Source organism: Glandiceps talaboti, chromosome 5 (assembly GCF_964340395.1).
Source record: "Glandiceps talaboti chromosome 5, keGlaTala1.1, whole genome shotgun sequence".
NCBI classification, from domain to species: Eukaryota; Metazoa; Hemichordata; class Enteropneusta; family Spengelidae; genus Glandiceps; species Glandiceps talaboti.
The window spans coordinates 12,977,515-13,049,603 of record NC_135553.1 but is presented as its reverse complement, the minus strand read 5'-3'; the positions used below and the strand labels follow the sequence as shown (position 1 = coordinate 13,049,603).

The 72,089-nt window shown below is 35.1% G+C and overlaps 2 protein-coding genes across 3 annotated transcripts; both read left to right on the top strand.

Moving 5' to 3' along the window:
• The first annotated feature begins 11,988 nt into the window (after nucleotides 1-11,988).
• LOC144435286 (glutamate receptor ionotropic, NMDA 2D-like) lies at nucleotides 11,989-38,573 on the top strand. 2 transcript variants are annotated; one of them, XM_078123874.1, is made up of 10 exons: nucleotides 11,989-12,325; nucleotides 15,791-16,002; nucleotides 28,108-28,412; nucleotides 29,158-29,283; nucleotides 30,402-30,622; nucleotides 31,219-31,379; nucleotides 32,556-32,737; nucleotides 34,267-34,499; nucleotides 35,595-35,734; nucleotides 36,257-38,573. In XM_078123874.1, the coding sequence occupies exons 1-10, from the start codon at nucleotides 12,125-12,127 to the stop codon at nucleotides 36,486-36,488; spliced, it is 2,013 nt and encodes a 670-aa protein (XP_077980000.1). In that variant the 5' UTR covers nucleotides 11,989-12,124; the 3' UTR covers nucleotides 36,489-38,573. The 2 variants fall into 2 exon arrangements, with proteins under 2 accessions (XP_077980000.1, XP_077980001.1); XM_078123875.1 differs by lacking the exon at nucleotides 11,989-12,325 and having other exon boundaries at nucleotides 15,936-16,006.
• An 8,571-nt stretch (nucleotides 38,574-47,144) lies between these two features.
• Nucleotides 47,145-67,822, top strand: LOC144435371 (glutamate receptor ionotropic, NMDA 2A-like). Its single transcript, XM_078123967.1, has 9 exons — nucleotides 47,145-47,510; nucleotides 59,992-60,702; nucleotides 62,236-62,462; nucleotides 63,559-63,866; nucleotides 65,197-65,322; nucleotides 65,615-65,835; nucleotides 66,334-66,494; nucleotides 67,242-67,423; nucleotides 67,764-67,822. Exons 1-9 carry the CDS (start codon nucleotides 47,145-47,147, stop codon nucleotides 67,820-67,822), a joined length of 2,361 nt encoding a protein of 786 aa, XP_077980093.1.
• The last annotated feature ends 4,267 nt before the right edge of the window (nucleotides 67,823-72,089 follow it).

Here is a 72,089-nt window from a genome sequence, read left to right as displayed (position 1 = left end):
AGTATACCATATTTCAGTTCCTACCTGTATACTATCTTTGACTTCCTACCTGTATACTAGACTTGAGTTCCTTCATATATACCAGATTTGAGTTCCTAGCTGTATACCATGTACCAGATTTGAGGTGTATACCATATCTGAATTCCTACCTGTATACCAGATTTGATATCCTACCTGTATACCAGATTTGAATTCCTACCTGTATATACCAGATTTGAGGTCCTACCTGAGTATCAGATCTGAGTTCGTCTAATCGCTAGTGACAGTTAACCTTCACCAGTGTGCGCCAAGGAACAAATAAAGTTAATTCATCATGATCAGTCTATACTCCTCTAAGTAATTAGTTACACTTTGTATAAGTGTTCTTTGTATATATATTAAAAACCCATGATACACTGTTTGGTTTGAGAAGTATTTAGTTTTAATCATTGCAGTGACTAAATGGAAATTAGTAAACAAGAGGTCATATGTTAAGAGAACAACTTATATTGTACTCGTTTATGTATAGTAAATATTATATGCAATTCTATATATCACTGACACAGATTTTAACAGGTGCATTAAAGTGGTCCTAACATTTAACGCGACGATGTTATCTCGTGTTTTCTTCCGTTCTGCAGCCCGATTGCATTGTTTAGTTAGCAAACATTGATGCCGTACGTATGTCAATCAAATTCACGTCGTTTGTATGTTGCATGATATAAACGTTAATTAAGGTATTAGTCAATACAAATGGGGTAAAAATGGCATTTTCTTTAGCTATATCGAAGAATACATATTGTTATCCCCTAAACCTTATGGACATTTCCATGACTTAAGTCGCTACTGTTCATGATATATGTGAATATATGTTCAAACCAACGTGGTGTTGTTTTAAAACCGCTGTCCTGTCTGTTTGAATTTTACATAAAACTATAAGGTGTGAAAAGTGATTGACAGATAGTTGTCAGACGTAAAAAAAATGTGTGGTTCCGATTACATTGAATTTTAAAATGGAGTGGAGTAGTTAGATTTTTTTATTTCACTTAAATATTTTTTTTCACGTGTGAGTGACTAGTTCAGCTTTTCCATTGTTTTCCAAATAGTCTCTGTGTTGTTTCCGCACCCACTATTTCTTGCGAGACTTTACAATTTTTGCGATTTTATTATTATATTTCTCGAATACGTAAAAACAAGAGTTTAGGGTCGGCGTGAAAAACTAGATGGGGTCAGGTAACCGGAACCAAACAACTTGTTTTTATTTGTAATGGCCTCATCGTGTCAGGTTTCTCCCTGAATGATAACTTATTCAGCATTACCAAAAATACAACAGCTATTTTTCACATAACCTTAACACCTAATTGATATAATCAGTATGCAAATTCTGTGTAGAAACTGGATTTTGAATGGCTTCCGTGGTGTTTAAAGGCCTTGAGAGTCGTATTTTTGCTTTTAAAAAAATTATCAATATAATGGTAATACTTTCAAAAGAGTAATAGCCTAGATAATTGTGTATTCATTGTACAGTTGATTGGTTTTTTGCATATTATATTGATAATTTTTTTTTGCAGGTTTTTCAACATTTTTTTTCAGTTTCTATAAATTAATAGTATTGACTTATTCAGAGAAATTATTCAAATACCAAACATATAGTGGGTGGTCTGAAATTTCTCTCAGATGTTCCGTGTTTGATCGTCACTAAACGTTTCTTTGTTTTATGATTGTTCACATTGTTTAAGATCTGTGACCTTGTATAAGTTCTATGATCGTGTAAGCGAGGACATCCTTTGTTTTTAAGTGAAAATTTATTTAAAATCATTTTGCCTAAATTGAATAATCTATAAAGAATTCCAGGGAGTGTTTTGTACACTAAGATGGCATGAATGTGTTGGCATTTATGCCATACCTATCGCACCACTGTCAGAAGGGGTGATTTTCCTGATCCAATCAGGAAGGCTAAACCTGACTGTAATTTAGCTTACATTTTCATATAGTGAAAACCCAGAGCTTCCTAAAAATGTATGGTGTTTAACATAAGCATATCCACAAATGTGACAACACCTTTTTTGGTGGTTTTCTACCTTACACCACCGAGTAAGTTGTACGTATGCTAATTAGCAAACTACCAACTGAAACGAAATGTTTCAGTCACAACTGGGGATCTTGGAAACATCAGTAACTTAGGGATCCATGTTTATAATTACATTAGGTTAGGGGGGCTTTATATTTCAATTTTCTGTGCAATCTGCCGCTCCGCGCAATTTGGAACTGGCTGTCTGTCTTTCCAAAAGTGGGTTACTACGATAAAATGCATTTAATATCAGATTTTTTCTTGCCGTTGCAGGTTATCGCATGTGCGAATTAGACCTACGTCTCCATGATCGACCAACCGTGCTTACGTGAGCGGAATGGTGGTTTCAGCGACGATCGATGTTTGGCGAACTGTAAGTGTGACATTGTTGCTCTTAGCCTGCATCGACACAGTGAGATTAGAACCACGAAAAAGACAAGGTAGCAGCGCGCGAAATGAAACCGTTTTCTTGGGAGCCGTACTGACGGACGTTTCACACGTTACGCTGATGAACAACACGATTGAGGCGTATAGAGCTAACACATCTAGTCTCGCTGGTGTACAAATCAAGCTCCTGGTGGAACACATGAACCTGACGGAGCATCTCAAAATTATAGATACTATCTGCAATATGATGCTGCCAAATGGAATCAATGCTTTAATTTCTGTTCTGCAAAGTGACAACAAAGTCGACGTTCATATTGCTACTGGATTCGTTTCTATGATTTCCAAGTTTACGGGTTTACCTGTAATAAGCCTAACTGAAGCGAAATCGTTGACGACAATAGACGACCGTGTTGGCTTTAAGGCAAGTATTACTTAATATTACGTGATTTTACATACATAACTTTATCAACTATGTTTTTACGAACTGTCTATTACCAGGTTAAACAAGCCATCCATTCTTCACATTGTCCATTTCCTTTTATCGCCTTCAAAATACACCTGTACATCCTGAATATAATTGGCTTCGTTTCGTCAGTGACACGAATCGATCTAACCATTCAGTTGTGACAGAGTGCACGAGAATGCAATTTTAGATTTCCGATGATGCGAGGTCTTGTATGAAAATGATATCTGAAAACATGGGACATTTTTTATGGCTCATCCAGACAATGCTATACAATGCTGGTATATTGTAGTACACTGAAAACCAGATACAAATAACAGCTGATTTTTTATATCTGAAATGATTCCAAAATGGATAATGAGTGAAAGAAATCCCTATGAAAACAAGATTACCAAGGGACAGGAATACCTCATGTAACTGTTTATTTTACATTGCAATTTTTAAGGCAAAACTCTTACATTTCAGTTATGAATGACACGTGGTGTTTTAACATGTTTGATTTTTTAACAAACGCATATTCCCGTGGTGATTTGTAACCCACGGCCATATGTCTAAATTTAGAAGTATAAACTATGCCAAAGAGCAAAGCAGCTTCTCGAAAGGCAACATCTCAAAAATTGAGAATTTCGAGTCCTTAATTTATGTTATCCAATTATTTTGTTTACCGTAAGTTATAATATGTTACGTTAGCTTGGTGTACCGGTAAACGCAAGTAATCGATATGGTATATATTGATATATGTTATCTACCGGCTGTTACACGCTTACGGACCTTGCTTTAGTTGAAAAGCATGTCATCATTTGCATAAACTGTAAAATGCAGTGGCCCCTGTGAGTCTGTCTCTGAATATAAATATGCATCATGCTAATTTTACAATGTATACTTATTGATCAATATGTAAAAGGTTAGACATGGTACCAAAAAAATCAGACTCTCTACGTCTTGTTTATTTTCTTTACAAGTAAATAGAGTCTGTGCTTTGGGTTTTTTTTGTAAAAATTTATTCGTTTCACCCAGGTTCGTTCTAGCGAAAATAGTAACTGAATGAAGAGGTTTGTTAGAGGTTGCCTTAAGATACAATGAAACTCCAATTAGCGTATATTGTACACTTCCTAAAATGTCACGAATCAGATCACTAAGTCATCAGTAGCTAGGTAAAATATTGGCTTCGACGTCAAGAAACGTAGTGAGTGTAAACATGTTTGTCGTTGTTGCATTGAAGGAGTTTAGTAAACTTTAGTTTACAGAATTTCAAAGGCATGTACGCTTCGCAAAAATATACACGAACAGATATATGACAATAGCCCTATTTATATTTCAATTGCCCCTAGGCGCTCCTCGCTCCTCCATACCTACTTTTAGTACCTATCCACCTACACCTACTTAGTTACCCACCTACTTACCAACCCACCTACCTACTTTGCCGATAGAGCGTTTTTCTCACGTAGTGATTACGAAAATCGCAAGCCAGGGCTGTTGCAGGAGTGTTTCGATTTACCCTACACTGTAGTTTTAATTTAATATACTATCAGAACCTTTCCAGCATGCGTTCACATCTATACGAGTATTTTGTCTCTTACCCCGGGAAGTAGCTATGACATGGTTTTATGACCGCGTTACATGTACACAGGAGTGGTGACGTAATATATTATGTTGAATTTATGTAATTTGCTAATCCTAAATACAAAGTATTTCCCTACAGGAAAGAGTCTAATCATTAAAAATGAGACCTTTAACAAAGGCGTATTATAGTCGCTGCTGTGTGACTCACTCATTAGAAGATTCGATGCATACGGTATCAAGTTACCATATACGTTGTTTTTACAATATTAACGATGTCGAAAATAAGTCGCTATAAATCTGGCAACTAACAATTTACACAATTCATATATCTCTCTACGTTTAATATCGACGTATCTAAAGTCAACCATTAATCAATTCTTTAATCTGAATTACTGTTGATGAAATAAGGTGTATAGCCAAGGGAAAGGATTTAAGGTTCTACGTAACTGACGACTGCAAATTTGTTTGCAGACTCTTTTGAGTAGATTTGTTTTGGTCATTCCAAAAGTCGAATATTATAACTATGCCCTAAATTATAACATTGGCTCATGTTATTCGGTATCTGGCAAGCAACTTAGAGGCTTTGATTTCTATGGTTATTATTTCTGAGAACCAATGGCAGGGAATGTATCTGTGACAGGCGGATATAAATAAAACTATGATATTATATTAGTAATGGATAAATTTGTTCATTTTCTGAGGTAGGTATTAGTAATCGAATCCCGTTACAGGCAACTGTGTAATTGTAAATTCAAAAGTATCAGAATGCAGTCAGGTTGTCTCTGCAATGGCAACAAAGATGTGTTTATTCAGCACCCCACTGTGTATATATTTTGGATGACATTTTGAGGCGAAGTTAACACGGTCTCATTTGAGTTTTAACGATTGCGTTAGAATATGTGATATAAATTATTCATCTATTTCATACATTTGAAAATTTAATGAATTAAAATGCTGAAAAATAAAAAAAGGCTTAGCTGTTAATTAAACACTGAGCGAATTGTACCTAGATAATTTCATCCGCGAAATTAAATTGTGGTTATACATTAACGAATTTCGAGCCATTGTTGAATCCAATTTGTTGTTTGATAACAATAGAACATGTTATACGTATAGCCAAAATACAGAGGTGACAAAGGTCTAGATACGAAAACATCAGGAATTGCAGATAAGGAAGCAAATTACATAACACCTAGACACTATCTAGAGTGATGTTTCATCCATATTTCAAAACAAAGACACAGTTTTATAATTAGTCATAGAAGATTTAATGAATCATATTCATTACAAAATTTGCCAATGAATTCAAATCTCTTCGGAGACATAGATGACAGTAAGCACAATGGTCCTATAATCTATTTACAAAATGTTAATTCTATTTTAAACCCCATCGGTTAACACCTGGATATAAATGATGGGTGTCGCATTGACCTTTAGATGAGGGAAGGGTCATAAAATCTGCATGTAATTAATCAATCTAGTGTTGTTATACTTATATGGCTATTGTGTTGTTTGCTTGTACAACTACGGTGTTTTTACTGACAAGACAATTTTATATATGTTGTCTAACTACAGTATAGCTGCCATCGTCATTTTCTCGTTACTCATTACTGTTGAAATCAGGCTTGATATTGTCAGGAAATGATACCTCATTTTTCACTAGGAAAACCTAATTAGAAAAAAAATCATTATGTCAAAACAGGATGTTTGTGACAGGTAGCTTTACATAGCCGCGCTGTAATGGGTTTTCTAACGGTGAAATATTTTTTTTTGTAAATGTAATTAGTTACAAATCCTTGTATGTGTGTCGGACGAAACTGGAGTTGACAGTTCTTTTGGTTCGTTATTGGTCTTTTCGACTACTCTTTAGTTGTTTGGGTAAAGTATTCAAATTATTTCGAATTCTTTAAAACACTTAACGTCAAACTTAGGAATGGTGAGAGTAAAGTAGATAAGTTGGAATTTTTGGAAACCATTTGAGTGGTTTATTGTTTTCAACCATCCGCTTTCATAGTATTTGTATACATACATAAATACATACATACATACATACATACATACATACATACATACATACATACATACATACAGACAGACAGACAGACAGACAGACAGGCAGACAGACAGACACACACACACACACACACACACACACACATACATACATACACAGACAAGTAAAACAAGCAATTGTAGGAATAATGAGGATTGATTTGAGAAAAATAATCGCTATATTTACTGATGTACGATCAACACCATGGTAACAACCTTATAATGCCCTGTATGACAAACTGCATATACATGCATAATACTATTGAAGACATATTTCATGATCGTCCTGTCGGCTTGAATTTCAGTGTAAAGTACATATTGAGTTCACATAGACACTAACATAAGATACGATTAATTTTAACGACGTACCACCAATTTTAACATGAAATGTATTTTAGTTGTAATTGTATATCTTTGTTAGTCGACAAAGCAATCACCAGGATTTAAGCGATGCATGTCTTTTGCACTCTTGCTTCGATTTACAATAAAAACTATGTAGGACTTTACTCTGTCTAGTCCACATTTTCAGATACATCGTTATTAAATCATGTTTTGCTCGACTTTTAGTTTATATCATACACACTTAAATACCCCCTGGCAGAGAGATGATTAAAATGAATTAAATGACAGAAACACGACATATATGTTTTAACAGAAACGTGATTTATGTCAAAAATGTATAAATAAATCAAAAATGGGTTTTGATGATTTGAAATCGGATGAAGATTGCTAGATGGCTTACAATGGCCTGATGAGAGCCACGTAGTATGCATTTATTCCACGCTGCCCATTGAGTGTCTCCGGAGATTCATAACATTACATTATGATGACGATATACCTTTTCCAGAATTTTACAAGGCGAGTAATGGCAATTTACAGTACCATCAATCCCTTACATAGGAATTACTGTCATATATGTTAAGTATGTCAAAATAAATCATAATATTCAATTTAAGTAAGAAGTATTTTCTGACTGGTGAATTGTTAAATGATATCAACAGTATTCTAGGAGGTATGACAATTTATTTCTAGCTGCAATTATATGCAATTTTATTTGAAATACCACAACACTACCGGTGATCTAAAAAAAAAAGTATTTGCAAACGATAAACCTAGACATGCAAGGATAGCATAAAATGGCAAATTATCAAATATTTAGTTGAAAGGTAATTCACGATATGAAAAGGAAAGTTGTTATTACTTACAGGAAAGTCTGAAAAGTAATATATAGGTACAGATCGCGTTTAACCTAACATACATTGCTGGTTGTTGTTTTTGCAACAGAATCCCCAAAAAGTGTTACTTGAATAGTATATGTCGTCAGAAAAATATGACATTTCTTTTCTATCAAAGAGTGTTAGGGTGAACTAGACGTGACCCACGCGTTGCTTAAATGTTTTATTGGCAGTTATAACATTTCTCAAGATCCTGGCGTAAGTATAGGATGACCGTAATGCGGTACTTGTAGAAGGTGTAGGACGGAGATAAAGAAGGAGAGACAGTAATATACCTTACGGTGATATCCAATCAAATCATATTATGATACGACAAATGGAAAAGTATTATGCATCTCCTTCTTTTACAGTAATCGGGTGTGAATGTTGTTATAAACTAGTCTTGCATATGTAGAATATTTGGCCATCATGAATGTTAAGTACCCCATTACCTTAACTATTTCATCGCAGCCAAATGTGCAACGATTAAATGACTTGGAGCGACGGCAGAACAAGGCTTATTGTAGGCTTATATATATTGCAAATTTATAACATTGTAATAGAATCTGTAGGTGTGAGTACTCTTCGAATCGAATGTGATATTATGAAAATAAATGCAGTTTATAAGAAAAATGTTAATCAAACACCGTCAAGACGTATTCGTGAAATTAATTTGTCCCTTTTCCTGGAACATTATAAACAGCTCTGTATTCAAATAAAGTCATTTTGCATAAGGTAAAATTGTGATATTTATTTTTAATTGGGAACTGAATGCCCTATTCTTTTTTATTGCAAAGAAATAATCCCTACTTGTGTTAAATGGGCAATATCTATCTATCAATGTCATTCTCGTAATATTATGACTGATCGACTATATTTAACCTTAGTGATTCCCCTTCCTGATAGCATTGTCCTTCCTTTGAATAGCTACTACCCACAAAGGATAGGAAATTACAAACTTTAATATGGTACCTGCACAGAAAAAATATCCTGTGATCAACGAGCTATATCTTTTTTACTTATTACATGTTCCGTTTATGGGACTACAACTACCTCCTTCCTCAGGTAACACATTATCATTAGGCCTATTTCATGACGGCCTCTGTGGAAAGCAAATGGTCCTAATCTAGTCGTGAAATCGAATATGTAGCGTTCAGCATTCAACATTTATGCGCTGGGGGAAAAATCAATTCACGTTTCTAGATTTGACGTCTAGCCAGGACGGAGTTGATCTTTTTAATTAAAGTTTTTGTATCAAATAACTGACAGAGCTATGAATGATATATCTCATGGTCATGCCTAAACGTCGAATAAGTGATAGTCTGAGAGTAAGCCGACGTGAGTATTTTCTACACGTATTTTAATATGCAAATAATGAAAAAAAAAACCCTGAAAACTAGTCTCTTGACAGGAGCTCTACTTTAGATAAGAAAGAAAGTGTTACATGACAGATGCAAAATATTCCACTTTGGTAAGACTTATACACATAAAATATAACGGTATTAAAATAGACTTGATTAATATTCATAGAGGTAAAACGTTAGGTTAATAACCTATGCGAAAATTATACAGTCAGTCAGATAAATTATATTTGTCAATTTAAAAACACTTTACTGATTTGCAGCCCATTCAGTTGAAAATAATGTCATTTTGATTCAGTCGCTTCATTTGACGTGTCTAAACAATTTGATGTTTACATGACTTAACATATAAGAAATTTGAAGTGTGCTGCATGTTGTTGTGACAAATAAGCCAAGTTACGCGAAATTATTGCAAATGACCCAAACGTGTTCAACAGAGAAGTGCTTAATATAGACTTGACTTTCAGATGACAAACTTGTAGGGTTGCTAAATGGAAATAATTGATTGCTATGAAATCTGAGACCACGAAATACGATGTGTGTTACGTTCAAGTGTTTCCATTTAAGAATCCATTATTGCAGAACCACGTGATAAAAAACGCATTTGCCCTAGGGTAATGAAGAGAATTGAATTAATACCTTCTTTGTGTATGAAAAGTCGTTAAAGTCGTATCAAAAATGGCTCTGTACTTTACTTCATAACTTTATTAGATAAGTTGATTACCATTTTTTGATTAAAGACTATACATCTTTTGAAAGACCCGCGTTCTACATGCGCGCTAATCCCGTAAGTACTTCCATTAATTGTATTAAGATGAAGAAGAATATCAATGGATAAGCATGTACTTTTTAATTTGCACAAATAATATCAGAAATATTGGTATATTGTACGTCCTGCAAGTCGACGTAAATATGTCAATTTATCAAATCATAATATGACACTTAATTGCTATTTTATCATGTTCTGAGTTTCATCTGCATTAGCCCCTTCCCACCCACCCCCGCCGTGATCCAACATGAAGTACAATTGCTCTCAGCTTTATCAAATAGTACTGCCTTCACGATTCATGACATTTGAGACTAGTATATCAGTAAGAAGCAGATGTTGAATTACTTTTGTAAAATCGTTACTAAAAGCGGAGATAATTTTTTCTAAGTGCTAGCCAGTGCCATGAAATGAATTTTGTACATTAGAGTTCAGATATCTTGCGTTGTGCTTGGTAAACTAAAGACAAATGACCCCCTACCCCCACACAAAGTTTGAAACACATACCCCAACACACATCCACACATATACACATATGCACACATACACATAAATTGTCAAGTCATTGACAATAATTTTATTCATCACATACTATAGTTATAATTCAAAACATGAAGGTAAACATGGAAATATTAACACATCAGACGACCCTCATCCTATGTCTTATTAAAGTATTAAATGCCTATATTTTGTTAATTGAGCAGTTTATGCTGATGTGCTTGTAATTTTAATATTATATATATATAATATATATATTTTTATGTATGCTAGCTCTCCAAGGTGATCGAGCACTCTACTTGGCGAAAGAAGAATGAAATTATATATATATATATATATATATATATATATATATATATATATATATATATATATATATATATATATATATATATATATATATATATCTGTGTATGTGTGTGTGTGTGTGTGTTCCTAATATGTTTCAACCAAGGAGTGGCCTACGGGGACTTCGTTCCTGCGAGTCGGTAGATGACCCCTTGGTCACGAGTATGTTTCCAGCTGAATGAAGAACAAAGTTGGAGAATAACATAATTATACCAGTGCCAGTAATATGAAAGAAAAATCGGGAAAGTAATGGCAATTTTGAATGTTTTGACTGACATTTCGAACACATAAGAACCAGTGACGTAGACACGCGTTGTCGTGATATAGACGCGCACTGTCGTGACATAGAACGTCCAGAGTATATATTCCATATTGTTTGTTCAACTTTGCTGCTCTTGGTATAAATATATATTACATACTCGCTATATGTACATATATAATGTCTGCCATCATTGTAACTACACAAGCCTTTTTCTGTGTATGATTACTTGTGTGTACGTGTGACGAGCGAAAGCTTTTTGAAAAGGACATATGGCATTTCAATTTTATTTCGATCTGTGTAATGATTACCTGTACTACTGTTCCCATTGTGTGAATTGCGAACGAACTAGAAACGACATAAATGAGATTTCGAAGAAACAGGATGTAATTTGTATACATCATGGAAAAGAAATAAGATACATTGAAGAATGTTTTGGAAAGAGAGGAGATGCTTTGGGATAATTGTTCTTACACGAAAACGAATAAGTATTCGTTAATATCTAGTAATATTACTAATACAGGGCAAAACATATGTCATGTGTTGGCAGGCAGATGGTGTTGTGTGATCTCTAACATGTTTGTTAATATTTCACTTGTTCTCAATTACAGGATACGCAATCTACATATTTACATCTCGGAGCTTCCATTACCGATCAGTGCAAGGCTATGCTATCTTTTTTGCAATACTATGAATGGTACCATTTTCTCATCGTTACAACTGCGATCCCAAATCATGATCTATTTATTAATGTGTTAGAATCTTTAACTGAACGTCACTTTGGGAACGACAATTTCGTAAGAAACGGAAGAGAGTGGGAAATTTGTGACAGGATTGAAATTAACATGGATGGGAATTTAACTGCGCAAGTAAAGCTTGTGGTGGAAAGCGATTGTACAATCGTCCTGCTGTTCTGTGCGGAAGAGGAGGCGCGGAAAATTATGAAAATTGCGTCGAGCTATCACCTTCTCAGGGAAGGTTATGTGTGGATAGGTGCTGAAACAATACTAGAAAAGGCAAGTGTCGGTGGCCTGGCCCCAAATGAGTTTCCTCCCGGCCTTCTTGCTGTTAAATTTCAATCAATATATTATGATACGAACAGGGCAGTTCAAGATGCCACTTCAAAATATTTAAAAGGTTTAGATAAGTACCTCAGAAATGATATGCCAATAGATATACGGTTGCCAGAAAATTGTTGGGTAAATAGTATGAAGCCATCTACAAGAAGTGAGAAGTTCCTAACATACTTGACAGGACGAACACTCGATGGTGGAACTCAGGATATGATTTTTGACAATGATGGAAATACAGCCAATCCTCACGTAGCCATTATGAATGTGGATGCTTTTCAAAAGTGGGACCAGGTAGGTACAGTGATTAGCATATGATGACAATCGTTATTTTAAGATGGGTATCGCAAAGTAATCATATAGCGTTTTAGCATTTGCATATCATATCACAGATAACAATATTAACAAATACCTCGAAAGATTAGACGAATAACAGTTTTAATAGTGTGAGAATCTAATGTGTTGAAATATTCCATACGTTTCAAAAACGTGTCCACACTAATCGAATATTTTAGCTTGATTTACTACTTAAACAAAACAATATTTATGATGTCGACACCTTCGAATTTCCTACAATATCCTACAACATCAGTGTTTGAAAGGTTGACAATAATTTATCACTTTGATTTCACACTTATAGAGTGAGTCATTTTTTGCCAGTTTGCTTAGAAGATAGACATAGGAGGTTATTAGTGGCAAGAAGTCTATGTACGTATGCATGTGTGTGTATGCATGCATGTATGTATGTATGTATGTATGTATGTATGTATGTATGTATATGTATGTATGTATGTATGTATGTATGTATGTATGTTCTGAGTAGAAGATGTTCGGAAACGAACACGCAACTTTCTCTCTCACACTGTACCTATGACCAATCGCCACTACCTCTCACTAAGTATAGCACGCACGCACGCACGTACGCATACATACATACAGACAGACAGACAGACAGACAGACAGACAGACATACATACATACATACATACATACATACATACATACATACATACATACATACAATGTCATACGTGGTGTTATTGCGTTGTTGAAACTTAATCCTGGTGTGCCAAACTTATATGTCAGACTTACAACTTGTAAAGTCTGGTATGTATCGAAGGTGTATTCACCTAAATCATACAGCATGTTTTCTGAGGCATTCCCCTCTTGACAATTGCCTTGGATTACGTAGTACGTTTTAAAAGCCACTCGTATCTTCATTAGTATTCATGATATTCTAGTATTCGGTAACTTTCAAGGAAAGAAGGTTTGACAATAGCGTATTGCTGATTACCGTTGGGGTTGTGGGCGGTCAATTTAATTCATTTGCTAGATGTCGTCTGACAGGAAATGTTTTTTCTACGCAATTCGGTTGACGGGATGAGAGAAATTGCTTAAAGGTATGGAATATATTAGAAGTGTGTTAGAAAAAACAGTGCCATCGCTCCCTGGTTGTGTTTTAGAATCGTAGATATGTTGAGGAATTGGCTTTTAAATATTTCACAGATGTGGTATAAATGATATTATAGCTACTATAGTGTCATTATTGACAAAAGGTAATATTCTCAAATGTTGGACAGATGTAATTATTGATCTCGTACAGCTTTTCAATGTTACATGACAGGAAAATTAAAACATATCATTGAAAAAAGAAAGGGGAGAAAATTAAGGTTTGCTCTCTTTATTACTTTCGAGTTAAGTGTAACCATTAATTTTGCAAAGAACCAGTTGGAAGGTGTATTGTTGAAGTATTTGATATCGCTAGCAATTGAACAAATGCCGTGTACCATTGATCACTACCTTTAATACCCATAAAGAACTATATTGGATATTGTCAGTAACGCTAAAACTTTCACGAACAAAATTCATAAGCTCAACCGTTTGAAAAAAAAATTGCAATCATGTTTAAATCCTCCATAAGATTTATATAATAAAATAATGCTAATTACTATCCTTGTCAAACATTCATGCTTCTCACGCTTCGGTGAATAAAATTTATACAACATGGCAGCCTAAAGAAAAGCAAAACGAATCATATTGTGATAGACGTCAGAACTTTTCCAAACAAATTAAAGAACAGTCGATTGCATCGGTTCTATACTCTAGAAATTGCCTACATAAACTGCATGTCATATAGTGACCCTACATCATAAACCGAAGTAATTCATATCATTTGCTTGAGCTTCTCAGAATTCTCCAGAGTATTTCGAACGTTGGAGTATTCAAAGATCAATGTATTTCTCTATCGCTGGCGCGTAATCTCGTGATTCTTTGTGTACAAAGAATATAGCAATAAACTAACACAAAAATCGTATCTGAAAGGTTAGTTGACATGAGAGAGCGTTCACTAAATTAGCCCATTGTAAACGTCAATGATGGACAAGACATTTGACAGAAATAAGAATAATGTAAGAATGCTTTACTACAAGGAATCCAGTGAACGTGATTAAGTAATATTCTCTAATTATTTGTTAGGGTATGTCATTTTCTAAAAGCATACAATGTAATTGGGCCCTTGTGCAGTCGGAAGAACACTTCACATAGCAAGGGTTTGTATCTTCGAGGTAGCTACTAATCAGTTCTTTTCTGACGTTTCTAGCAATGCATGCCTTTGTTAACCTCCAGTTGTCGGCGTGTATCCATCCAGATAGTTTTGGTGTTTTAAAAAATTGTTACACAACGCCGGTACACTTCCTATCGTGTGTTGTTGTTTACACGAATGAATTATCTGAAAAGTTCCAAACGGCCAAAAGCTGGTTTACTTGAACCTTTGACAAATCAAGTAATCAGTGGGATTTTCGCTTGTGTGTCAGTTAGAGACGCATTGTCATGCAATATTTCTTTATGCACAATTTGTTGAAGCGAAAATCTAATGTACCACTGGGGTCAGATGAAAAAAGGACAGTCAGTGACTTAAACTAATAAGTTTTAGTCAACCCCTGGTCATGTACGTTTAACGCGTTCCCAGCTTATTCGATATCGCAGAAAATGAAATTGTCAGCGATGGTATAACAAAAATGTTACATTTACAACATTTGGATTTACGTTAATCTTAATACTTGCACTGACCTTTGCCAGAACGTGGCTCGATCTAATCCTCCAAGAGGACAGAAGTTGCCAACATCGATGGAGATTGAAACAACTAGATGTCTAGAATTAGAAAGAAAATAACAAATGAACATTATCAGACATCATGACAAACGTACTTTTTTCCTCATTAATATTTTGATAAATTGAACATCGACTTTTCTGTCAAACTGCAACCTAACGATAGCATTGTCTTGCATTGCATTGCATTGCATTGCATTGCATTGCATTGCATTGCATTGCAACTACTCATCCAAAACACATTTCGTAAAGTGTTTGACAAAATAATAATTTAAAAATTCATGCCTTTAGTTAAGATGAGGAAATCAAATCACTCGTTTCGCTTCAATGATTATTGGCAGTCAGATATCTACCATTTCTCATTCACATTGTATAATGTGTTGCCGCCAAGGGGAAGTAAAGAAATATTTTATACTCTAGTGTAAAATAATAACATGCCTAAACTACTAACGAACACTGGAAAAACTAGTTAATATATTGTTACTGTTTTACTGTTTCCAGGACAACAGCTTAAATACATATATTATCAGAAATAATTTGCATGATGACTGTACTGAAGAACTTGTCATAGCATTTTCAATTAGAAATTGAAATATTCATTTTTGTATTATCTTTTTTTTTCAATCTAACTTCAATTTTTTGAATACTTAGGTTGGGATATGGTCTCAAAAAGGGTCAGAAGATTCAATTGTTATCAATGATGTTACATGGATTGGCGGACACCATCAACAGCCAGACGGTTTAACTCCGCATAGACACATAACTTTCACTTCTATTCCTGAGGGTTCATATGTCAGCTTGATAAAGTTAAGTGAAGAGGAATGTACAGCTGGAGCAAGATGCAAACAAAGGAATGAGACGGGGTTGGTAAATATTATCAATCAATCAATTAATTGTTGTTATTATCAACTATGTAGTCCACTACAATTGGTCAACCTATCCATTGTCAAGGTCACGAAAGATCATCAAATAGCTATACATCAAATATGGATTACATATAAATTTTATGATCTTGGAGCACCTTGTTTCAATTCACACTACGTCTTGCTCATTTGGGGTGCACCTACATCAAAATCCTCCGAGTCTCTTATTTAGTTTCGTTTCTGATATTGTTTTTTTTTTTTTTTTTTATCTTTTTGGAGTTTTTGTTTTTGTTTTTTTGTTTTGCTGTTTTGTTTTGTGTAGATTCTTTTTTTAATACATTTTTTTCTGCTTTTTAAATAAGAATAAGTTTATTATATTAGGGGTAATAATAATAATAAACTTTATGTCGGTAATTCAAGTGTTAGCATGCCCCAATATGTCAAACAATACCACAAATATTACTCATCAGAAGTGTCTCTTTATACCTTCCACCCTGAAAAAAGCGTACCTTCGTATATGTATTTATTTATTTATTTATTTACTTATTTATTTATGGAAGACCAACGGTAGCAAGTCCCATTTACAGGCTCCTACTGTGAAAGACTAGAAGAAGAAAACATAAAAACATCCAAACATGTCAAAAAAACAAAAATAAAAAGATACACATCAAAAACACATTAAAAGACATAAATAGATCAAATCAATGTTGCCAGGTGAGCTTGAAGTGACAATCTTACAAAAAATGTCATTCAATATTCGAAATACTATCCGAAATTGTATTGAATTGCACAGTGTTTAAAAACACTAATTCTACCGACATCAGGTTTAAAACAAGACATTTCTAGTTCAGTTCCGCGGAACATTAAAGCGATATATCATATAAAAAATTGTTTACACACTTGTATATAGAATACCACATCTGAAAACATCCTCCGTTGAGCGAGAGTGAGTAAATCGAAAAATTCGTATAGAGTTGCATAATTATGACGGTTAAAAATAATTCCGGTTTTGTAACAAAGAAATTCGATGAGTTTTTCCTGAACCCTTTCAATGCTAGCCTGTGGTTTGTTTGCCAAAGAGACAAACCGTATTCTAGAATATTTCTGACATAGCAAGAAAAATAATTACAACATAAAGGTTGTTGAAGTGTACACTCAGTGGGTTAGTTACAAAGGTAGGCTTCATTTTCGGCATAACATCGTGGTTAGTTCATTTGTATACATCTGAATGATCGAGTGGTTATCTTTTTCAGTGCATGCACTAAATAGCCATCTACATTAATATAGTCACAGTTCTAATATAGGAAAGGTCGTAAGGACTACAGTTTCTCATCAAAGCACATCCAAGTGAACATTTAACTCATGGACCTTCAGATAGGAAGAGACTATAGGTATGAGTTTAATCTTCTGAGATAACCCCTACGGATATAATCCATATCATCCTCCATCAGATCTGGGTGTGGAGATGTTTTCCCTCGGTGTCAGCATCACCATAAAAGGGTTCGAATAACTAGATATATTCAAGATGTTTATTAGAAAAGATATTACATCGAAGATATGAATCTCACGTTAGGGAATAATTCACAATTCTCATTAAAGACTAACACAGAGATTGCATTGGATGTGTTTCGTAGAAACGTATACTATTTTGTCCACGATAAAGTACTATAAGGGGAATAGGAATACATCGTGTTTCAAGTCACGAAATTCATACATTGGCGCATGAAAACTTCAGAAGCAGCTTGAGTGGGGTGGAAATAGTCAGGTGTCCATATATACTCCTTTGAGTATTTCCTACAATATATATTGCTGAAAGCTATGCTGTCTCGCTCTAAGATACTTTAGTGCGTCCCCACACACAAATAATAAAAGCAACTTTTATTTAGCATAGAATAGAATGATAGCAAAGAACACACATGGAGTGGCATCTTAAAGTGTCCGCCTGCTCCAGAGTGGATCATCAACGGACAAATATGTGTCTATGATATCACAATTTACGTAGTCAATCAGGCACGTTACATGAGGGATTCGATATACACTTAGCATGCAATGAGGAAATATGCATCAGGGAATGCATCCTATTTATTAAATTGCAAAAATAGGAAGCGTTTAAAACCACTCGACAATACATATCATAATATGGCATGTATTAAAATGATGACTTTACATTTGCATGATAGTGTTTCGTTTTGATGACAGTCCACATTTGAAAGCGATGTAATTGAGCGTATCGATGATTACTAAGATATACGTTGATAAACTCATCCAATAACCTATTCCTTCCATATCTGATAATTTCCACATAGTGATCATTGCAATGACAGTTCGAGGCCTCTTTTGACAAGAGGTTTCCGATTAGTTTGGTTCACTATAGTGTCAGTGTTTCTATTCATTGTCACGCACACGATGTCTTCTCAATTGGGATCACTTTAGCAGTAATCGATTTCGTACATTTTGGCATGAAATTGTCTTTTGATATCTTCGTGAAATCTGACGGTACATGGTAATATGTTTCCTTCCCTACCTCGTATTTGTGTTTACCTTGATTGCTACCCTCCATACACTGTCACGTTGCATTTCCTTGTTGTATCTGCCTTCGTTCTAATCCAGTTCCTTATCACTCACTCGATCTGTAATGGTTTTACTCTGGTTTTTAAATTAATGAACTAAGCATTGATTGGGAGTATCAAACTCGGTTCTCCATCTGTCTCTCCCCCTTGATAGCGTTATCACTGCGCAAGCGATTAAGCCCCATAGCTCTAAAGCATTGGGACATGCAATGCCCCAAGACAAATACGGTCTAACAGACCACCTGCCAAAGAAGTATACAGACTTTGAAAAAGGCTTAGATATCAGCAGTCACAATTTGAAGGACAAAATCGAAACAATTATAAATTCTGGTGGAAAAAACGTCATCTCTTCAGAACTACATATAATACATGGATTTTACGGACTGCGTAATCCCCCACCGCCTCACCCTAATATAAATATCTGTCAGACCTTCAGGGTTCTACAAATAAATATGTGAGCATGCGTACACCCATATATTTCTAATAACATGTTATTCATAAACTTTCAGTTTGCAATACTAGTTAACATAATATGTGATGTTAACTAGTAAATATATGTGCGGTTTCTTCCACAATTATTCAAAAATTGCTCTAAAGAACTAATAAATCGTATACTTAGATCATTTTGGAAAATCGAAATTGTTACAATTACTAAACATGGCGGTCGAAAATGCTTAGATACATAACCAAGTACAACAGATCCAAAACAAATCGAAGTTAACATTCAAAGTATTGTATGTAACAGTCAATCCCTGACGAAATTGCAAGTGCTTTAAGTAATTTAAGATTTTTGAAAAATAAAAAATACTATACATGCCTCATTATATTCTTATCATATTCTCAAAACTGCCTCAGACAAGAATTATAAAATAAAAACGTTTATATCAATCAAACAAGGGTTAGAGGTCGCGTGAGATTTATAGTATATAGATAGTTTTGAAGGCATATTAATTTTAATGCATGCCTCACGGTGGTAAGATAAAACTTATGCTACGATTGTTAATGGTAGAAGAATCATAAAATTGACCGTACTTTGCAATGTCGTGATATATGGGATGCGAATAAACCAGTATTATATTTGTTGAGGAGTAATCCACTGGAAATATATCCTACGGGGTAAATGAATTAAGTCGGATTTACTTTACGTTTCGCCGCCGAACGATTTACTCAGCAAGCTTCTGTTGCGATGTATTCAAAGCTCCGAGCGGGATTTGTTTGTTTCGTTTATATAACGTCAGCAAAATGAAATGAGTTTTTGAGGAAATACTTCGCCTTAATCCATATTTGATATTTCATCGTTGATGCCATGTGCAATTTTGAAAAGGTATTATATATAGTTATCAATTATTATATCTAAACCGCAAATCATACAAATAGGAGCCGAAGAACAGCTTGGGGTAGAATGCATCATCAGAGTCCTTCGATTCTCTCCCAAACTTTGCCATACATACGAAACGTTGTACCGAGTTCTTTTGAAATAATAAAAGAAATTTGGATATACCGTCTTGTTTTCAAGGAAATCACCAATATTGTACTTTCCCATAGAGTTAAAACAGTATTCAGCCGCCATTTTGGCTTCTAAAATGACCAAATTTTGATATCTTTTTTTTTATCTCTATTCCAAAAAATGTGTGTTGTGATCCCAGATTCTTTCATTAATTTTAACTGGTAATATGTTGAAGTTTACAGTTTATTTCCTGAATGTGCTCTCCGTTAATACGGTTATCGAATACTCTACATGGAAAGTGAGTTTGAAGTATATACTATTCCATCCTTTACTGAATTGTACATGTACTGATATGTCATGCATGATATTACTCTAATCTTGAAAATCTATGAAAAGTCAGTATAGAGAAATCGCATTAAGTTACATTTTATCACTCAGTGATACTGCCCTGGTTCGTCCAGACTAATACCCACTTTATCCCCCTTATCAATTTGCGTGCACATTTGAATACCTACTTTAAAATTTGCAGGGGAAAAACGTAGATCAGTTTACCCATCCTACATGTATTAAACAGACAGCTCCTTTTTTCTCTCTCATAATCTCGCTGTAGCAAATATCTGTTGCAACATGATATGGTAAGATTACTCATCCTTACACAATGATAATCATGTATGGATTTATACATAAACTGAAAGTCGTTTGAAAATAGAATTAACGGCCTTTAATATGCAAATTATGACGTATTTAGCGAACCTGTTCTATATGTATATTAAATAGTTTGCTGATACAATTATATTTACAGCCATTTTCACTTAACCTTGCCGAAATATCACTGAATGCGTCACAAATGTATTTTTATCCCAATACAATATTGGCAGATAACTACATCATTCAGACACGCCAACTCGTAACAAATGAAAACAAAATACAAGTAATTGTGATACACTGCTACTACATGACACAGACCGTTAGACTACATACAGTTTATTATGTATACATTTTAAAAGACATCAATGACTTCAGTGGTAACAATATGTTATTATACTTCTACAACTGCTGATATCTGACCTTAAACGAACGAAAAACATTTGTGACACACGCTGTTGCTGTTTCGGCGAGGTTAGCTGAAATTGGTTGTATTCCAAAGTACCTTACCTGCTATTGTAGAAAAAAAATGTCATCGATTGAATCTACATTGTACTTCATTGAAATAGTCTATCAGTTGTTATTTTCATCGAAACGGAAAATGGAGTTTACACTATTAATAATGATAATATAGGGATCTATCTTCAGAGCCAATGTCGGTAATGGTTTTGTGCATTTTTATTTGTTGTTGTTAACGTCGTTATATGTATGTATGTATATATATGTATATATATATATATATATATATATATATATATATATATATATATATGTATATATATATATGTATATATATATATATATATATATATATATATATATATATATATATATATATATGTGTGTGTGTGTGTGTGTGTGTGTGTGTGTGTGTGTGTGGAACTAAATAAGGTTTACTGGGGGGGGGGAATCTGTTAAATCTAATTATTTTTTTTTTAAAAACAGAGTAGGTCTTATCTGTACTATTTCAACGACATGTGTGATATTCCATGACATAGCACGCACGAATTGAAATAATATCATCGTTTTCCTGAAGCCATAAATGAAATTGATAATTTCTAATTAATGAGCTATTTCAAAGAGACAAACAGTAATTTTGAATTATTTCTCTGAGAGATCATTATAGTTTATTTGCTAACTATGGATATTCATTAAAACTGATTACCTTCGTCAGCTTTTGACTACGTCCTTGAAATGAGCATTACTCGTGATGGTAAATGGACTGAAATATTTATTTATTCATTAATGATATATTCTCATCCCTCTATATGCAAATGGCATGAAACTGTCATATTGGTACAAATCGTTTTAAATTTCATGAGATTTTGTCTTACTTACTGCAAAGAAGATGGTTTTCCCTATTAACTATTGACAGAAGAGCATCTGGCGGAAACTTCGATTTCTTTGATGTTGGTGTTGGTTAATATCTGCACTGGGAAGAATATCTCGTTTCGTTCAATCATAAATAAATGGCGCCGATTATGTGATATTTTGAAAACCATACCTCATGGGATAATTCTTTCTTTTATATGAATGTTTTCAAGCAATAAAAAGATGCAATAGGTTTCGTCTACCACACTAGGTCAAATTTTCTTTGGTGATCCTACGTTTTTATGGACATATAGAGAGAGCCATAAATACAGCAGTCATGGACGAATTATGGAAATCATTACTGGACCATGGAACGAAGGTTTCACGAGATGACGGGCGATATTATCATTCATGTTGTTACCTTTGGAAGACGACGTTTATTTCTCACAATTTCACGAATAACTAATTAGTCAAAAGACAGCATAAATGGTTTCATAAATATTGAATTATATCCAGGACAGATAGGTTATGAATTTTTTATGTCACTAGATATTTAGCTAAAGGCATTTGTCTTTTTTTCCCCTGAAACATGTAGGACAATAACCTTCCTGTAAATCAAGATTATGCGAAGCATCCACTGAGGGATACGAAAGCCACGGACATATTTACAGACATCGGCTTATATGTATACGTCAATTCGAAACGCAAATTCAACTACAAACGTCAGAGGATTAGATTTCAGACCACATTTTACGCAACATCCACTTTTTAGAGCCGAGAGTGATTGCTTGTTTCTCATGTACGTTCAAGCCTTGGCTGTGTAAACATGGAAGGCCATTGGGTGTACTTCGTAGTCATTCAATCGTGATACACTTGAATCGCATATGTTATGCACACTTTCACCAACGATTGGTTATACCGTACTATACGAATTTACATGCAAGTCTGGTCATTCGAAATATGGGATCGGACAGTATTTGCCTCAGAGAGAGGGCTTGAAGGACTGCTTTTGGTCAAAATGTGGGTTTTTTTCACAGCCCCTTCCCCATCACACCCCAAAATTGCAAGCATCGACACCTCTAAATGAACTCAATAATGTTCGTAGTTTCCACCCCATAGTGAATACACAGTCATATATTTCAGTATGTGTAACTATGTGGTATATCCCCTCCCCTCCACACATGCTACAGATAAGGTACACCCAACAAATATTAACTTAACATTAAGCCTAACAACTGCCTTCAGAGTCCACAAGGGAGTTCTACACAATTAGATGCGGGGTACACAAGGGGAAATCTCGTATCGAGCTATATTAATCTGTACTTGGAAATACATAGTCAGCAGGTGTTTCCCTTAATCTTGAGGGGGGGCATTATCAACATGATGGCTGCCGTAGGAGAGGGTGTGAGAGTGGATGTACCTACCCACTGTAAAACACCGTTTCGAAAATAAAGCCATTCAAGTAAAAAGTTTGTTTTATGCATAAAATGAAACCATCCATATACGTGCATTTGCTTGACCACCACAACAATAAACTTTCCTGTACCCTGTTACGTACAACATTTCTTAAGTATAGCTATAACATTGCCAAATCTAGCTCAAGGGGCACTGCGGATCGAGCTCCATGGTACTTCTGGGTTGGACCATATGTAAATGAACAATGTTAGGAGCTCTATGACACCTCTTGAAACCTTGCTCAAACAATGTTGACGACTATATGGAGCCACTACCATTGTTTATTTACCCATGATGCTTCGATTCCAGCCAGTCTCCCATTTGCAAGATTTGTCATGTTAGACAGACATGTGTTGGGGGGGGGGCACGACTTTTTGTTGTCAAATTCAAACACATGATAAATGCTAATTCGGCAGAAAACGAGCCCCAATTTTCATCCCCTGTAAGCCTATTGAATGGGTAACGTAAAATAGTATCGACAAAAAACCATGAAAACGTTATGTGGTAGTTGTGCAGTTGTAAAACTGTGAATTGGACAAACCATGAATTGTAATGAAAATGGCTGCTTCGATGTACGTGATGTACTTCAAAACATATATTTTAATGACTGGATTTATTTTTGGCAACAAAATACACCTGTTTTCGTTCATGCCTACACATCAACCTACATTTTACCGCATATAATCGATCCTATTTACTCTGCCAGTAGCCTCAAGCAAAATGACTGTTATAGCTAAATCTATAGTTTGCTCTCTGAAAAAACAGCTGAACGAGTGAAATGGCAAAACATTATATGTAAGCATTATACTAAAATCATAGTTATCCATGTACCTACCAACAAAAGATTAATTCGCATAGAGAATGTTTACAACTTTCAATTAAGTATGCTGTAACTGCCTTTACTAATTACAGTTTGGACTAATATTGGAAATCACAAATGTTTTTGAAAGTATTTTGATATTGAAAAAATAAAAACGCATGATCATGGTGATACTTATATTTCGATGGTCTAAACGGTTGAAATCAATAATTTTCTAATATATAATACGGACGTCCTTCTTGAATATCTAACGTAAGTACAGCTTGAGGTGTTATACAAAAATGAATCGATAAAATAGGATCGAGCTTTGTAAGAGAAGTATTGGGAATTAGGGTGGTGGTGATGGTGATAAGCCCTACACAACAACATCATCACCACCACCACAACCAACAACAACAACAACAACAACAATATATATATATATATATATATATGTATATATATATATATATATATATATATATATATATATATATATATATATATATATATATATATATATATATATATATATATATATATATATATATATATATATAACTCGGTGAGTATCAATCTGCTAAGACAGTGCTCTATACCGCAGTGGCAGAGCGTAATAGATTTGGTAGTACTGGAACTCTTTCTTGGTTGTAACTCGGAGTTTCACGCATAGCGCGATCATCAGACAACTCACTAATCTCCACGAGTTGTCTGATGATCGCGCCATGCGTGAAACTCCGAGTTACAACCAAGAAAGAGTTCCAGTACTACCAAAACTATATATATATATATACGGACCGTTTCACCAGAAGGATCGTCAGTGTACTAGTAGGGTGTAATGATAGCTCTCCAAGGTGACTGGGCACTCTACTTGACGAAAGGAGAATGAAACTATATGTATACATATATGTATATATACATGTGTGTGTGTGTGTGTGTGTGTGTGTGTGTGTGTGTATGTGTGTGTGTGTGTAACATCTTTTTCGGGCAAACGATACATCGTTTAGACGACCGATTGGCACCGAGTTGTGGTTGTTATCTTCTGTTCCAGTAATCTCCACGCGTACGTACGTAGGCGGTCAAATTCGATCGAGAGAGTCGTAGCAATGACGAAGTTTAACGGAACCTTATAAGTCAACATAATAGAGTGTATATATATATATACGTCGTGATCGATTTCAATATCAGGTTTATATTGTTCCTACTGAAATTAAATTAATCTATATTCAAACTCGCCGTGTGGTCAAGGTCAAGGTCATACGCTCTTTATCAAAATATAATCCCACTATAAAGTCTTCATCTAAACTGTAGGTGTCTATCACAATGATTTTGAACTTTGAGTACGATCACCCAGATGCCAGAAAGTGTGTCCATTTTTCAATAAAAAGCATTCCAATCTACATGACAATCACTAACGTCAAGCAAGGTACGGCAGTGGAAACCAAGTTAAGATTCTTATATTTAAGGAAATCAGTCATGTAGCTTTTCTGTAACATATATTTATATGGACGTTGTTGTCCGAATTAAAGACTATAATAATAATAATTAAACACAGTGACTATTGTTGCGACATCTTGATATAAGTTACTGAATTGACATTGGTTTAGTGGTACTCACAGTAGGGTGGCGTTTCTGATGACTTCCATAATCCAGTTTTTTACACTATTTGAATTTATGAGGGTGATTATTTCCGGCCAAAAATGGCTCTGGTATCACCCACTTGTGTAATCTACTACAGGGACATCGAACATCAATAGTTATATAGTTCGTGTATTTTTTCAGTAAACTGATATCTATGTACATGAAACAATAGTTTTAGTATGTATCTACCTTAGTGAGCTGAAAGCCCGGTTTCCGCAGGAGTACTATGGTGATAAATGTATCATAAAGTGCGCGTATTCCAAATATTATGTTTTTTGTATATGTCTTTTCAATCTACAAATGAGCCCAATACAATGTCGAAGTTGGCAAAGAAATAAGATACCTTTGGAAAGAACGTTACGATTGTGAATTACGTAATTGGCAAACGAAAGTCTACGGTCTATTTCACTTAATTATACCCTTTATCATAATACCTTAATCATACCGACAGACGTAGTCGTGAAACAAAATTATTTCTTTTTTCAAGGTGTAACAGTAATACACCATTATCAAATCAAGCAACATAATGCATTTTCGATACCATACCTTTCAAAAGAGTAGGGTTGATATTGGACTCTCTTTTTATCCACTATATTTTTCGGGCGTCATTGTGATATTTTAATTATTTTATTATTCCCTCATGTTCGAGAATTTTTTACTTTTACGGCACGGTTAAAATTGAAACAACACAAAATTGTTTGGTTTAACTTAATATATAGATAGTACGCGCCACGTTAGTGTATTAAGTATGCAAATTTATTCAACTAGTGATTCTTTAAGTGTTAGCTTACTCCATTGTAAGTTAATGGGTGGTGATCTCAACGCAACATTTCCGTATCAGTCTCTTTGGGGCAAATTCTTTTTCTCTCTCTACTTCCGATAGTAATTTCTCTCATTTGGAAACATGGGCGTAGTTGTCTATCGATCGCTAGTAGTCTCTTGTCGCGGTTTAAAATTAACAAAAATCCCTGATTTGTGATGTTATTCTTCACAAATTCCTTTGCGGCAGTCCGAATTGAAAGAACTTGTTTTCATTACCGTACGCAAACAACTTTGAGATAAAAACTCTGCTTTCAAGGTAGAAACTGTATAATTTTAGTTTCCATTTAAGTCACGCTGAAAAGTAATCGTATACTTTCACCAGGTGCACTACGTCCTTTTAATTGCATCTATTGCGCTCGAGTAGAATTTTAAAATAAAAGTCATGAATTACCTCGTTCGTCTGATCGCCTATCTCAACAAAAACCTCTCTGCTTCATAAGCAGACTTAGACTCATAATTACCTTCACAGGTCATTAATTCGCAGACCATTCAAGGCCTGCATAAGTCTTCATTTTTAATGAAAAGATTTCATTTATATTTATATTTGCATATACCCTTGTACCAGCATATACATTGTTATTAGTGAAATAACAGGTGACACCAAATAGGTTAATTGAGCTGGTGTCGTGTTTAATAACACATTCCGATGAACGTCATTGACAATTAAACTTGTCTATGGTCATCGTTGCGAACGGAGGTGATGTGCTCACGCGGATGGCGACGTCGACGTTTTATATCGTTCTCTACATGATTCACGTTAATAATGGAATGTCCGTCTTTTCCTATATTAAAGTCTGTCTGGAGAATGCGCTCTATAACGTCGATCGCTCTTAACTCACACGAAAAGAAGTTCCTCGCTTCATTTAACTCTGTGAAGCTTTACAACATAGGTCACTGTTCTTCAGGGGTTTAGAAGCACTTTGAAAATATCAAATATGTCCTTTTAAACAGTTGGGAATGTTAAGTAGACTTCTCTTAACTATACCGTACACGTGTATATCAGTCATTCGTTCATTTTTCATCATACACAGGGAGATACATGTATATCCCATGGTACACCTGCCGTTAAATTGCTTTCGTACTCCACCGTTCACGTTATCAACCATTCGATGTCATTTTGGTATTTAAAATAATCATGTCAAAAATAAGGCACCAGCGCTAGCGTTTCAGCTGCTCGCATTGTGTCATATACAGACAACTCTAAATACACATGTCTGCCTATTAATAATGTCGCGTAATATGTGGGTATGTAGGTCATCTTGTTAACCATGCATATAGCATATAGCTTCCATCAAACAACTTAAATTATGATAATATTAATCGTAAACAGGTAGATATCAAATTCCACCGCATGCTTTAATATATGAAACTACTTGCTTGTAATGATCGATGAGATCTTTATTTTCCTCCCCTAGGGATTACGTCTACTATTGTTGCATAGGTCTCTGCATCGATCTTTTATTGAAGCTCAGCGAAGACCTTGGATTTAACTACGACCTTTATATAGTTGACGACCAAAAATTCGGAGCCCTCGAGAACGGCACTTGGAATGGTATCGTTGGGGATATACTCAAGGGAAAGGCCGATGCTTCGATAGCGACATTACTTGATACGGCTGATAGGTCAGCGGTAATTGACACGTCGGTATCGTTCATGAAGTCAGGAATAAGTGTTCTGGTGAAGAAGGTAGAGGGCGCTGTCCCGTCCGATGCGTTCTTGGGTAATTTTTCCTTAATTTATTACCATGCGATTATAGTCAAGATGTTGAGGACAAATCAAAGTCGGGATTTTACGGTAATTAAGCGTCAAAATAAAAGCTGCTGGGGTTTAGGACGTCGTGACGTATATGTTAAAAAGTATCCAAATTATCAATATCGACATTCCGATTATCTGAGATTAGATTAGATTACACATGAAACTTACTTTGTCTGAGTAACCATAGAGGAAGATATTTTTTTTTTAATTGATTGCATTTTGATAAATCGATATGTTAAATATCCTGCATATATGAATTATTACGCTTCGGCTGTGGACACTGATACATTCTGTATCACCGAAAGGTTTCTTTTTTGTCGCATAATTGTCAAATCCTGTTCCACCAAACATTACAATATAAAAATTAACTTTTGATATCCAAGAACGTTTTTAAGATAAAAAAAACAGGTATTGTTTAATCTTGAATCGTACAGCGATCTGTCAAAGATGGCGCCATGAAGCTGAAACCTTAAGTAGAAATAAATCCCCTACTTAAGATAAGTATTACAACCACATCCTCCTGAGGATGGTAATTTTTAAAATTAAAGTACATAACCTCTCTCTCTCTCTCTCTCTCTCTCTCTCTCTCTCTCTCTCTCTCTCTCTCTCTCTCTCTCTCTCTCTCTCTCTCTCTCTCTCTCTCTCTCTCTCTCTCTCTCTCTCTCTCTCTCTCTCTCTCTCTCTCTCTCTCTCTGTTTACTTACTGACAGCTCCCTTTGACTATACCGTGTGGTTGCTTTTGACGGTTGGTATTGTACAAGCTGTGGCGCTGGCAGTCTTCCTCTTTGAATGCTTCAGTCCTGGGGGTTATGATCGAAACATCAGCGGCCCTAGAGGTAAGACCTAACAAAATCAGGAATTCGGAGTTAGGCTCCAAGAGAGCCCAAAGGACTCTTTGAATATGTATGGGTTTCTTATCAAACGTAGTAGCTTGATAACCATACTATTTCCGAAAGAGCATAGGGGATATTTATTTCTGTCGATACTCGATCTAACTGTTTTCACGAAGAGAGTTGGGATGTCTCACTAATGCTAGTACTACAGCGGAAATGGAGGTTTCGGTTAACTAAGTTAGTCATAAACTAAAGATACTGTCGCTTGATGTTGTACATTATTCAGGTTGTGGTAGCGGTGCCGCTGCTGTACCGATATAATCAGCCTGTAGTCAAGATACTATATGTGACCATGTTACACATAAAAAGCAATATCCTACACATTATACAAACTCTAGCTATTAGAAACGCCACCCTATATTACTGAGAGGGTAATTAAATCACCTTCCATTCAATAGCTTATCGACATGCAATAACAGTAGTCTTAGTTTGTGTTTTCATTAGTAAGCAGAAACCTCTATTGCCGCCATCGTATTTTAGCCATCTACGTCATCAGCCGTATAGGTGACAGTGTATGATTTCAATGGAGTTACATATCCAGCGAGAGTAAAGGGAAACATCACGTTCGAATTCTGTAACCATTGTCAAATTTATGGAACATTGAATATTTGTGTTGGCAATAAGCTTGAAACTGTAACCTTTTAAACTATAGGCATGTCTTTATATCCCGAGGGGGGGGGGGGGCAATAGTCATACGGAGAGTTTGGAAATACCTGCTCAACTTGACCATTAGATTTAACTTCTATTTTAGTTCGAAATATTTATATAATTTCCAAAATTATGATTAAAATTCTTACAAGTAAGATTTCATTTCTGAAATATTATTTTGATCAGATTTTATACCATCATCATGAGAACTGCTGTCTGCATGTATCGTAGATTCGTATAGTATCTCTTTTTGTGTGATCGCTTTATCCTATATATGTTGGGTAAGGATATGATAACTGTTTGGCATTGCTAAGTTCAGTTTACCACCCAGTTACATTATCACAAAAACTCAAAACACTGGTTTAATATTCAAACATCTATGTGACACCGGTTGAAATGATTTCTCCACACAGTGTCAAAGTTCACATTTGGAAGCTCATTATGGATAGTATGGGCTCTGTTATTCAACAACACCGTACCACTGAAGCCACCGAGAAGCTATACAGCCAAGTTCATGACCAACATGTGGGGATGTTTTTCCTTGATATTCATTGCGATGTACACGGCCAATCTTGTAGCACATATGATTCGAGAAGCTCCCGATGACATGGTGGATGGCTTCCCCGATGATAGGGTATGTACCTTATCTTTCAGTCCAGTGGTATCTGTTGTTTTGTTATGTTTTGTTTTGTTTTTAAAAAACAACAACTGTAATTGATGTATGTATGTATGTATGTATGTATGTATGTATGTATGTATGTTATGTATATAAATATTATGTACAAGTATGTATGTATATGTGTGTAATATATATATATATATATATATATATATATATATATATATATATATATATATATATATATATATATGTATATATATATATATATGAACCCCAAGAAATGTTACTAAATATTGTTACTCGAGAAGTGTAAATTTATCACATAATTGACCTGCCGTAACGATTTTATATATTATTGCCATAATATGACACTGTGTGTTAGGCATTATAACGTTATACAATAGTAAGACGGGAAATCCAGGCAACAGTCATCTATCACGGCAAATCAATTAATGTCATATTTCCCATTTCATAACTAATAAATAGTATGGAACACATTAAATTTAACAGACTATGACAGAGGTTATTTTTTTTATGTTGATAAATATTCACTCGTGCCATGCCACTGACATGATATTCTATTAATATGATCATTCCTCCATTAACAGCTGCAACATCCAAAACACTACAGCCATCCACTCAAGTTTGGAACCATCCGGTCAACCAGTGTAGAACAGTATATAAAAACCGTAAACCAAGAGATGCAAGATCACATGGAACCTTATAATTTTGAACGAGCGCCAAGGGCAATAGAAGCCGTGAAGTCAGGGTAAGTTTTCTGGAGATGTATATATATTCTACAGCTGTAATTGTAATTATTATGTTAGTATGTAAAGGCAAATGTTATGTTTGATTTTAGCAACGACTATTCCCTCAATCTATAATAGTTATCAACATTTATATCATATTATAAAAGCAGTCTGACAATTTATTTCTAAACCTAAAAACATTCTAGGTCTAACATTTATTTTATTTATATTCTATACCGGCCTTATTACTATAAAAAAAATCCAAAGTGCTGAACAATGTCAAATAAACAAAACATAGAAAAATATAATGTACATTATATTTAAACTTGTAGAATAAAAAAATAATCATGAAAGACCCAATAAAATATAATAAAAAGTGATACAATCCCAGTAACAATATAAAATCATTAGTCTATAATACTTCGTCTTATAAAAATGTATTTTCAGGTCACGTAAAAAGCACAATTTGAATAATAGATATTTACCTAGCATTTTGATAAATTAAAATGAGGTCAAGATAAAGAAAATATTTTGATGATTATCAAGTCGTGTTTTTAATATCAATCGCATAATACGGAACTTGCAAACCCGCCATGGTGAATGTTGCATCATGGGAAATGTAATAATAAATACTAATCAATTAGTATTGTAAACAATGTTGATGCATTGTTTGTAATCACGAATGATCAATTCATGGTTACCCTGACCATTGTGGGAGGTTAATCATATCAGTAGCTCCAGATTAGGTATTACGATAACCACAGATAATCCCATAGTCCTTTGCGTCTGAGCATGCTCAGTCTGGATTGCAAGTTCCCTATTATATACAGATATGATGTACATGTACTTATAATTATTAGATCATCAAAACGATTTCCCTCATGCAAGGTACAAACGTAGTTAAAGAATGACGCACGTAGTCGGAAGGTATTGCGTATTACCAAGACCATGTTGTGACTGCTTCACAAGGTTTTATAAAGTTCCATTATACTTTTTAGTTTGAACAATATATTTAGGAGGAGTAATTCATGGTTAATTATTACGGCTTCGAAATTATTGGCATATGTTATTCAACAAATCGTTTTAGTAGTCTACATTATGCATTTAATCAGATCTCCCTCCCTCCCTTCATCCGGAACCCTCACCATGTATGTCTCCTGTCGATTCGTTTATTGTTGATTGTGTACCCTTTACAGGTTTATGGATGCATTTATATACGACGAAGCAGCTTTAAAAGATTTGGCGGCAAAAGATCAAGACTGTTCTCTTCACGTTGTTGGTAAAACCGTGGGAGAGACGGGCTACACTATAGCATTAACAAAAGGTTCACATTGGACACACAGTATTAATGAAATGATTATAGAGTACACTGATAGTGGTAAGTAACTCATTCTTAATCCGAAAATTAAGAGAAAATTATATTATCATTACTACTAAATTAGAGAGAGCATAACGTCAATTACGCGACACCGTGTTTTTTTTTAATTTTCGTATAAGGTTTTTGTTACGAATTATTTACATAAACAAAACACAGACATTTATAAAGCGAACGCATGTAAAATGATACATACTATCTAACCGTGACATCAAATTTCAACACCACTATGGGGTGAGACAAGGAAGATACGAACACAAAACGCTATACTCTCTCTAGTTTGGAAGTACTTCATATGTGTTTATTTTACATCTTCCCCCACTTAGGCGTAAAAATAATGTGTGGTTCTGATTACATTCAATTTTAAAATAGGTGGGGTAGGTAGACTTTGTATTTTATTTTATGATTTATTTTTTCCATGTGTGAGTGTCTAGTTCAGGTTTTCCATTACTTTCCAAATGGTCTCCGTGTTGTTTATTTCTTCCTATCAGATGTACAGCCATTACAGATTGGAAGAACAGTTTTTATATATTGTCTGTTTAAGTTGATGTCAGTTTCCACTCACTATTTCTTGCGAGACCGCGATTTTCGCGATTTTATTATTATTTTACTCGAATATTACGTAAAAAAAGTTTAGGGACAGCGTGAATATTAGGTTGGGTCGGGTACCCGGAACCAAACAACTGTTTTCATTTGGCTTTACTTCAACTGCATGAGGAATAATGTCTTTTTTTTTCAGTAAAACTCGGCAAATTGTCCCGAGGCTAATATTCACCTAATCCTGATCATCACCTCCGTGCAGTTGCTTAACAATTGTCTCCTACTTGGTTGCAATTGTCAGATCGAGATGACCAAAACTTAGAGATTAGAACATACCTTTAATGATCTCATTTTTATTAGCAGCCGTATTGCAATTGGGATCGATTGATGTGGCAATGTGGGGAACGATTACAAACTACCCAAATAAACATCAACACTTCACTACTTTCGTACTCAATGTGTAATTTCTTTTGCCAATCATGTACAATTATTTAAGACCTTTCAAAAATTTTAAAAAATTACTTTTATGAAATCAGGTACACGGCTTTTTGAAATACACAAAGTGTAAATCACAACACCTGAAACAAATTACTGTTGGCTCTACAAAAATCTAACTATCACTGCTACATTTTATCGTCTGCCTAAAACGAAATCTTAACCTACATTGCTACATTTTATCTGATGACTCAACAAAAAAATCTAGCTATAATAAACATTGCTATATATTATTGTCTTGCTAGACAAACTGTAGCACTGTTGGTAAGATTTTTGTTGAGTCAGACGATAACATTTAGCACTGTTGGTAAGATTTTTGTTGAGTCAGACGATAAAAGTTAGCAATGTCGGGATGATATTTGTTGGACCAGACGATAAAATGTAGCATTTTTAGTAACATTTGTGTCGAGCCAGGCGACGTTTTATTTCAGGTCACATGATTTTCATCGTAATTTCATATTGACGGTTTAAATATCCATTTTCAACTTCCATTAAAGGTTTCATTCAAACATTGGTGGATAAGTGGTTAACCAGCATGTGTGACAGTAAGTTGGACAGTATTCGGAAACCACTGGGCATCGAGCATTCGTCAGGGGTCTTTATGTTACTACTTGGTGGCACTTGTGCCAGTGTTCTGATATTCTTTGGAGAGCATTTGTTCTTCAGGTTCCTCAGGAATTATTTTACGAAGAAATTTGCCAAAAAAGAACTTGTTGCGGTTGTTGCAGAGGTAATTGGTTCCTTCTGAATCTGTATTAATTAATGCCAATGATTCATTTTAAATTACAACATGCATGTATATATCTTATGTTTGAAGTGTGTGGCATTTTGCACGACTGTTATGTTGGTATATCTTATGATTGAAATTTGTGGCGTTATGCATGACTGTTACTTTGGTATATGCCAAATAACATTGCTGAATGTTATGTAGTTATCAACATTCTCTTAATCAGTGTTATCAGACATGATCTCCAGGCATCTCGCGGCAGAAACTTAAATTTGTCAAGCAAGATAATATAAAAAGCGTGTTACAGGTTATTGTCTCCTCACTTTCTCTGTTTGATACAGTTATGCAGAAACCATACAAATCTGCATATTCTTCACTTTTAAGATAGCAAGCTCGCAATTTGTTGCTACATTTTCTATTATGAGATAAGCCATTTAAATACCGTGACACATATACGCAGACATGTGGGCGGCAATGCTTTGATGTTTCGCATTTGACGTCTGTATTGTGGCACATTTAGTTCATTTCACAGACTAGACAGTATGTAGCAAGAAACTGTATTCATTCAATCTTGCTATCTCAAAGCGCAGATTGTGCAGGTGGTTCTTATTGGTTTCTGGGTGGTTGGTTGTATCGAACAGACAGTGAACAGTAACGTGTGAGACGCTGTTAGTACAACACATATTGTTAAACGATAGAAAGTGTGTAGTAATGACTCTGTTCATAGCAGGAAAGATATCGCTTATTACTCGAATTTGGATGTTGACTCAGTGTGCAAGACATGTCCATGGTGATATAATTAAATTAAGATATCACGACAAGCTTTCATATCAGGAAACACGGTACTCGTCTGATAACTCGTCTGTTCATACTAACTTACTTACTTTAAAGAGTCTTTATGCATTAGAATGGAATCAAAATGGAAGATTAGATACTATAAGGTGTTAAGGTGTTACGAACTTTATGGTGTGCTGCGCGAACTTTACACAGGTGCTAAATACTACTATTATGGCCATTATTATTGTACAAAAGAAACTTTCAAATATAAAAATTCATACTCGTAGGTATCTTTTTTTTTTATTTCCATGCCATTTGTAGGCAATGGCACAAAGCATCTACACTCCGTCAAGACAAACCGATGAATGCCCCTGCAGTAACTGGGAGTGTCAACAACTCAGCAACGAGTTGAATGCGGCATTGGCGCGACTAACAGAGCTCGAAAAAATGATTTGGACGTCGTAAGTATATTTTCTTAATATCAACTCATATACAAACAAACAAACACACACTCACACACACATACACCAACACATACACGCATAAGAGCGTATTGTGCAAACGTGGCCGTATAATATTATTAATAAGTAATTTGAACCGTCGCACACAAATGCTGTCATTCTGTTAAGATAGATCGGTTGGCTTATTTTTCATTTATTTTCAAGGCTAAATAAAAACCCATCTGCATCCACTTACCCTGGTGTCTGTTATATACAGCCCTTTACAGGAAATAAAATTTAAACAAAAATGTCTTCTAATTATCTCACGTTCTACAATGGAGGTACATTGGAAACATTGGGTACAATTGGGTACATTGGGTACATTAATTGGGTACATGTGATATATTGGATACAATGGAGGTACATTGGATACATTGGGTACATTGGGTACAAAGGGGTACATTGGGTACATTGAATGAACAAATCACAATTGTGAATGTTGCCTCAAGCTGTGTGTCACCCCGTTTCACTTTATCTTTACAGGCGTAATGGAAGTACAACGGGATATGCAAGAGATATGTGTAAAGGAAAGCGAAAATTAGACAGACCACATTGGTTGCCATTGTCACAAAACGAGGCTTTTCAAGGGGATCATACAGACGAACGTTTTTCATCGGATTCTGATTCCCAAACTTCAGAGAAAAATTTCACGAACAGTTTCGATAACATCGATAATCTAGATATACTGTATGATATGGTAGAGAGTTCAGTATAAAAAAAAATTACAAGAGGAAATCGCCAGTAACTATTCAAGAGCAAGAAGATTTTTATTTTTCTAATACCTTCCTAGTATAGCAGAAACAATTGTATTCATTTTCGGTATTATGATAGCATCAGCACCGTCTACATGTGGACGGTAATATTACTTGAAATAATCATTTCATGTAACACTCGTGACGTGCAGTATCAATATTATTAAGTAGCACAAGCCGAGTTTACGACATTTTCTTTTACTGAAGTGAAAATCCTTACATAAAATCTCAATGAAACTATTGCAGTGTATTGCTAATATCAATACATGCCTTCTAAGGTTTTACAACTGCCTTTTGCCATTGTTAGAACAGTTGATAGCATAATAGTGATTTCCCTTGCCATTTTTTATGCGTATATTTAATTACGTCATTACTTAGGTCGTTTGTACGTTATAACTTAATACCAGGTTTGAGTTCGCTCAATTGCAAGAGAAGTATGCTTTCGTAAGTCGGGTTATATGTGAGTTACTTTTTCAGATATGCCGCAAGAATTGCGTCCAAAAAGTACAAAGTCAACTTGTGTCCCTTTAACCAATCCAAATAAATGTCATGTATATGTAAATGGAACAATGAGATTCTCAAGGCCAATTTTACCCCTAACAGATATCAAACGCATCGAGTGTTTTCCTTGTAAATCAAGGTTACGGTACACTCCTTTATTATATATACAAATCATAAGTCGTTGAAAGCGTTCCCCTAAGTCTTGCAAAATAATTGTTGACGAGAAAAGCTGACGAAAATTTAAGGAAGAAAAAATTGCCTTTTCTATTGCCAATATATTAGTCTAAAATGAAATATGTGTATGCTGTCTGATATATTTAAAGCACTGGCTATACAATACAATATTACGTAACCATTCCAGTATTTAAAGTTTTCGCTTTTGGTTTGTCCGAATAATGTAGGTAGATACATCGGTCTTTCTTGAAAAAAATAGCGTATTATCCGCGAGGGACGAGGAGTGCATCGGACACTGTCCTACATACATTTATTGAGTAAATGTATTTCCATAGACATATGATTGACAGAAGCAACAGTTTGTTGAAAGACTACTTTTTATTTTTTTCATTTTAAAGTACTTTCTTAACATGTAATGTAATACTTTAAATGTATTTCTTGTCATTCTATGTGTCTCCTTACCGTATTCTAGGGCAGGATCCCCTATGTGAGAAAGGGATACCCTCTCATGTGTTTTAAAATTAAAATGTCTTTTGAGTGACAATGTGTGCTAGTTAAACGTTGTAAGACACGTTCCAGGGGTTCCCTTGTCTATTTATGACCGGATACAAACCACGGGGTGGAAAAATACAATCCAGTATATTAACGTTCAGTCAACCCGGGGGCGTTTTAGAGACGTCCTCTTAATTTGCAATGTGGGGCTTGGGAAGTATGCATAGAAGGGGCAATGGTAATTCCCCACCATTGAATTAACGCCATGCTCCTTAAATCGTATTGTATTTATTTCGGCCATAATATAATATATCCCCAATTGCATGGGTAACTTGTAACTGCCCAAATAAAAACACGTACATTATGCAGTCGACAAGAAGAAAAGCTGGTTGGGGTCTGGACTCGAAACAATAACCCCAAAACACATTGTCAACCGCGATACCCAGGTTTGCGTCACACAACCTACCAGACTTGTTACGTACGTGCTTTACATATTTTCCTTGTACGTACTGTATTTGTCGATCTACCCAGACCATACAGTATCTCAAATACAAACTATCATGACAAGCAGACAACCTTCCAGTTATTGTATCTATCCAGTATAGCATTATTGACATCAAATGTAGATGTCAATGCTCTACCATATATGCATTTAATGTCCTCAGCACGAGAGAAGACATATGGAGGGGTTGGGTTCAGGGGCGATTCAAAGAAGGAAAACCTATAAGTTTAAAAAAAAATTAAGCATTGTTAATTAATACAGCATATATAATTAAAAAATGTAAATTGCCAGTTTTGATTTAAGACAAGCGAATGTTTTCTCTAAAACGAAGTCCAATACTTCTCACAATGATTTCTTCTGCAATAACGTTGACGGAGAGCAACTACATGTGTATTTAATTGTCTTTTAAATTTTGTGTGAGTGTTAGTCTTCCGATAGACCTCAAAATAACAACTCTTGTACTTTGTGAAATTTTGTAAATAAAGAGTAACACATATTTCAGCGTCGATGTATGTATGTATACATACATACATACATACATACATACATACATACATACATACATACATAGTTTACATACTATACATACATACATACATACGCACGCACGCACACACGCACGCACACATACTCTCACACACACACACACACATACATACATACATACATACATACATACATACATACATACATACATACATACATACATACATACATACATACATACATACGTACATGTGTGTGTGTGTGTGTGTGTGTGTGTGTGTGTCGGTGGGTCGGTGGATGGATGGATGGATGGATGGATGGATGGATGGATGGATGGATGGATAGATATCGACACGTACACATTAGGTCGAATGACATTGAGTGTCACAAAATAGTGCCACCACTTTCACGTGTTGTAGAGTAGATCCTTGGCTATTAGCAAAGCTATCCTGAATATACTGGACACGTATTTAATAAAACTTCATATCACTTGAGTACATTGATACGAACACAGGTTTCTCTTTCTAACCCATTCCTTTAATAGAAAGAATGGAATAGGTATGATTACCTAGACATCAAAGTCTTACATTTCATATTAAGTTCATCTATTTAAGGGTATAAATCTTGAAAATGTCAGTTGCATTCCCTCGTTGTTGAAATCTTAGGACATTTAGCGAATTAGTTTCCCGTTTTATATGTACTATCTAAGGAGTGATTTCAAATTGCCACCAGCTTGAAAGAAATATATGATACCATAATTGTTAATCCCCTTTGTTAACAACCTTTTGTCTGATTCTATAGCTGGTACTGCATTTATAATAGTTCTGACAAAATACACATGTAAAAAATATAGAAAGACAATGTAGACGTTGTTATGCTGTTTTTGACGACATTGAGGGCGTTATCATCACATTCTCCTGAGCTGCATAGGAATGTCAAAGTATGAGAATTTCCAAGATTAAGTATGGACGTGACGTGACGTGATGTATGTCATGAATGTGATTTCACGTGATGTTACGTGCTGTGCAGTGCAGTGCCGTGACGTGACCTGACGGGACCGATATATATGAGAAAGTGACAGACAATTAAAACTGGAAGTGATGTAGTTATACATAATGGGTTTACTCAGTTTGTTTACTTCCTACGTACAATAACAAACTGGTTACACGTTTTTCTTTTTCTTTTTTTGTCTTTTTTCCATTTATTGATTTACAAATATGGGACTTAGGTTAGGTTTTTCTACACTATTTTTTTTTCAATAATAATAATTCTTAATAACTACGCATTTCACATCCATCTTGGCAAGAAGCTCTCACTATAATATCTGTATTGACGACAAAGCGTTGTTTCCAGCATATTAGTAATTATATTGAATGTCTTTAATAATTATAATAATTGACTGAGGTGTGATATTCATCATCTGTATATCCGATACAAACATTACACCCATGCTTGATTTATGGGCTAATATATTTTGCTAATAATGATTCTACACAAGGTCGACTTTCAGATTATCGTACGGGAAATGACTACTTGATGTGGGAAATTTGATATGATATGCAATCGACATAGTATTTGTGAAAAGAACGTGACTGAGAATGGATTGATTTGGATACTTTTTGATGGAAAAATTGGCCTTGAACAATTAATCAGCTCAACAACCCTCAGAATATACTCGAAACGAATTAAATCAATCCCGCTAACTTTTGATTGTTTTTGTGTTTGTTTGTTTGTTCGTCTGTCTGTCTGTCTGTCTGCCTGTGTTTTGTTTGTTTGTTTGTTTTCTGTCTGGTTGGTTGGTTGGTTGGTTGGTTGGTTGGTTGGTTGTTGGTTGGTTGGTTGGTTGGTTGGTTGGTTGGTTGGCTGGATGGATGGATGGATGGCTGGATGGATGGATGGATGGTTGTTTAATGGTCAGCATACAATTCTCTTTAAAATAGAGCCTCAATTTTATTTAAAATAAACCATTTTAGAATTCAATGCTGTCGCCGAATACTGTGTTCCCTGGATGGAAATATGAAATATCGTCGATTTCCTTGGCAACAAGGTGAACCCTAAAATATATTTTATTTTTCCAAAAGTACATGGGACACACTTCCACATGACAGTGTTTTGAGACAATTGAAGAACTTTGATTTCCGGGAAATTTGGCGAGGCGCATATATTTTAATCTCTAATATTGCCGCCAATACTGTGTCGACATTTCTCTTGATCTTAAGTGGGTGGCAAAACAAAGCTCATGCAAAAGCGCTGTTTTACGATTTGTAATTCATAACAATGCGGGGGGGGGGGGGGGGGCATGCAACATACAAGAAATCGATATTTACTAAGGATATTGTATAGAATTTAAAATTGAAAATGACATAAGCATGTATTTCACGATGAGAAATGGGCGAATCATACATTTTTGGCAATGTGAATAACTGGTTTATATTTAAAAATAAATTGTAAAAATGTGGGAAAGTCCGTCATTACAAGGACCCATAGAGACCAGTTATTTTCAGTAATCAAACATTAAAAGTTATTCGTAACCGCCATCGTTGACTGGGTTACCTAAACAATGTCAAAATTCGAGCTGTAGTCGATCGTTATTTGGCGTTCGTTTTAATGAAACGAAAATTCATCGGATTCTTCTGTACCTATAAATCAACATACCAGGGGCAGTGGAATTTTAATCACCCTTGATCAACTTTATTGGCCAACTAATTTGCTAGGCAGTGTATACTATTTATACATGGATGGATGTCAAGTGAACAAATCGAACGTTTCTAAAAGTATATACACACTCTGAAAAGCAGTATTTGTAGTAAATTGGATTCTAAAATGACTATATTTATAACATTTTGATCTTTATGACAAAAATGTGTACGGCGACCCAAGAATTTTTTTAATTGAATTTTTTTTAAACTGACAATAGGTTGGAATTTTCTTGAACAAATAAGCATTGATAGTTGAAAGAATTCATCTCCAAAGCGCATTGTACGTTTAAACAAACTGTCATCGGCTGCTTGTCAAATTTTTGGCCAATTACAACCATTGTAGGACATGTCTAGAGACGCTGCTGATCAGAATTTTATCAGTAGTAGTCAATTAAAATTGGCTTTGAAGGTGTCGGAAAGTCTCATCAAACTATCGAACTAACATACATTGAAGCAAACAAATCACGAATATCTCTAATGTAGATTATCAACATCATGTTATCAGTTTGCTGATGCCTGCGAAAGTTAGCAATATGTATATGGCAATAGGACTAACTTTCTCAGACATAAACAAACTGATAAGATCCTGACATGAACCTACATCAGAGGCATCCACTATTATTTTTATCAATGTATATCATTTTGATATAAGTGTGATAAGGGGAAGACTTCTTGGCACCTTCAAAGCCAGTGTGAATTGTCCACCACTGATATAGCGACATTCTGCTCAGATACATCTCTAGGTAACTGCTGCAAGGGTTGTAACTTTTTTTTATTTTGTGGCATTAGTCGAAAAACTTAGCTAAACAGTGATAAATAACTCCATTACTGTACAGGATAGGATTGATAGGATATGAAAATAAACGTTGATGAGTGTATGATGGCATTCGGCGTATCCTCTTTGATCGACACTAAATCATTAAATATTTATTACTAGATTATTACACAATGTTCGCCATCTTATACACTCTTCAATATCCATATCGACATAATAATAATACTATAAATTAATATCCCACGAAGCTATATGTAATGACAACCTATATACAATGAGTATCCACTTGCGAATATACGCAATATACAACCATGTGGACAGTTATGGTTTATACGTTTTATATGCTTTAATACTTAACAATCGTCCTGTCACTGGATCACGAATCTTGACCTCTAGCTATAGCGTGACAACACATCTTACGAACACTGCTACTTTTTATCGTCTTGCTCAACAAATCTTAGCAATAGTGCTAAATGTGGTCGTTCGGCACAACATAAATCTACCAACAGAGATATGTGTCGAACAAGGTGACTATATTCATGTAGCTATATGTTACATTAGTCAGATTTCGTTGACAGAGCCAGATGATAAAATGTAGCACCGAAGGCAAGCTGTTTGTTCAAACCAGACGACAATACAATATTTAACGGCTACTTTAGTTTCAGGTTTCGTTATTTCATCTGTATCATATTACAATATTAAATTTGGAGTTTTATCAAAATACTTTCTGTTCAACACTACGTATTATTTAGGCTAATTCCGGGTACTTAGATTTACGATGAATATAGTCTGCCTTCCGGCAACAATTACTTTATGATGAGCAACTTGAAGTGATGTAATGAATCGTGCTCATTAAAAAACACAAGGCTAGAAGCGTTATGTCCGATACTTACTTTTCATCTATATTTTAGCCCGATTTTATTATCTTCATTAATGAGAGTAATAAATTATCAATGGAAGTATGTTGGCTTCAGACGTCAATGGACTTCATAACACAGGAAGTATAATCACATTCAGATTCACATACAGTATGTAAAGTATGGTTCACGGTAGTTATCTGTGTTCTATATTTCATATACTATTTTTTTTTATAACACATAGTTTGCATACAGCCTTCAGTGATTGGCTTAGACCGTGTTAGGTGCATGTAGTAGTGGGCAACAGTCACTTCAATTTGCATACATAGGGCAATATTCGGGTTTATTTTTATTTTTCCCAAGTGCACCTTTACTTTACCAAGAGACAAGTCGTAACGGTGATTTTATATGGAGAGATCACGTGAATTGGAAAATTACCCCTCGTGCTGTTATATAGCAACTATATCCCATGGCTTTCAGCCTGGAGAAAAAACTTGGTACATAACATGAACAGCCCTCGAGGTAATGGACGACAACTAGTGCCCACATAGCCAGACAATAAGTATTAAAGTATGTGCAAGTCACATTATTTCCTTTGCATTGAAAATGTCAATTATACACCCTGGTCGTTCTACATCACCGCAACCCGTGTCTCAGTCACTGGTTCTACTGTGCTCGAAATATGTGTCAAAACGTTTTAATATAGATATTATTTTTCACGATTTTTAATACATTATTATTGAATTATTTCCAATAATTATCTTTATTCAGTTGGAAAATTTTCGTGACCTAAGGCTTTTTCACTTTTCGTCTAGCGACTTGTAGTGACAAGGCCCCTTAGGTCACTTCTACTTTTCTTGCATGGACAAAGAAAATTGTATGGAAATTATACCTAATTACATTGTATATCAATTTTTAATTGGTTTTGGGATAAAACCAACAGTTTGAAAATGGAAACAGTACTGATTGTAAGCATACTCAACCAACACTATCAATATCAAACCGTGATGTTGCTGATGTGATCTTGCATTTTGTAGACTAGTGTGCAATATATGTATGCACATTAAAAAACAATTACAATGGGGACTCAATTACAGAATGGACCACTTGAACCAATCTACGATAATTGAATTTGTTACGGATATAAGATATGTCACACAATACACGATCAACGAAAACTTAATTTATAGCAGCATATTATCAACGAACCATCATCATTCGAAAGAAGTGTTTATTACGTGACGTTTTCATTTTCATTAGTAGCTTCAGCCTTGAAGTTTGCGAAAGCCTATAATTAATTCAATCTAACTTGAGAGAAAAAAAGGCTTAAAGTGGCCATATGGATGAGAATTTGGTATTTATTTTGGATTTTTATTTGATAAAACAGCCTCACTATGCTTTTCTACTTGAAAAAATAATGTGAAATAACATATACCAAGTCCATGTTCACATCTCAATAAACGGCAAAACATTAAACAAAGTGTAAAATGTTTGTTATTGTACGTACAATAACAAACTTTTCACACTTTGGGCATCTTTTTGTAATGTATTGAGTTATGAACATGGACTTGGTATATGTTCTTTTGCATTATTTTCATTATATATCAAAGATCACAAAAAATACAGGCGATTGCACTTTGGTAGTAACCTTTGAAACCCATAGAATACTTATATTGATATTCATTTCTTCTGTAATCTGACACTGCTGGCGCCCTACTACTGCAATATATCAAACCGTCATGTACTGAATATACTACATTTAATCACTGGCTTCATATACAGTTAGCAGTAACAGAAAATCAGCAACAGATACTACGCGATTAGACAGAAAGAAAGGTAGGACGTCATTGACAAACCACAAAATATCCCACATAATACAAATGGCACACGTGAAGTGTGTGGATAAACATGTGAAATCTCCCTTTACTAGAATTTTTTCATAGCTAGTACACGAAACTATAAGCATCCATATATTTATATATATATATATATATATATATATATATATATATATATATATATATATATATATATATATATATATATATATATATATATATATATATTTAATATATTAATATATAGGTAAATTGTACGCCTAATCATGAAATAGGTCATTTCAAGGAAGCATTACTTGATAACCCTCAAATGTCCATTCAATCAGGGTGGTCCAAGAACCATATACCTTAAGTTTGTAATTACACCATATCCTGTATCATACAGTGTAGTTAATTACTACCTGAACTGAATTGGACATGTAATAAGATTGATAATTTCATTCATAATTACTCTTGGGTGAATACTTATTAAATCATTACTTGTGATACCTTACAGGATTGTTTATTGATAAGCTACAAATACAAAGAAGCCGCTATTATGATATCAATCTAAATTTTAGGGTTTTTTAAAATATTTTTGTTTAAAAAAGGCAGTTTAGATAGCTTTCTAGTATATGTCACTAATTTCTAATGTTCATAAACAGTTTCTTTTGAATAGGTTTTCAATATATCATCACGATTCGTGTCATTTATTTTGTAAATGACGTAAAATAAGAATTGAACGATATCCAGATGATACTAATCTCACAGTGGTACTGTTCCTGTTCAGGAATGAATTAATTATCTCGGCTACAGTCATGTCATCGAGAGAGAGAGGGAGGGGGGAGAAGTAGCTAGAGACAGACATACAGACAGACAGACAGACAGACAGACAGACAGACGGACAGACACAGAGAGAGGGGGAGGGAGGGAGAGAGACAGGCAGGCAGACAGACAGACAGACAGACAGACAGACAGACAGACAGACAGACAGACAGACATATATAGATGTGTGTGTATGAACGAGAAGTGACATCCTCCTACACGTGTACTTGTGTAATTTTAAAGACGTGAGCATGAGTAATATTTCCCCTATTCAATCAAGCAAACCTAGTTCCAAAAAAGGTAATCAATAACCTACATTTTGACTATAATTAATGAATATTATACGAAGAGATCCCATCATCATTTTCGACAGGTTTCTAAAAAGTTTACTTTGCGTATTTAATTACCTTTTATACAAAAACGTCTCACATTTAATTACAATCGATATATCAATCTTAAACTGTCACAAAACTGATGTCTAAAGAAACATGCGAATTGACCCATGACATTTTGTACGTGATTGACACTATAAAAACGTACGCTCCCTTAAACCTGTTACATAAAATTGAATTTCTTATTAATACCTTCTGTGGTTCAAAGTGTGTGGACAATTTATATTATGATGTAGTATTCCCATGGTCTGGCAGGTTACGTAACTCCATTTTCAATTCAAGTGGCATGATATACCGTATGTCTGCCATTTTTAGATTGCAATTCATTTGACGTGCGAGCGTCCCCGGATAAGATATGTTTAATTTGACACAGTATACGTCATTCAAGTAATGGTGTTTTAGTAATTGCTCTGGGTGAGTGAGCTCCGACTGCAAGTTCAACTGCACTTTTACTGATGACCGTTAAAATGCAAATCTTGAATCTTCCATCTGTTACAGCATAGAGTAAAATAAATGCTTGATTATGAATTTGTTCAAATCACCATATGTATATCACATGACCTAAAAGGGCAAGGGGTGAGATATAATTATATTATCATTTAAGTGTGAAAGTAAAATACAATCAATAAGATTTGAGATATACAGATGTTCCCGGCCTATCCTCTTAAATATGTCTGTTTTAAGAGTACTCATCAGCAATTTACGATTTGAAAATATCCAACTATACCCGTAACCTCAATTTAAAGTATCATTACATGTAATAAGGTAAAATTACTGAATCTATTACTGACCCACACAATTACAGACCAGCATCTGTGTCGTGTTTGCATTATATTAGCTTGCTTGAGCGGTAGCAGGGAGCGAGTATATCTATCATTATACTAGCGTACCCAATCAATTGAATTTGTGCGGGTGTGACGTGACGATTTATTGTTATACTAGTCATACATATCGTAATTGCAAGTTGGGACATCTGACAGTTTGTCATTATAGGATCTCCACACTGAGACACTACCACGCTTTTAATCAATGAAATTGAGATACCGTATGTGTTACATCAGAGATCACGAATTCACCCAACATGTTCGATCAATCGACAATGCTGGTGTTTCTTCTACTCGCACTTCGCGCAATTCCTCTTCTGGCTTCCGAAGCTGTCAAAATCGGCCTGGTGTTATCTCCAACGCAAAGTCCGCATCCAAGGCTTCATTTGCAAGGAAAACCGCATTCCAACGTGCAAATAGACTTAGTACGGTTGAATGTTGGTGCGGGAAATCCGTACGAAACCATCGAATATCTCAGAGCTGAAATTTGCGACAAGGAGATATCAGGTTTGATTTACGCCGTGTCTCCTGACAACATCGACACGTTTTTGCGATATCCGATCGCGGCGTATGTAGCCATGGTTGCCGAGAAGTTGGGGATCCCCATTATCACAGCTGTGACATCAGACCTGGCCCAACAGGTGAGGCATTTTTTTAATTTTAATACTGTAATATCGAAAACAATAAATGACCACGGTCATGCTAAACTCAAAATAATTATGAACACAGATAGCCATGAGTTATTACAATCATGACGTCGAGTCCTTTAGGAATATCACCTGATATATACAGTCACCATCTTCTGTAAACAATGGAAATGATGACACAGATGTTAAAGGCAAGCTCACCAAGAACCGTGATACTTACATGAGTGGCATTGTGCTAGAAAATGGAGACACAAATTCCATCTCACATTTCCAAGAAAGCGCTACTATTACGCATTTCTCTAATTTTAAATACCGAGGTGGTGGATTACAGAGCATAAGTCTTGGGTATAACTACATTATTAATTATGCACATCTTTTCTTAGTGTATTTATAAAACGCATTATAATGTCATATAAACTTAAGGTCTAATTTTAAGAGATGGTAAAAAAAGTCACATGATTTATATTTTAGTGCGTATAGTTACTGAGAAATGCCTAGACACAGTCGTCACTTGCAGGAATTGTCTTACGTTGTATAGGCTGATGTATGACAACAGATTTATCTTTGCCCATACATGTTTTCCTCGTAGTTTTTACCCTTGGCTCAGATCGTACAATAAAATAGTTCATTCATTGAGTCGCACTACCGTGTCCTTCTATACTATGAAAAAATGCTCCGTGTGTTCATTTCCGTTTCAAACATATTTTAATTAATTTATCCTGTTTTCTTTATAAAAAGTGAGAAATGAGCTTTTAAAATCATGTATTTAATAACCGCTTTACAAAGCACTGTCGTAGAATTTCATTCGCTTAGCCTCGATGTCAACCAAAACTTTGTGGAAAAGAAAGAACGCCGGACATATATTCTGGTGTTGTTAAGAGCATCTTCAGTATTCAAATACTTGTTTATATTGTGTGTTAGTGTTCACTGTCTCAATTACGGAACAGTTTGTTTTTGTTCCAGTAAGTATTTAACTTTAAAGTGTCGGGTATCACTCTGTCATTTTGTCTAAAAGTAAAATCGTAAATTCTTTGAAATTTCGTCACAAAATGTTTTACGGTTATCTCTACTCCGTTTAACACAATAGTAATTACCTCCATTCTAGATCTTTACAGTGTTTTCCTTTCAAGTGGGTAACTTCTACAATCAAATACATACATCGATTCATTGCTATTGATTATAAATAATGAAGATGTAACTCAAGAAACAAACTAAAAGATAAAGGCTACAAAAGCGTTACGCACAACAGAACGTTTGCTCAAATTGACATTTCTAGGAAAATAAGGTGTACTTTGCACTAAATAGGTTGTATTCTATCCTGTTTAAGATTCTCTTAGCTTCGACAGTAATGAGGCAGGTGATTACACACATCCCCTTAGGAATGTACTCTAAGCATGAGTTTGTTTTATAGAAAATGACTATTTAATCTTCAAAACTTAATCGTGCGTTTTATTGAATACCAATCGATGAATGGAACGTGCAAAAAAGGACATACTTTACCTTTAGAATATTAATTTCCAGTATAACTTGTAAGTCTGACATGAGATGCTCTAACTTATAAAGAAACAGTGCTAATTCAACACAATTACCAATGAACGGCCTAGCATGCATTGTACAAATAACAAGTCTTCTTCGTTCGGAGACATACACCCCAAAACTAATATGATGTTAATAGTTACGTACAATATGGACCCACAACTGCTTGCCAAGCCACATGTGCATAACATCATATGAAATGTCTACTCATAGCATGAAGTGAGAGAAAAGTCATATAAAGTATATGAGAATGTCGGCCTGACTGGACAGCTTTTCTCTGAAAATATGGACATTGGTACCTCATACATGAAAAGCTGTTCACATTTAGCTCATCTTCTGTGGTCACACTCAAATATTGGTTTTCTAAACAGTAAGCTAATCTCTAAAAGGTTGGGTGTATACACTCGAATGTTGTCTATTTGCACACAACTTCAACATGATATATAGATTTAATTGCCCATGATCTTGCACATGAGGTTCAAAAGTGGCTTATAATAAAACTTGCCTCTGACAACATTTGAATAGTGACAATGATTATATACAAAACTTCCAGTGTCATTGTGAAATTTCAAATTGACCCTTGAAGATGTAAGAAACTATAAAGTCGGTGAATTTTTCAGTTTAATGCTTTCAAAGATATTGCCTAATTTGTTATTTAATGTTGAATATGTATGACATGATTTTAGACATTCAAATTGTATTGCCGTATATTAATCTTCTTAAGTTATGGTCGAAAATGGCAATATTTGTGATGAATAAATGTATGGCCAATGTTGCTAAATTACGTAACGTGAATGTGAAAACTATCGTGTTTAAGGTTGGTTGATTTGAGCTGAGGACTTCTGTGATACTGGTGCCTAACGCATAGACGAACGGAAGGACATTCATTATTCCTATAGCCCCTCTCGGGTGTATGGAATGGGGCTAATAACGTTGACTTGCCTTAGAACTAACTTAAACTTGTCATGACCATCGTTTACAAAATATACAGAAAATTGTATGTTAACTTAGTCAATCAGTGCCATCATTGTCACACAAACCCCCCGCAGAGTAGCAGACGAAAGATTCAATGTGCAATCAACTCTGTCATTCAGTGAGAATATGAAAGTTGACACGTATATAAGACACAATCAACTTGAAAGTAATCTCGCCACATTCTATAAGTATCATCCAATCAGAGAAACAAACGGTGTCAAAACATGAAAGCACATTGTGTGCACCATTCTTTCATTCGACCATCTTGTTCTTATAGAACTAAGTTGGTTACAATCTCTACGTCCTTGCGACTCTGCTGGCACCTTCTTATTCTATTATTTTGTGTGTGAACAATCTGATTTTATAATCATGTTGAGTCCACATATCAGTGTGTGAATATGTATGTATGTATGTATGTATGTATGTATGTATGTATGTATGTATGTATGTATGTATGCGGTCGTTCGTTCGTGCATACGTACGTGCGCGCATGTGTATGCGTACGTGCGTACGTGTGTGTGTGCGTGTGTGCGTGTGGCTTACAAAACTGCCTCATCCAGACTGAATCCGAACATTTATACATGTATTGCTAATTCGAAATAAAGTGTAGGTGGGCAGGATACATCACCAACAAGCTGAGCGTGTCAATAAAGAAATCTACGTGTTCGTGATTTTGACAACACAATATTACACCAGGCATTAAGTCATCAATAATTAATGAAAGATCATAAACTTGGCAGTAATCTATGAGTATCACATATATACACGTAGTCATGCATCATGCATCTTGAGAAGCATTTATCATGTACCAGTCATGGTTTCAATCACATAAACTGGAATGATGAGAGTTGTTAACACAAGGTGGTACCACCTACAATAAATAATAATAACTTGAACAGCTGTCAAAGTGGTTTCTTTGATAATGTTAATATCAATGTAGAGCTGACATTTGCTTCCATTTAGAAGAAACGCCACACTCTGATATTGCATGGAATGTAACAGAGCAATGTTTGTTAGATGAAACATCTATATAGTAATTACATTTCGCCTGATTGATATTTCCATCTATCTATACGATATAAATAGAATGGTGTTAGAACAGGTGGTGGCCCATGGTTATGAGCAAACAGTAACTACTAATTAATGTTTGATGTGCATAGAATACCAACATGGCAATGTGATATCTAATATTATGTAAAACCAATATCATGTCTGTTATAAATCGTAAACGATAAAGTTCAAATAGAACATGGCTATTTTGTCTGAATGTACATATGCTGTATTATCTCTGATAGCACTACTCAGTATTCTAGTAACAACAGTTCAACAAATCTAACCGTCTTAACAAGGATTGTGATTTGACATTCCAGCAGATAACGATTTCAACTGTGAAATCTCTCAGGAATGACCCAAAACGCTACATGTACAAGATTCAAGATAAATTCGTTCTTAATCTTTCTAGCAGCAAAATGCTTTGATCCTCTGCATTAAACTGTAAAGTGGTTGCGTGAGTTTACGTTTTCCTATTATTCAATGCATTTCTCAGAACAAAGTGGATGTCAAATGTAAGTTAGTGTTGTCTACCATTATAGAGAGAGAGTGTGTGTTTGGATTTAATGAAAATTCCTAATTGCGCTGCAGAGACGATCTGGTTTCACTAGATAACGTTAAACACTATATTGTGTTTCTACACATTCCACGTAAAGAATGAAGAAGTATATCTAATCGTAAACGTAAACATTAATCGTACTTTCGTAGGTACTTTGCTTTATCATCCATATATAAGAAACGAAACATCGCTAATGTGGAAACTTTATTCCAAATACCAACCACGTTATTTTACGTTTTGTACATTTAACACTAGAAGATAGTTATCAAATTATTAAATGATAGACTGTTGTACGGATGTTGTTATTTTCTTTCTCTTTTTACCATTCTTATAAAGACCAATTTCCAATAGGGTTAGCTAACTAGGTTAACACCAATTAAAGTTATTGGTTTGACCTCATGAGTGCCAGCTACACGAGTGATCTGATGTAATGTTTGAGTCAGCCACTCTACTGCATTTAATCAATTTAAGTGCGCTATGCTGTGTTAAGATGTTAAGTAAATATAATTTTGTCTCAAAAGAAGGTAATGTGAAATACGATGGCACGCAGTAAGGATCACTTGCTAACACTTTATTACTTTGTATATTATTTCTTTAAATGAATTACAGTTGTCGGTCACTGCCCTGTTACCACACAGAAAGTGATTGCATGTATGTATGTATGTATGTATGTATGTATGTATGTATGTATGTATGTATGTATGTATGTATGTATGTATATATGTGTGTATATATATATATATATATATATATATATATATATATATATATATATATATATATATATATATATATATATATCATAAGCAGTTTTGTTTGAATATTCTCGATAAATAGAGAAGTGACTTTGGCCGAGACGTTACGCTCAGACTTTACTGTGCTAACAGCTGCTTCAATAAATAATTAGTAGACTAATTATCACTTATAGGTCACATAATTGATAAATAGTATTATGGATTGGGCTGAAGCAGCTCAGCGAAGTCTGAATGAAATGTCTTGCCCATAAATACTTTACTGTTATCGTAATACACATACATATGTGTATACACGTGTGGTGTTTAATATATAACTGTCTGTCAGTATGTGGGACTATATTATATGTCTGTTTTGGGAGCATATGTGTCTATCTTTGTATCTGAGCTTGAATGTATGAGGTGTTCTTTTGCGCAATTGAGTGAAGACTCGATTACTAGCAAATACATGTTGGGATAAATCTTTGACTGAAAATTCATCTACTTTTTCAACTCTACCAGTGGTCTAGTAAAAGCATTTCTTTAAATCTGCAAAACTTTAAAACCCATTCAGTCGTGACTGCCCATGGACGGTATATAACATCGTAATTTCGATTATTTCTGCTCAGCAATGATTGATATAACTTCAATATATTAATTTACTGCATTAGTATCCTAAATATGTTACAATGAAAACTCTCTAATCAATTCTGATCTGCAATATAATGACCCGATTAAAGTCCATTTTTCCCTTTCATGCACTTGCTAATGCAAAGTGTTCACACGTGTTGTTTCGCATCCACACTCTGCACAATGCGTATTACAGCACTGGATCAGTTGTTTAAGTTTGTTTAAATTTGTTAAAGTTTGTTTGTTAGGTATTATTAAATAATGTAGACCATGAATTTCATCTGTAGGTAAAACATGTGTCTAGCTTTACTGATACCATGGCAACAAAATGTAATGATATTATATTTTAAGGTACGGATCATAAAATCAAATTGGCAGTCGATCGACTAGAAGACGTTGAATGTATACTTATAGCGTAATCATTCACGTAAAAGCCACGAAAGAACACGTAGCGATCGCTATCACAGACAGTTTGACCTAGCTTGTGCTTCGAAATATTTAATGAATTGTACCATATAAAAGTACTGCGGCAAGTCAAACTAACATGGTACAAACTGATGAAGTTAAAACTTAACCTGGACTACATGTGGTAAAATCGATGAACAGTTGTAATGTCTTTAATAATTATTAACGGAACAATTTTTGAGAATGTATCTGTGCTTGCTTGATGAAACTAAATGTCCCAGTTGCTGCCAATGCAGGTTTCATTCTACCACAACTACTTCAATGCTCGCATTACAAAAGTGTTTTTAATACTAGAAAGTAATCTATACCAGTAAAATGGATGTAAATGCAGCGTCACTTAATCTCAGCAAAATTATGTCAGTCGAATCAGCTAATAATTCTTTCAATTACCTGTGCAATTATGTTCAATTTCGAAGGCTGTGTCATTTCCGTGAATGATTTGGCATCCTTCAAACCATACAAGTCATGTGATTACAAAGACGATTCATGAAAACGTGCTAACTAGAAACAGTTACCGTCCGTAGGGAATGTTACGTTATGTTGTGTGTGTTTGACCGTCTGTCTATCCGTCTGTCTGTCTGTCTGTCTGTCTTTCTGTCTATGTATATATGTATTTAATATGTATGTATGTATGTACGTATGTATGTATGTATGTATGTATGTATGTATGTATGTATGTATGTATGTATGTATGTATGTATGTATGTCGGCCTGTCGGCCTGTCTGGCTGTCAGTCTGTGTGTCCATGTCCACAGCTGGGCTTATAATTAGCACTGTATGTTTGATTATTATCGCATGTGTAAGAACAGGCCGTTCCAGAACAGTGTTCGCTAGCTTTGTTGGCCAAACCACGCATAAACCACGAAACTGCATATCATACACTTTCAGATAGCAAGGTTGAATGAAAACAGTTCCATCACGAAGACATCAAATAAAGACAACCCCAAAAAAATGGTTTTATGGGTGTTTTGGGGAAAGGGCTGGAAGGCAACTTTTTATGACAATTTAATAGTGCTGAATAAAAAACATTCCTTCCAAGCGATAATTTGAGATGTTACTCCTCAAATATGCCTAAACTTGCATAGCTTTGGCTCCTTTGTTAAAAATCCGAATAAAAGCCGAAAACAATACGTACGTACGTACGTACGTTCAAACAAACACACACATACATACATACATACATACATACATACATACATACACACACACACACACACACACACACACATACATACATACATACATACATACATACATACATACACACACACACACACACACATACATACATACATACATACATACATACATACATACATACATACATACATACATACACACACACACGCACGCACGCACGCACAAACACGTCAGATAATTGTCAAAGAATGCTCATGATAAGTAAAGAAGATACTAGAAGCATACATGCAACTTTAGTACATTACGTAACAAATGTTCATTACATAGCTTCATTTCTACATTGATTAAAGCAATTTGACGTATCAATACGAATTACATGATTGCATCATATTAGTCATATAGCAGGAGTCATTGCCCTCGAGTGCTGATCATTTGAAATTAAGTATGTCGTAAATTTTGATTTGTAATTTCAATCTAATTGTCATGCAATTAGAGCTGGTGCGGTTAATTATCAAGGAGGACAACATCGAGAAATTCTGAAACACATGCATGTATAACTCCACACGTAGATACACAGACACAGACACATACATACATACATACATACATACATACATACATACATACATACATACATACATACATACATACACTCTCTGTGTCTGTCTGTCTCTCTGTCTGTCTGTCTGTCTGTCTGTCTGTCTGTCTGTCTGTCTGTCTGATTGTCTCTCTCTCTCTCTCTCTCTCTCTCTCTCTCTCTCTCTCTCTCTCTCTCTCTCTCTCTCTCTCTCTCTCTCTCTCTCTCTCTCTCTCTCTCTCTCTCTCTTTAAACCATCATATTGTTTTTGAAATTATGTTGAATTATTAATTGATCGATGAAGAACCAAATGTTATAACTGCACCTGGCCTGATATCAAAGTTCATGAGTCAGTGCATTAGAAAGTTTGGCTTATTTTAACGTGGTGCGTAGAAAAGCACATTGTGGTTAGTTCAAGGACAGTTGAATAAACACTGTTGATCCGTTGATAGTGTAATAAAGCGCTCTATTAAGATGGCAATATATCCTAAACGTCTTTGTCACATTATCAGCGGATGTATTCATCAAACTATGAATGTAATTATAATATGTCCCTTGGTTAATCGAAATATTAATAATGAAATTTCTGTATATATTTTTATTTGCCTATATCGATATCGTTATCATGCTAAAAGAAGTTGATTGCTTGCAGACAGGTGGATTTTTTTGAACATTATAAAATGCAGCGATAATAACTGTGTCAATGTGTCGAAGAAATTTAGATACATGTTTAATAGATAAAGAAATGATACTGCAAATCACTGTACAATCTATAAATACACTTCCTGTATCAGATAAACATTTGCAGGTGTTTTCGTTATACCAATTTGTGAAATGTCGAACAATTACCATGGATACGATTGTTGTTTTAAAAAAGGGCGGCTGGATTCGAACCAAATATGATTTATTTTATCAAGTTAAAGCATGTAAGTATTTTATTGTATACGACTAAACTTAAAATGTTTACAACTTATAAGTGAATCAAATATATTTCAGAAAAAAATAAATAGTATGTCCCTTGGTTAACCGAAATATCAACTATTAAATATTGTCTCCATTTTCTGTTACAGCTATTGTAGACTTAATTTGAATGAGGAAATTGTAGAGATGAATAATACATTTGCACAAATTGCTAAAATTTTAGTGCTCGTACTGCTAAGAAAAAATGTAGTATAACTTACAAAATGCACCTGAACACTACATATATTAATCAAAATAAAGAAGCAAAGACGATGCCCAGTCCTCAAAACCTGTCCCATATAAATCTTCGACCTCATAGACTCATCACAAAATTTCATATTATTATTATGATTGCTTTCACAATCGTAATCAATCACATATTCACTTCATTACCTGAATCGTGAACAAAGGTTCAGAAAGTACCGAGGGATATTGCCTATTTGATTGATGACACTAGATTGTAATTTCAATTCTTTTTGCAGAATCTTTGAATGGTAATTATACGATTGGTGAAAAAGTACAAAGCTATTATTTCAATGAAATGCGAAAATGGAGTATCTTGATGTACAAATCACCGATATCATGGTTTGTCATACCCTCAAGACAATTGCAATTATAGTTGTATACAATAAATTGTCACTCTGTTGTAAACAGAAAAAAAGTGTCTTCAATGTACTCAGTATGCAATCGCCGACATCAGACCGGAGACGAACGGAACCTGTTAAAAACGGAGAAAGTAAACAGATCCAATGGTATTAATAACTCTTGGCACAGCATGCTAGAAATCACAGAGAGACAAGTATTACATATCATCATATTTGATAAGAACAGTTGTGTGGCCTCTTAACATACTAGTTCACATTCACAAAACAAATTTGTTCCCCTGGCAATTCATGTACATGCAAAGAGGATTAAAACTGTTTTTATCATACCGTGAAATGTAATACAAGTCTCTGCTGTTCAACCATGCTAGCACTGTGCCAGATGTTAAATCCAATTCGTTTCTTTAGTACTTTTCCTGTCTGTAACAGGTTCCGTTCGTCCACGGCCAGATGTCTGCGACTGTAATTGACACTACAAGTAGTGAAATATATATATATATATATATATATATATATATATATATATATATATATATATATATATATATATATATATATATATATATATATATATATATATATATATATATATACAGATATGTGAATAGTTCAAAGTTCAAAGATGGATCACATAATATTTTGTAAACCTTGCTCAGAAACACAATTTACGTTGTCATTTAAGATCACGTTATAATACTGTTCATACTAGATGTGGTGAACATTATACTTTCCAGCATCAGAGAAACAAGTACCCCTGAATGCGACCTTACATTACAATTAGGAAATATAATAGTTGTTTTATCAATAGTTATCCTGTTTTCACACGAGAGAATGAGGCATATATAGACAGAGACAGATACAGACAGACAAACAGACAGACAGGCAGGTCGGTAGGCAGGCAGGCAGACAGACAGACAGACAGACAGACAGACAGACAGACAGACAGACAGACATACAGACAGACAGACAGACAGACAGACAGACGGACGAATGAACGAACCAACGAATGAATATATATATGTATATATATATATAAGATACATGTATATAAGATATATAAGATAGACATATAAGATAGACAGATAGACAGATTGGCTCGAGGGCGAGAGAGGGGGAGTGGGGTATATATATATATATATATATATATATATATATATATATATATATATATAAGATACATGTATATAAGATATATAAGATAGACATATAAGATAGACAGATAGACAGATTGGCTCGAGGGCGAGAGAGGGAGAGGGGGAGTGGGGGTAGGAGAGGAAGGGAGAAAGAGAGAGCGCTTACTCTGGCAGAGTTTAAAGGCAATACTTATTCCGTCGGAGTTTGAAAGGCAATTTGAGACTACAGTTTTCACCATCATAAAGTGGTCTTTATTAGTGATTGGCTTCAGTAGAGACTCGACTCATAGCAAGGAAATAACATGCCACATAATGCATCCGACCTCAAAACAGGCCAAAGGTACTGATCCGAGTCCATGAACATTTGATGGAAATAAAGTCTGTACGTGTCTCTTTAGTATTGTAATTACTGGGTTTGCGTTCACATCTCAATTAATCACAATTACACGTTATTAGGCTCGAACGGTTAACTGCAGGTATATTGAAGTAGCAAACATACTAAGGGACTTGTTTCAGATACTAACGTCGCACTAATTTGGAGAGCTAATTATGGCTTTATCTTCTGTGTGCTTACAAAGTTCACAAGCACTCTATAATACGCCTATAGCTTATTAACAGATATCTAGCTTACAGAAAAATATTAACATTGAAGCCCCTCCCACCTCCACAGTCTCCAAACAGAAAACCGCAAAATATGGCAACATGTGCAATTTCAGAGAAGTGAAAAGGAAGTAGCGAATTGTAATATTCACATATACTCGTTCGCTCCCCTGCGTTTGTATTGTTCGCACTATCTGAATCAATAACTCGATCACGTTCAGCAGATTAATAATCGCACGTAGTATGTCCTAAATAAAAATTATGTTTACTTTACAAATACATTCATCTCATTTAAGTTGTATACACCCGATGGCGATGATTATCTGGCTTCTCTTTTGATGAAGATAACTGTCCCCTAACTGAGTGATGACTTTAGGATAAACAATCATTTACACCATATAGTCTATGATAACATTACACTATTTCAGACAGTTCAAATTGATGCAATATAAGAAGACTATAAAACATCGACTTTATACTTATACTATGTAAAAATTAAGGATGCAAGCGAGGTCGGGATCAATTACTTCATGTTTTGACATTACTACATTGACATATTTTGTGTGACCTGGGCCACACAAAGCTAAGCGTTCATGTTTTACAATAACACATAATGTGGTTAAGACAATGTTATTTGATTGCCCAAGGCAAATGTTTTTTTTCCGTCATGACCTAAACTGGATGACGGATAGTACGAAGGCGAGGGTCTCATTCAAATCTTGGTCGGGAATATTAGCAGTCTGGGAGCAGCAAAATGACGACATTGCCCGATAGCGCATGTAAAACGGTTTCAATATGTTGTCTAAATTGTAACTGTACCTTCACTGTTAATACATAGAATGGCGCCAAAATCAATTGTAGGCTGCAGTGCAAGATTGCAATAACTTATTTTTTTATACTAACTCTGAGGGAAAAATTACCAAGTATACTAAAGCAACTTTAAGACGAATATATTGTTTTTGTTTAGAAACAGTCGACAACACATATAAGTGCATTTTCTAGCACAACCTATCGTTCACGGTTGTTCATTGACGCAATGAACCCTGGTTATTAGTCTGATACTCATAGTAGTTGTGCTAGTCTTAATTGTATAGTCAGGCTGTTTTTCAAGCCTTCAGATAAATAGTAATAAAAAATTATTATTTATTTGATAAATATGATGTGTACTGAGTCCATGAGGCAACAATGGACCGCTGCTAGAATATTAAAAATGAAAGGAAGATTGAGTTTGATGTTTGAACAGGTTCGCAATAATGCGAAATTCGTGTGAAGTGAAATCATGAAATGGCTTTCCGGACCCCAATGTTACGTAACGACTTTTTTTCCTTGAGTGGCTTTTACCTTAAAAGTGAACTTTTTTTTCTGATCGGGGAGAATATAATGACATAGAGCGATTCGGCATCAGAGGATAAGAAATAAAAATTATATATATCAATATGATATAGAAACTATTGATTACATCTTCATCATAACCATCTACTATTATTTATGATAATGTTCTGTCTCTACTTCCACAGAGCACAGGAACCAACACATCCATCTTCCATATACAAGCATCGCCAGAAGACATTGGTCATTCAATGCTTAAACTTCTCGACCATTTCGGTTGGAACCACGCAACCGTGATTACCGGCAGCGACCCCGTTTCTTTAAACTTCGCAACCCAAATGGAATACTTGATCCAAGAGAAGACTTCCTGGAAAAAAATATCAGTAAAAACCTTGGACTTCAATACCGATATCAAAGTTGACATAATGGATCTTAGTGATAGTTACTATTCGATTTTCGTGATATACGCATCACTTGCAGAAGCTAAGGAAATTTTGTTAACCGCCAGAGAATGTAATATTTTGCGCAAAGGTTTTGTGTGGATTGTTGCTGGGTCAGTGATGGATTCCCTGACTGGAAAACATATTCCAGATGAATTTCCAACTGGTCTTATAGGTCTCAAACACAGGGATTTGAAATATGGATTGAAAGAAAGAATTGATGATGCTTTGTCGTCCTATCTTGAGGCTATCGTCAGCTATTCAAATTTGGGTTGTAAACCACTGTTTCTTGGACCTCCAGGATGTGAAAGCAATACTATAGAGGAAGTAAAATGGCATTCTGAGACCTGTCTTAATTATCAGCCTCAAGATATATTTTCTGAGTTTGGTGAAAATGGTTATCTACTGACGCCAGAGATAGTAGTTATCAACACCCATGAGAACGGCTATTTTAAACAGGTAAGCATGAGTGGTGGTGGTGGTGGTGGTGGTGGTGGTGGTATGTTTGGCTAGCTGGCTGGTTGGTTGGTTGGTTGGTTGGTTGGTTGGCTGGTTGGTTAGTTGGCTGGTTGGTTAGTTGGTTGGTTGGTTGGTTGGTTGGTTGGTTGGTTGGTTAACTGGTTGTTGTGGTTTTTGTTTGTTAGTTTGTTTGTTTTTCTGTTTGTTTTAGAATGTCTTGATAGGTTATTCCTATCATTCCATCTAGAGTGTCAAAAGTATTGCTAATTCCAAAGTCTAAGTTGTTCAATATATCAGCTTAAGTGTAAGTAGTTACTGAGTTGTGTATCTGCACACAACCGTATAGTCAATAATTTATTGAAGCCATGTGCATCCTTATAGACGAAGTTTTAGAGTTTACTCCATTGATATCACTCCGTCTGAAGGAGGTTTAAGATAGTGATTTCAAATTAAACAGGGTATCCTTGTTAGACCTACATTCTTATTTACGAGACACTTAAAATAGAGATTGTCTGAAGTAATATACTGCATAACTTGAAATGAATCAATGCAATCTCCGGTCAGTACTAATAAAGGTTGTACGAGTGACTACATACCTATTTGCCAATATTAAACTCTTATATATTAATCACTGATATTAAAGTCATGTACTTAAACTGGCTTCTAGCAAGACCTTCCTCAAATTCTACAAGTTTTTTTCTCAATCAATCAGATTGTCTCCGACTTCTACAGATTTACTTATTGATTGTTACAGTTTCTGCCTAATCAACTTGTTGTTTTGAATATAATGAGGTTCACTTTAACCACTTTAGTTAAAAAGTAAGGCCGAATGACTAACTTAGGTGAGTGAGTGAGTGAGTGAGTGAGTGAGTGAGTGAGTGATTGAGTGAGGGAGTGAGTGAGTGAGTGAGTGAGTGAGTGAGTGAGTGAGTGAGTGAGTGAGTGAGTGAGTGAGTGAGTGAGTGAGTGAGTGAGTGAGTGAGTGAGTGAGTGAGTGAGTGAGTGAGTGAGTGAGTGAGTGAGTGAGTGAGTGAGTGAGTGAGTGAGTGGGTGGGTGGGTGATTGATTGATTGATTGATTGATTGATTGATTGATTGATTGATTGATTGATTGATTGATTGATTGATTGATTGATTGATTGATTGATTGATTGACTGACTAACTGACTGACTGATTTATTGACTGACTGACTGACTGATTGACTGACTGAATGACTGACTGTTTGATTGATTGATAGATTGATTGATTGATTGATTGATTGATTGATTGACTGACTGACTGACTGACTGACTGTTTGTTTGATTGATTGATTGATTGATTGATTGATTGATTAATTGATTGATTGATTGATTGATTGATTGATTGATTGATTGATTGATTGATTGATTGATTGATTGATTGATTGATTGATTGATTGATTGATTGATTGATTGATTGATTGATTGATTGATTGATTGATTGATTGATTGATTGAATCGTATCTATCACATTGCCTACAATTCAAAATACACTTTAGTAATTGGTTTCCGACAGGTCGGTGTATGGCAAAACAATACATTAGAACTTGAAAGTATTACATGGTTAGGACATTCAGCGAGAAGTCAACAAAGGATGAGCGGTCCAGGCTCAGATCTTAAAGAACGTCTTAAGGTGGTCACTGTGGAGGAAGTGCCATTTGTCAATATTATAGATGCAGCTGAATATTCATATGAAAAATGTACTACTGGTATGGTCTGTAGAATTGCGAACACCTCTGATGCGTAAGTATTTTCGTGGTTGTGAAAAACATGTAACAATGAATACCATGTGACCTGAAACAGAGCTTCGTCTGTCCCAACAAAGATCTTTTACTTTTATTTACATTACAATTAAAATTACGAAACATGAAACATACTACAGGTCGTTTGGCTAAGCAAAAATCTTACTGACACTGCTACATTCTATCGTCTTGATAAACTAAATTCTTATCAGCAGTGCCAGTGTTTACACTTTATCGTCTATAGCTCAACAAATATTTCTATTGATAAGATTTGTGTTAGCCGAGATGAAAAAAGAACAATGTTTATAGTAAGATTATTGTCGAACCAGTCGACCTTTTGTTTCAGGTTTCGCAGGTTTTGTAATTTTACTTACAGTATAACATTGCTACATTTCCATGATGTGGTACGTTAGTGGGTCGATGCCTCGCCATTGTGTGTACGTGTACAATCAAATAACATAAATTTAGAGCAAAGAATATGTATCAATGTTAGTAAGATTGTTGCCAATGCTGTTTCAGGTGATATACATTCTATAATTATATATATTCTCTCCTTTTCAAATCAACATATTTTGCTTATCTTTTGTCATAACATATATCACAGTGAGAGTGAACATTCAATGTCATTGGTCTATCTGGAAGTGAAGTATTACCTTATCGGAAACTAAATACATTTGTTAAATGGCTAGATAAAACAAACATGCCGTGATATTTATTCATGCCGACATCCTGGTTTGCTTTAACATGTGCAAAGCATTAGACATAGAAAGACAACTGTAATACATATTAAAGTTTGTTTCACAACTACATGCAAACTGCGGCTAAAAATGGGGTTTAAGCATAGAAAGGGCTTTGAAAATGATATTGACAAAATCTTCATATTTATATTGCAATACGGTTAATATAAGAAACACCGAATTGGGTTCATTTTTTAAAGATCACTGTAATTTGCTAGTTGGAACGAATAATTTTAGCGGAGATGCATTAAAGTGAATTCATCATCACACGAGCTTTGTTTTCAAACCAGGGTCTGGTCCGAGATATAAGAATTGGGTTGCCCAGAGCTCGAGTCTTATCAACTTCTTATTTTTTTACAGGGACTATGTTGAAAAATGTTGTGGAGGTTATGCCATGGACCTACTAAAAGAGCTCAGTCGTAAAGTTGATGGTGGCTTCGAATTCGACCTTTACGTCAGGAAACATTACGGACGATATCTTGAGAGTGAACAATGGAATGGCGTGGTTGGCGATTTGGTGTATGGGAGAGCTGACTCCATGGTAGGGGGTTTGAAGCTATCATCGCAGAGACAAAAAGTACTTGATTTCTCCGTACCATTCATGACAAGTGGCGTAACTGTGATTGTTGAACAATCTCGGGGCAACACACCCCCTAAAGCCGTATGGGGTATGCTATGATTAATAATTTACATTGAAACATAAAAAAAAAACTAACTGTAATTGTGTACTTAATTTGACGTCAAAAGTTTTCGAAATACAATTAACAAACGGAAATGGAAAACAGCGTTACCTCCGGATGTTTGCAAATTTCAATTTCAATTTCAAATTGGTCATGATCACCGCTAGTCGTTGAGAGTATTTTTAGGTAGTGTTATGATTGTGAGTCGCCCATTATCAAGCGAGCAAAATATATTGATTCATGAGTTTTCTTTCATGATTTCAAATTAAGCGTGAAATCATTGTACTAATAATCTTTAAAGATGCCTGCGGGTACACCTCGTATACTTCCTTGTTTCATAATTATATCGGGACTGTCCTGTAGCAGCTGTATATATATGATTTACAATTAACGCCCTCTAGCGTTTATATCTGGTTATGCTGGGCGGGGGTTATTAAAACCGATAGAATCGAAGTGTTGACAAATAAGGACTTGAGCTATCATTCTCATTAATCATTTATAACTGAGTGACTATCAATCCTGTACTAGCTGTACTTTTTTATATTTTCGACCAGACAACGAACAATATATTCACTGAAAATTGACCAAATACCAATAACTAAAAATAACTGTACATGTTAATTAGAGATGTATGTTATCTATAGATAGTGAAGTAGTAACGTGATTCATAGTGACACTATTTTTTGGTTACGGATCCAAAAATCAATTTGATTTGCTATATTTCATCATGCTATGTGTACTACACAAAACTTATATGTTTACAAACAGGTGATTGAGATTTTATGATATTATGAGTTATTAAGTGATTATGTCTAACAAAACAGTTTTAAAAACGTTCCGGTTGCATTGCATCCTTAATACATAGGGAAAATCATACTGTAATAGTATTGCGAATATTGATGTGATGTTTGATAACTGCTTTGCCTGTCTGTCATGTAAATTGTGACTGATATAATATAATTTTCCTGTTGTTGACTTGTTTGTTAGGCATTTTTTATTTATAATTAAGGCTGCCCCTCCATTACCATCACCCCACCCCAACCCCCCACCCCCATCCCCCCACCCCACCCCCATGGATTGATGTATTTCAAATGGCCACCTTTGACCGAAATGTCGAGTATACCAGTGGAGGTCCAGGTATGGTTTCGAAGTATGTCTTTAAAACCGAAATCTCTTAGGAAATAATGTAATGAATTAATAAATGTATTATTTATGTAAATTATATAACGATATTAGTAAACATACGCCTTCCACCCTTTAAAAATGTAATGATGAATATGTTATCTACTCTAGCATATCTTTTCTATTTCTCACATAGATCCATTTGATTTCATGGTATGGATCATGGCTCTATGCGTTGCCCTTATCACTACAAGTCTTATCGTTTTCTTCTTTGAATGGTACAGTCCTACAGGCTATGCAATGAGTGTTGCACGACCAAGAGGTAAAATAACATGGTTTTTTTTTCTTGGGGGGCGGGGGGGGCAGGGGATGGGCTTAGTCGTGAGTACGTCAACCTCTTGAATTTGCAGTATGCGATGTACATATATTGCAGAAGACTATTCGGGCCGCTCTGAATAATACGGTAATTCCGAGTTGGAATGTGCTCAGACAAGGAATCGTTGACTTTGGACAATTAATTCCATTCACTCACTCACTCACTCACTCACTCACTCAATGAATGATACGATTATTTTTATCCAATATGTTTTCATACCTGTCATATTTCCGTGCAGGGTCACATTTTACTGTAGGAGACTCCATATGGATGACTTGGGCACTGACGTTCAATAACTCTCTGCCACATCGAGTACCTAAAAGTTTCTCCGGCAAGTTTATGGGTACCGTCTGGGCATTTTATTCACTCGTCTTTATCGCACTCTACACAGCCAATCTCACGGCACATATGATTAAAGTGGAGAAAAAGTTACCAATCACAGGTTTTATGGATCCAAAGGTAATTATTAACATGGTAAAATGCTAGGGTATTGGATCTTCTCAAATATTCAGTATGTGTTATTATGCGCCAAGTCTGCGCCAACTAAATCGTCGGCTGATCGAGTTTGATTAAAACACAGTCCCTCTATCACTATAGGGAATGTTACTAAATTTAATCAGTATGTTAGAAGGATGGATGCTCCTTTTTGACCCTGCCGAATAAATCAGGGTATACGATTTATTCCTGCTGCTTCAACACGGGGGTGCGCATGCTAAGGCGCTGCTCCTGTGGCGACCGTCATTCATCGAACAATTTTCCGAATGTATTTGAACTAACAAAGATTATTAATAATACCTAAGATTCGTTTTCGTAGCATCGTCCGAGCGCACGCGACGGTATTTTTGAAAATTTGGCGTCATGTTGTTGGTTTTTTTTTTTGCAATACACCTAGATCAAAAATTATTTTACTTTTTTAAGATAGATTTATCACAATTTCTTTCATGTCTATATTCATAGATTCAAAATCCCCAGGCATCATATCCTCCAATAAAGTTTGCGACAGTCAATTCTACGAACACGGAGAGTCTTATAGCAACCCACAATCCCAGAATGCATACATATATGAAAGCCGACCTTGTTGAAACTGCAGAACAGGGGATTGAATATTTGGATTCCGGGTAAGTATTAAAGGGACAGAAAAGAGTATTCAACTTTATTGTTTCGTTTTTTGCTTGAAAATGTGTATCTGAAATTGTTAACAGCACAGTCACGTGATTCATTCTTTTACAGATTTGAGTATCGTTTGTTATCCAAGGCTCACAAAGCTGAATATAACGGCACGAATATCACAAATCACGTTTTTAGTTCTTCATTAGTAGAACACATAAAGCTAATGCACATCTTTCCCATTCAAACAGAAGTAGAGACGACAATGAACATTTTCATCGCAAAGAGCGCCCTCGACGACAAAGTGATAAATCATTGGGAAGTGGGAACATGAAAGCGCATTTATCAAGTCGTCAATGAGAAGCATTCCAAGAGTAGTATAGTATTTTCCTAAGTAATTAATTCAACAAGGATTGACTCTTTTCACTCGTTTCAGTATTCATAACTCTACAACAAAACGCGCTGTATACGTATACAAGACACTGTAGTGCGTACGTAAGGGTGCTAGTTACAACAGTACCAGCAAATCCACCACAGCATAGTTTCCAACAAATAAATACCATCTTTTGTGTACGACCAGTAGACAGCATCCGCCATCATTTTACGGTAGATCCCTCCCCCACAAAATTGTTTTGAAAGATAAACAGCATTCAGATATTAGTAATTCGAAGAAAGACCAAAGAAAAATGACAAAATAATGAAGTGATTGTAACGATTATAATCATATTGTGCCATGCTTTGTTTTCTTCTTATTTCAGGAAATTGGATGTTTTTATTTATGACACGATGGTCTCAGAGTACCTAGCAAGTCGTGACAGACAATGTGATTTGGTCACTGTAGATAGTGCGTTCGCCATGACTGGGTACGCCATAGCATTCACGAAAGGATCTCCTTGGAGAGAGAAAATAGACAAGGCTTTGTTACAGTTATCTGAAAACGGTAAATATAAACTTTATGTGGTAACCGTTATATTTTATTACCTTGGATTTGGCTCGTTTTTGTTTGTTTGTTTGTTTTTTGGTTTATTTGTTTGTTTGGTTTGTTTGTTTGTTTGTTTGTTTGTTTGTTTGTTTGTTTGCTTGCTTGTTGCTTGCTTGGGTTTTTTATTTCATAATATCTAATGTTTGTCTATATCTATAGTAAAATAATGCTCACCTTGAACAAATTCTGTCAGAAGTACTTATCAAGTTTAGGTATTAAAACATAGCAATGGCTTATTCCCATTCGTATTTGAATGCTTTTTTGGTTTATGAATTGAAATATGCGCTATCTGCATAAGGTATACAGGGACCGGGAGAACCTATACGTGTTGAACTATGTCGCTTTTTCTCGGCTTGATCACCGTTAGAGGTCGCTATTACCAGCCTCTGTTAATATATATTGAGCAGGTGCACGGGAATGAATGAAGGGAATGGGATACTTTATAATTGGTATCGGTATGGTAGATATATGATGGCTGGATGGATGGATGGTTTGATGGTTGGATGGATGGCTGGATGGATGGAGGGAGGGAGGGAGGGAGGGAGGGATGGATGGATGGATGGATTGATGGATGGATGGGTGGGTGGGTGGGTGGATGGATGGATGAATGAATGAAAGAACTGACGGACGGACCGACGGACGGACGAACAGATAGGAAGGTAAGTAAGCAGCAACCAGACAGACAGACAGACAGACAGACAGACAGACAGACAGACACATAGACACATACACACACACACACAGACGCATACTGACACCTTCTTTCGTGTTCGTTCTAAGGTGTTTTGCACACACTTCGAGAAAAGTGGATCACACTGGATTCGTGTATCAAGAGAGAGTCTATGTTGCACGGAAATGATCACCTTGGACCAGACAACGTTTCGGGGGCATTTTTCTTTCTATCGGGAGGTTTGGTCGCCAGCATGATCGTCATTTGCTGTGAATATTTGTTTTACAAATACTTGAAAACATGGTTTGTAATGGTCTTCAAAGAGAAAGAACTCGTCTCACTAATTGCAGAGGTAAGAGTAACATTTATAACAACCCTGTATTGATAAAAAGTGTAAACGTTCGGGGGGCAGGGGTACCGTGTAGGAGATATTATTTCATTGACGTTACATACATTGAAAAACGGTGAGAATAATGTCACTTTCTGATCATGAGTTCTGTATTATTAAACCAAAAGTAGCTAAAAAAAAATCTCACTTCCTGACTTTACTTTAATAAAACTATATATGGCGCGAATCAATTTCGCTTCACAGCTCCACATTGTTAAACCACAGCACCATTTGCTTTGAGTTATAGGGTGATCTTGTATTCTTGCGATAGAATACAGTTCAAGTATAAAGACATGAGAAACAATGGAAACTAAATCTGTGACGAAGAGTTCATATCGTGATGCTGTAAAAAACGTAAAACAGAAATGTACTTGGGGACGGGGGTGGTGGCACGCATTATCATCATACGAAAATAACAACGAAGCTCCAAACGTATGCATACGATCACTGAAAAGCAATGAATAATAACTGTTGTAGAACGATCAAACTTATATCATTATATATTAACGACAATTCAGCATTATAAAGAGTAGCAATTGTCAAGAGCAAAAACAGCACATTGCAGGTTACTGCTCACTTGCTCTGTTTGATACAAACATGCAGACACCAATAAGAAACTGGGCATTCTGTACTTTGTAGCAGGATTGAATGAGTACAATGTTTTGCTACATTTTGCATAAATGTAAATATCAAAACACTGGTTCCCAGTGTCTGTGTCTATTTGCAGTAGAAAATGGTTTATCTCATTCAGACATAATGTTGCAAGAAATTGTAATCTTGCCATCTTAAAGTGTACAATGAGCAGTTTCTTATTGGTTTTTGCGTGGTTGTGTCAAACAGCCGATCGCGAGTGAGCAGTAATGTGGAACGCGCTATATATAGTACAACATCAATTGAAAACATATAGACGACTTTTACTTAACGAACGGTTATTCTTTTTAAAAAATACAGTTCTTGGGGAGGGGTGGAAACATTATTTCGTGATTCAGAGACATTTTGTATTTACACTGTAGCATATATGCTAAAGGATCAAATCGAGTATTGCATTATAACAAGTCTGTTTTTCAGCAAAAACAAACATGTTCTAATATGTTCCTATTTTGTACCTTTTATTCTTTTTAAACCACTCGTAAAAATAGTCGATCTCAAAAGTGTTCTATCCTCCCGATCCCGAAGTACCAGCGCCGCCCTGTGGAAAGTGCTACCGAGAAATCTTAGAAAAGAATTCAAGACTTCAAGAAACTTACGAAAAAATCAAAGAATTGGAATCAATGCTAGAATCAAGGTAAGAACGCTACATAATTTCCTGGATTTCCTGTTTATTCAATATACGCCTAATTTGAAATGATATGAGAGTTTGAGAGTGGTCATATGTTACAATCGACTGTTAGTCATAGTGTCGGTTCCGTATTTGAAAATGTGTATGCTTTATGTTTAGTCCTTAAAAGCTGTAACTGAAGTTACTTTTTTCGATCAACCATCACTAAAAAAATGTCAAATGTCAATAACTAGACATTAAACCAGAGGTACTGTAGTAACGTATTTATTGTTGGGTGTGGATCCATGATATTAGACGTACAGCTGCGCGCACAAATACATTTATTCACAGGTGATTCAATGTTGTTTAGTGTGTACGATATCATGCGTCAAAATACATCTAACAAAACGGTTTTAAGAAACAAAACCGTTCAAGTTTCTGCTAGTACAGCTTTACAAATCTTATATCTTGTACCTTTATATACTACAATAATGGCATTTCGTGATAATCAGGTTAGCTTATCATTACTAGTGCACAATAATTTTGATTTGACTGCGTTTACTTTGATTCTTGTCTTACAAGACTAGTACTAATAATTTTCTCACTTTATTTATTTGTAACATTATGTTTATGATACACGCAGTTAACACTTGTAACAATTACTACCCTTTGCACTAGTTGTCTAGAAATGCAGCTGCTCAGACATCATTTCATATCAGTGGTGGAATATTAAAACTGACCTTGTCGGTGCCGAAATGTCTCCTCCTTATCACACTATCAAACTGCCGCACATTGATACAAAAACAACTGCGGGTGCCTCAGATGTAGTTGCATGCGGTGCTTTTATCGGTTTGTTTATGTCTGTGAAAGTTAGACATATTGTATATGGAAATATTACTAACCTTCGAATTCACAGACATAAAGAAAACTGGTAAGAACATGGCGTAAACTTAGATCAGAGACGCCCAATGTTATTTTGTACCAATATTATGTCTTCGAATTCTTGATAGTGTGATAAAAGAAGAAGCCGGAACCTACAAACTTAAGTTAGTTTAAATTGCCTACAACTGGTAAAACGACGTTTGGATCAACGGCATCTCTACACAACCAGTGCAAGGGCTGTATTCAACAAGTCCGACGCTATTCACATGTAGGTATACTGTGTATATTACATCACTAAATAACTCTATCGTTGACTCTTTAACACGTGGTATCGCATTTTTCCAGGCATGGTACACTTGAAGACGAAGAGGGAGAGCAGAGAGTAAAAAATAACAGTGAGCTGAATTTACACTCGTGTGATTATCTTTATGAATCGATCAAGCCTAGCTGTAACTGTATGTCTATGCAAACATATGCCCTTGACGGCCATGGAGAAAAGGAAATTCTTTCGACTATAGAAACCACACTTTAAAGTATATAATATCAATGCTGAAAACGCAAAAAACATAACTTTTCAGATCTAACAGTATCAAACAAAAGTTCTTTAAAAGGCTTATTAGAGGGCGCTATCTGTACTTAGGAAATAGATGATGTACACATGTAAACTTATTAAAAGACACTTATAGATTATGTACTGTCTAATTTACCCTAACCTTTACACTAAAGGCTGGTCTCAAAGAGTCGCAATGGATTACTTAAAAGGTTTCTGACTTCAATCATTTGTTCTTCATAAATTTAATCATTTGGCCTTTTTTGTAAATAACGTGTAGTGCCAAAGTGTTCAGTGTTCAGTCATGTAAAGAACAATATATTACATAATCTAACGTCTTGGAAGACGATGTAATGTAAGAGAGACAACCTGGAATTTCATTTATCAAAACTGGTTTCAAAGTTGACAAACTCGCGTAGATGGTCTCGCTTGCAACACTAACTGGTAATATTCTGCCACCGATACAAACTTGTATAATTTCTTTCCGTATATTTATAAACGTTGTTAAATGCGTTTGAATTAATCCGACAAGACAGCGCCATGAAGTTTCCAATTGTTATGTCATAATAATCGTTATTGTCAACGTTCACTACAGTGACTGTTTAGAAATACGGCATTGGCAATAATTTTTTAAAATGAAATTCGTGGATTTTTCTCTCTAGAATCATGTTAATACAATAGGAGCACAACCATAACTAATTATTGAAATAAACAAATTGAAATTTTGTAGTTGTGCCTCTCTGTTTTTCTTTAACTTTATTATAACACATTAGTGACGGTGCTCATACAGACATCATATCGACAAAGAGTTGACCGATATATACGTCATTTGCGTTGAATAGTGCAAACATTATAAATACCACGTGGCCACATATT

Bases quoted from the DNA above. Each gene is read 5' to 3' on its own strand.
- LOC144435286 (XM_078123874.1), top strand. From the start codon at position 12,125: ATGCCAATAGATATACGGTTGCCAGAAAATTGTTGGGTAAATAGTATG. The intron at 29,284-30,401 runs GTAAGACCTAAC...TTCTCCACACAG, and splicing joins AAACATCAGCGGCCCTAGAG to TGTCAAAGTTCACATTTGGA. The intron at 30,623-31,218 runs GTATGTACCTTA...CTCCATTAACAG, and splicing joins ATGGCTTCCCCGATGATAGG to CTGCAACATCCAAAACACTA.
- LOC144435371 (XM_078123967.1), top strand. From the start codon at position 47,145: ATGCTGGTGTTTCTTCTACTCGCACTTCGCGCAATTCCTCTTCTGGCT. The intron at 62,463-63,558 runs GTAAGTATTTTC...ATTTTTTTACAG, and splicing joins ATTGCGAACACCTCTGATGC to GGACTATGTTGAAAAATGTT. The intron at 65,836-66,333 runs GTAATTATTAAC...CTATATTCATAG, and splicing joins CAGGTTTTATGGATCCAAAG to ATTCAAAATCCCCAGGCATC.